Source organism: Grus americana, chromosome 2 (assembly GCF_028858705.1).
Source record: "Grus americana isolate bGruAme1 chromosome 2, bGruAme1.mat, whole genome shotgun sequence".
In the NCBI taxonomy this organism is placed as follows: domain Eukaryota; kingdom Metazoa; phylum Chordata; class Aves; order Gruiformes; family Gruidae; genus Grus; species Grus americana.
This window is the reverse complement of record NC_072853.1, coordinates 42,734,325-42,793,311: the sequence shown is the minus strand read 5'-3', so window position 1 is coordinate 42,793,311 and position 58,987 is coordinate 42,734,325. Positions and strand designations below refer to the sequence as shown.

The 58,987-nt window shown below is 40.9% G+C and overlaps 1 protein-coding gene and 1 long non-coding RNA gene across 3 annotated transcripts; one reads left to right on the top strand and one right to left on the bottom strand.

Annotated features, from left to right (window-relative positions):
• Nucleotides 1-21,485: 21,485 nt before the first annotated feature.
• LOC129203353 (uncharacterized) lies at nucleotides 21,486-28,761 on the bottom strand. 2 transcript variants are annotated; one of them, XR_008575991.1, is made up of 3 exons: nucleotides 28,630-28,761; nucleotides 25,683-25,804; nucleotides 21,486-21,722 (listed from the first exon to the last, which is right to left on the bottom strand). It is a non-coding gene; the product is annotated as an uncharacterized LOC129203353 (long non-coding RNA). The 2 variants fall into 2 exon arrangements; XR_008575990.1 differs by lacking the exon at nucleotides 28,630-28,761 and adding an exon at nucleotides 28,289-28,428.
• Nucleotides 28,762-28,984: 223 nt separating this feature from the next.
• TGS1 (trimethylguanosine synthase 1) lies at nucleotides 28,985-55,754 on the top strand. Its single transcript, XM_054818096.1, has 13 exons — nucleotides 28,985-29,245; nucleotides 30,240-30,301; nucleotides 32,105-32,277; nucleotides 34,282-35,134; nucleotides 36,560-36,677; nucleotides 37,630-37,716; nucleotides 38,725-38,896; nucleotides 40,214-40,565; nucleotides 41,479-41,652; nucleotides 42,086-42,229; nucleotides 43,533-43,751; nucleotides 44,821-44,897; nucleotides 55,454-55,754. Exons 1-13 carry the CDS (start codon nucleotides 29,148-29,150, stop codon nucleotides 55,568-55,570), a joined length of 2,646 nt encoding a protein of 881 aa, XP_054674071.1. The 5' UTR covers nucleotides 28,985-29,147; the 3' UTR covers nucleotides 55,571-55,754.
• Nucleotides 55,755-58,987: the final 3,233 nt, after the last annotated feature.

Below are 58,987 nucleotides of genomic sequence, written 5' to 3'. Positions count from 1 at the left end.
AGCCTTTCTGCATCAATATTTTTCTTTTTCTTTAAATATTTTATATGTGTCTAGATACTGAGCTTTTGGGTTTGGTTCTTTTTCTAAAAACAATTTCATAAAAAACCCTATTTATTAATACATTTTCAGAATAACAACAGTGATGTTAAAAGCAAAAGGATTTTTAGTACCTTTAATGCCTTGATGCATCTGCATCCACTTGCACCAATTAATATGTGTGTCCTCTGAGAGGAGAATTATGCCATGTTCATCTACAAAAGAGATCAGCTAATGGTGCAGTAGTAACCCTAAGATTGGCAATTTGTGACTTTACATTAGCAAATCTTAATGTCCTTTCTGTTTAGTGCTTATTTGTATAAATTACTTATAAATGATACAAAACCAGATTAAAAGGTCTGAAGTGTTTTACTCGCATTACAGATGTATTTCCCCCCATGTAATAGTGGGAGTTGCATTGTCTGTTGAAATAATCTGTCAAAATTCCACAGGACTAGATGTATTATAATGCAAGGTTACCACTTCGTATTCCACTCCTTCTATTTGTTAATGAAGATATTCTTTTTCTCATCTTACACAAAATTATTCCTCATCATTTAAAAAGGACATTAATTGCTTAGAGTTGAAGGCCTGGCACCAGATTCAGAAAAGGTAACCTGCCTTATGTTTAAAGCTGGAGAAAGTTAGTAAGGTAGTTACTTCCAGTACAAATAGAGACTTTGAGGGAAGTCAGAGGCAGTTTCTGATAAAATTCATTAAGTGCAACAACTGGACATTGGGTAGGTTAGAAACTCCCGTTCTGTTGGCATGTTGCTATTACTGCGTAACGTTTAAAGAAGTCCCTCAGGCATTTTTAAAAATTATACATATGATGATAACTGCCACTTTTCCCAGTCTTAGGTTTGGAGGGTAAAATGTCTTTTTCATCTCTGACGTTGTATGCCATGTGGCCACAAAAAGATCATCAAGACTTTGAAAAAAAAAATAGCCAGGTATCGCAACAACGGTCTGAAATGTTCCAAAGCATTGGCTGCTGAGACTTCTAGTGTCCTGATCTCAGAATATCCACCCTATTATCATCCTCCCAAATTATCACACCATATCCAAATTCTAAGCAGGTTCACATAAAATTCAGTGGAATTCCTGTGAAAAAAACCCTGAGCTATAGTGTAAAATTATAAAAATACAATGCAGAGACCCTGAGAGGTCATCTTGTCCATCCCTGCTCTAAAGGAAGTTCAGCCATTTCTGATTATCTCTGACAGTCATTTCACATTTTAAATGAGAAAGGGGGCAGCTCTGCAGTCCGGAGGGATCAGGATTCAATCCCATGGCTTCCCTCAGTAAGACCGAGGGTCTGCCGCTAGAACCCATTAACTGGCAGTGTTTCCCTATTATATCTTTCCTATCCTTCGTATTTTCTTGCTTGCAAGAAAGCGTTTGTAGTTCTTCAGACAATCTCAGCACCTTGGCTGGCAAAATCTTCCCTGTCTAAATATATCTGGGCTTGAATTAGTAAAAGCACATTTTTCAAGTTTCTCTTTGACCACCACTTCCATGATGGATTCACAGATTTTTCTAAATATATCTGTAATTTCCTGATTAATTGCATAGCCATAATACACAGAGTTGTTTTGCTTCCTTCTTTTCCCCAAAATGTGTCTTACTGATTTCTAGGTTTGGGGACATTTAAGTCACCTTTGCACTTTATAACTATGTGTTTTCCCTAAGTTATTTCCAATAGTATTCAGTTCTTGAGATATGTGTTCATGCAGCCTTCATGGCTGCCTTCATGGACTTTCATGCAGCTCCACTAAATGAGAAGACAGTGGTCTCAATCCTTGCGTTCCTAGAAAGTAATAATTACTTCAGAAGGTCGGTCGCATTAGCCTCTACGAAAGGGATGACATATACTCTCAAAGAGTATAGATCTCCAAATATATTTTGTGGAGGGCTATGATATTACATTTCATTAACGATTGCTTAAAAGATTTTTGAGTTTGGTTTCTTTTGGTCATCCTGAGATCATGGCAGTTTCTCAATCAAGGTTCTTGATAAAGAGCAACTGATGGACTGGTCTTACACTTCTCATGATATATTAGTAGAAGAGAAACCAAGTGAATGGTCACATTTTGCATGGATATTTCTTCTCCAACATGTAATTTGTCATCAGAAGTGTGAACACAGTTCCCTCAGCTGTCACAAGCTAAATCTGCTTTGTTAACTGGTTTTGACTAAATGCAATTGCAGAACTTTTTTTTTTTAATCTTCTATAAATTCACATCCTCACTTCTCACACTATTCTTCTTTAGCAGTTATGATCAGGAATAATATGAATTTCTATTGAAAAATAACTTTTAAGTTCTGTAATCATAATTTCAGTATTGGTGCAACATGAGGATTTGTACACAGCTCAAATTTCTTTTGCTTTCCTGCTTGAAGAACACTATTCTGATTTGTAAATTTTCTCTTCCTTGTAATTTAATGATAATGAATTTAATGGTAAGTATTTTTCTAGTCTTTTTTCTTCTCAGTAAATAGCATTAAAAAATAACTGCTCCATAAAAGCAAACAGAGACAACTTACTCAGGAGTACAGATAAAAACCACTTCATTTGCCATATGAACAAACCACATCAGAGTTTTGAACAAATAAAATCAAACAGAAAAAGCAACAAGCAATTCTTTTCTTTGAAAAAATGGGATTTTTAACATTTGGCTAAAAGTTTGATCTGGTTGATAATTTTTTCTGCTCAAAGAATATACGTACGCTGAGTTGTGCTTCCTCAGTGGTTTTCTTTTTATATTTTTCCTTGGCCTGCAGAGAAACTGCAAGAGACATGAGGGTGCCTGATTCCTCAGAACTTTTCAAAGTCCAACATCTCCTGTTCATGGGGGACCTACAGTCACCCTCGCCAGGGAGAACAAAGACGTTGAAGTACAGCTAGTGCTTTTCTTTATCCAAGAAAGAGGTGTAATGTCTCTGATGAAATGTTTTTATCCCATCCAGTCTTATTCAGACGAGAGAAAAATTTTGCAGCTGATTCAGAGTGGATATCTCTTTGACAGCCCCAAATCTTAGCACTGTAACATTCTCTGTTCAAACTCTGAATTTTAGCCAAACCGCATAAAGCTTATTGAAAAGCCACCGGAATTTTATCTGTACTGAAGAGTTTAAAAACTACAGGGATCAAATATGTACAACACTAACAAACTGTAACTTCATCTCTCCTTCTCTTATTCCTTAAAATATGCCATTTTGTTCAACCTCCTTTTAAAATGTATCTGTTTCTGGCTACCTACTGAATTAACTACTCTTCTCCTAATTCTTTTTTCAGATATCTCCTTTCTGATTGTCCAAGTCTTTTGAGGGATTCAGGATAGTAGTTCACAGCTTTTTGGATTCTGGTAGCTAATTCAAGCAGGAGATGAATCAGTAACCCACCACGATTGGTTCACTAGGTGACATCCTTCTTGAGAAAAGCAAGATGTCCAAAAGGCAGTCTGTATGTCCAAAACAAACTTGCCTTGTTGCAACATCTTTTTCTCAAACTTTCCCAATGGTTCAGTTTCCTCAGTCTGTTTTATCAAGGAGAGCGGATCAAACAAATCTAAACATGTAAAATTAGGTGGGATAAATACTGTCTTTCTGTTTCATTTCTGCTGTGCTCAGCAGAGCTGAAATTTGTACTTTCCAGGAAAATAAACAAGTCTTCAGTGAAGAAAAACCCTAATAGGAACAAGCTACTCAACTCTCATTTGTAATATAAAACCATAGAACTGAAAAGAGTAATGAGGGCAAATCCAGTCTCCAGAAATCTCAGGTACAAGCAGATGGCCACTGAAGAAGCCCAGAGAGCCTCTACTCCACTTGCAAACACACATGATGGTTTCACATTACCAAGCTTAAGAATTTTAATAAGACGTCAAGAGCCATAGCAATTAAGTGTCACTGGATGAGAACAGGACAGATTAAGGGAGTTGTCAATGACAGAGGTATCTGCAACAGGAAGGAATTTGTTAAAGAAAACTCCCAGATGGTGGGAAAAACCTGTTGTCCCTGCAAAACTGACTTAGGGAAAAATTCTCTGTTGACTATAATTCTGGCAAAAGAGATTAATGGTGAGCGCATAAGCAGTATACACCACAAACACACCTTGGCAGTTTTAATGTCAATAGAAACACAAAAAGATTTTGTCCTGCAGCCCAGGGTTAGGAAAGAGGGGTGAAGAGCCTCCTGCCCTGCTCCAAGGAGAAGCAGCAGAAGCCCACACATGAGATCAATGGGATGTTTGCATTCTGTTTCACAAGTGTAAATAAAAGTCTCTTTTGCTTGCCTTTTTGGAGGTAGTAACACATGCAGTATATAAGAACTTAATTTTCTGTCTGAGGATCTTCTATATAATCTTTCAAAAAATGTTTCAAACTCAGTTTTAAAACCCTTTAGGTTTTTCACACTCAGGACTATTTAGGACATTATTCCAGAATTTGGTCTTCAGATACGGTTTCCAGTTTACATGTATTTATTCCCAAGATAAGCATTGGATCTTGTGCCAATATTGTCCCTTAACTTAAACAAATCATGTTTAATCCTATATGTGGAGTTTTTTTCCTTTATTTAATCTAGGTCAAAAGGTCATGTACTTTAAGCAGATGAACTTCAATTCCTCACCCCTCCTTGTGTTTTGATCTCAGCCTCTCTGGTGATAACCAATGTATTGCAACTGGCTGCAACATTCACTTCAATCTGTATGTTGCTACTAGATTTTTGTTATCAATCTGCCCGTATATCTCGGGGCAGATATTTGGGAAATTTGGTCTATATTTGATCAGAATATTTGTCTTGAAAGCAAGATGAAATCTCATCTGATCCGTTCCCAGCAACTTCTCTACTCTTACCTGATGCTATTAGCCAGTGGTGTGTTCTACGCTGCCTCTCCCTCTTTTCTGTCTTCTTTGGAGTCTGTTTTACCCCTAGTGTAAAACCTAAGTAGTATCTAAAAGCACAGGACTGAGAAACCACTTATGCTAAGCTCCAGATAAACACAACAGAGTCTGCACCTAATCCAGAAGGCCTTCTCAGAGAAAGCAGCAGGGGAAGTAGCAACAGTAGTAAACCTTTTAGTAGGCTGAATTACATGTTATATATTAAGTTCCTATCCAAGTTAGGCCAGAAGGCAATGCTAAAGTTGAGAAAACCAAAGGAAGTGGCTGTAAGCAAGAACTGTAGAAACGGTGGACTTCTCACCTCTGGCAGAACTGACTACAGGGTGTAACATTAGGCTGGTTTAGATAATCACAGAGTAACAAAATTCAGTTAAAGTTAGATCTGATTGCCAAGATAGGATATGACCGGTTAGGTATATCTACCTCCTCTGCTTTTAATGCAGTTTCATCTTAGTAGTGAGATTATAAAGGAAGGGCTTGTCTTTGAGGCACAGCTCTCGTGTTTATCCTGATACTCCTGAGCCTGTGTTTATCCGGGTGCTCCCACGGGGACGTGCAATGAGACCTTCACTTTGCACCCTAATTGCTTGAAGTTTAAGCAATGTTTATCCCTAAGAGATATCCCTAAGAGACTGGCCTCTTGTATATGTTTCTTAACAACTTAGAATGCATAATTTTTCAGTATTAAGATTCCTACCTGTCAATTAAATTTTGAAATGTTATCAGGGAGATACTTGTCTTTCTGGTAACATTTGTACTGTTTTAATTTATTGGCTGTATTAAGTGATCAATATTTTCAATAAAAATAGCTCAAAATCAGTTCTAGAGCCAGTTCCTTGAATAATTCACAGAGCTTGAGTAACCACACAGCTCATTTTACTGATAAATTACAGTTTAAGATTGAAAGCTGTTTGGAATTAGTTGCAAAGTGTTTTTTGAAGAAAGTTACACTTGAGTGACAACTCAGAAAAGACATCCTGGTGTTATCATTGACAGTTGCTTGAAATCATTAGCTGAATGTTTAGTGGCAATCAGAAGACAGGACAAAGGGTGTCATTTTGTGACCATACAAAAATATGATGCTCCCAAACCTTGAGTGATTTGTGTAGTTCGGGTAGCTGTATCGCACAAGAGCAGAGTCAAGTTAGAAAGGGTGTAAAGAAAGGCAGCTAAAATGATCAAGAGAATGACATGGCTGTTGTTTGAGGAGCCACAAAAATCTGAGAGCCCTCAGTTTCCAGAGAAGAAGGCTGAGACAGATGTCGTTGGGGTTTATCCTGTCATGAAGGCAGCAGAAAAGGTGAATGGAGAACTGTTCATCAACTCCCACGGCGCTAGAACTAAGGCACACTCAGTGAAACTAGTAGGAGATTGGTTAAAAAAAAAAAAAAAAAGGAAATACTTGATTACACAGCAGACAATGGACTTCTGGAACTTGCTACAGAAGAAGCTCATAAAAGCAGACAGTGTCAATAGGTTCAAAAAGGGATTAGACAAAGTCATGAATAACTGCTCCTTAAAGAGGCACAAAAAAGGACAGGCAGAAATATACCCTCTAACACTCTTAATACAGTTCTGCATGCTGTGGAAATACACAGGTAAAAGACTGCAGAAAATGGCCAGGCCCACGTGGTCCTCCTGAATAGAATCTCCTGTTGCCTCTCTCTGAGCATATTGGGCTAAGTGGAATCACTGGTCTGTTGTAGTATGGCGTGTCTCATACTCTTAAGAAAAAACATTTTGTTTGTGCCCTGTTCCAGATGCACCTCCTTGTCAATAAATACAATTCCCCTTCCAGGTATTACAGAACATCTTTGTGTTTAAGGTAATATAAATTCATTGGTCTCCTTTTGACCAAAATGGACTGAAACTGAGTGAATCTATAATATAATATTATATAAGTATACGATCTATACTTAATGGCTACATACTAGAAGCATAATATATTAAATTGCTTGAGAAATATTCATAGAAGAATGGATAAAGAAGGGATAAAGGCTCAAAAACAGGTCCTAGGGCAGAACTGTAGAAATGATGGACATGTGAGTTCTAACAACCCGAGATGAAGATGCATGCAAAATTAATTATTACTAGATTATCTATGCCTTATCCTGAAATAGCAATACAATCACATATCTGATAAGCGGACTGACAGAAGAATCAAATATACAAAATATATGCAGATTAGTAGCACGGTGCCAAGCATATGCAATGTGAACTTGGTTTACCTGCAAAAATAAAAGTAAGTCCCTGTAATTCCACAGAAAAGTAAAATTGCAGGATCTTAAACCCACAGGTTATTTCCTGGATAAGCAGGGCATGTTTCTAAGATGGCCCCTGTTTGCAAAGGGCAGGTACAAATGTCATACAGATATATGCTCATGCTGTAAAAGAGAAGCCTATTTTGCTCTCTTGAGGAATCACAAGGCAGAAGGCAGAACCCACGCAGCTTTCTAACTGATCCAGCCACTTGGATGGACAACAGACTGTCTCTCATATATACAGCAGATTATAGAGAGACCATCAATAACTCTCACTCTGCAGGTTTGGTCATATTTCATCATTCACAGGGGGATTTTACGAGCACTGTATACACAGCTCAAGAGTACTCAGCACATTTATTGGCTAAAACAAAGGATAAAGAGCTGGGACTAACATGCAACTAAGCTAAACATTAATATGCTCACCCTTGTCTTCCAATTCTCTATTTTTTTCTTGCTATTTTCTCTCCTTCGGTTACTAGCAATTACCACCTCAATAATTACACTTTGCCTGTGGTTTTACTTTTCTTATCTTGCATGGCTGTAGCTCATGTACTGTATTGCAACTCAAAAACAATCTCCTTGAAGCATTAAACCACAGATGAGATGCACCAAACTGGACTCTGGGTCACAGAGGGCTGAATCTGAGTCCCTGGGCTGAATTACATCTCCTCTCTGGGTCATTCTTTGAGTACATTGGCTCTCAACTCTTCTTGCTTCTGCCAAAGCCGTGCTGTCCCCTTTTTCTTCTGCACACTTCTTAAAGCCTGTATTTGCCTTTTCTACTTGTACACAGCAGTGTGGCATGATTTAATTACTGTATATGAAATCCATTTGTTATGATGATGTAAAAGGTTATTTAAAATGGTTCATATTTTGGCTTGCAACTTTGACATCAAATGATTGTAAAAGCAATTAAGTAGTTCATTCTTCCAGCTGACAGCAGTTGTGTCTGAACCAAGTGTAAGTGAAATACCAAACAAAAATGGAAAATCCATTCTGTATATTGTAGCATAGAGACTGGTGTCTGAATTTAGATTACAAATTTAGGCTCTAAACATCTTATTTACCACAGAAGTATTTACCTGGTATCCTGCTGATAAAGTGATTAGTTGCTGAGTGGCAGAGCCAGCCTGTGTTCACACAAAAATCAGCTGCAATCTATAAGAAGAGCATCGTGGTAACAAGCAATTAGCAAAGGTCCTTCCAGTGTGGTTTCTGCATCACGCTCTTCATAAACGGTCAGGTGCTCAGAATGCTATACTTCCAATAATAGCTTTAGGCAAGGCATCCTACAATTTAACTCCTTACAACATGCTGAGGACGCAGTAAATGGAAGTACACATTAGTCAATATCTAGTGGGCTTTCAAGAATTAAATATTTCAGCAATTATCATTGAGTCTTGGCAGTCAAACATTTCAGAATGCCAGTATGGTCAAAATGCTGTGAAGACAAACCAAGAACATAGCACATGGCTTGCTTTGCTTGTGTAGCGTTCATTTTATTACAGAGGTCTAAAATTTCTTGATTATATTGCTTCTGTGACACTTTTGTAGTTATTACAAGCCAATTCAATAACAGCTTTTTTAGCACCAGTTTGTATAACTTATGAATACATGAATAGATGTACCATGTTGTTATGTGGAATTTAAATTTACACATAAAAATAACACCAAAATAAATGAGTACACGAGGGAAGTAAAAATAATTTTGAAGTTAGAAAATTGACAAGATGAATATGAAACCATCACATGACTGAGCGCAAGACATCGTCCTAATGATAAAAAGTGATTAAACTTTTTATTACACTTTGTGAAGAAGCTGCTTAAGAAATCTGCACCTGAGATTTCTTCTCTTGGCCTATGCACAACATGATATCTATGCATACAATACAATGAAGAGCAGGTAGCTACTTCCTGGTAGAGATATTAAAATTCATGTTTTACTTCTCTGGTCATCGTGATTAAAAAGAAGGAAGCATTACACATGCATGTCCAAACAGGAAGGTGGCCAAAGAAATTTACACTTAATTCAGAAACGTGGAAGCAAAAGAAGACTCCTAATAAAAATGGCAATTCTAAAAGCCAACCACACACACACAAACAATTTCAAAATTCTTTTTTAAAAAAGCAAAATTGGCAATCTATGGACAGTCCTTTCATTTGTTTTCTAGGCAGCACCGGGACTTTCATTTCCTGCAGTCTAAAAGCCTCATGTGAGATTGCACTTCCATTTTCAGCTCAAAAATCAAGAATTCTCACAGACTTCCTGCAGCATCTTCCGAAGTGTACGAAATCTGAACAGTTATGGACTTTACGTTCTTTTGGATTTGGTGACATTTTAGCAATATTCAGCAGATGCAGAGGCTTCTGCCAGCTGAAAGAAATGCCTTTTCCAGAAGAATACCTAATATATGTTTCCTTTGGAAGGAGATGCTAGATGATACTGTCCCTTTTGTACAAAAAAATCTGTTGCCAGAGAACATCTCTTCATATCTAATGACTAATAAAAACCAACCGTAAAGATCAGGAAATATTTTTATTTTAAAATAAACAAAGCTGTTTTAAAAGAAGTTGTAGTCACTCCTTATATATTGCTTCACATTTTAAACAGAGGTGATTTGAAAGAACGTTTCCGATGTTGCTCTTCAGAAAATACAGGTTCTAAAAGACAAGAGTATTCTCTTGGAAATTTGAAAGAATTTTAGAAGAAATTTTCCTTGTCTCCTAAATTCCAGCAAACCTTTTTTTTTGTTTGTTTAGTTTTATTTTGGACACACTGTTAGACAAACTTTTCATTAATCTGGGCTGCAAGAAAGTTCAGAATTACATTTGACTTTGAAAACATTTTGGTCTTTTTGAGTTTTTGAAATGACATACCATGGACTTCCCTTTCAGCAAAAGACTGTACTTTTTAAATGTTTGTCCCAAAATCAGAAGGGAAAAAAAAAAAAAAAAGAAATGGTAGAAATGAAAGCCTATGTTCTGACCAGCTATGGTTTCAAATAATTAGCAGAATACATATGTCGCAATAACATTAACTGGGAAATTTCAAGTCAAAATTACTTTAAAAGCACTCTACTAACAAAACCAGAGGGATGTTCTGAAGCAGTTTCTCATGGAAGTAGGTTACAGCCCAGTGCACTGTAAGCTCTTTGTTTGTTTTTAACTTCTCAACACCAAGTTCAAAGCTGCAGAGTTCTCCTGCAAGCACTTTTCCAGAATGAGTAGCCTGGGAAGGAGCCCAGGACTGCTAACAGAGATCACAGCTAAGAATGTCATCAGTAAACAGTGGGATTTACTGTGCTAAGGAGCGGGGATGAAGACGTGTTAGAAGAAAAAACAAAGCGAGAGGTAATAAAAGAATGGCTAAAGCTTTGACAGGTAAAAGGAGCTGGGGTAAATGAATCCTACTGGGAACATATAAGCAGCAGAAATTATAGACATTTCCATGCAGACACCGTAGTAACACCCGATATTATGCCTCTATCAGCAAAGATCTTTGAAAGCCATTGGTGAAACTCCTGCTTGCAGAGACTCACGTGCTGCCCATGCTGTGGTATGGACAGCTCTAACCCCACTGACAGCAGCAAGGGAGTTGAGTGAACTCCACAGTGAAAAATCATTTACTATGATTTTTCTTTAAGCGCTGAAAGTGAACCACCTGAATGCACTGAGCTGCTTTAGAAAGAAAAATAAACTTGCGAACTGCTACACTGCGCATCTGATGTCTGCCTTCGTATCTCCTCTTCTTCTGGCCTGAACACCATGGGACTTCTTGCAAAATCCACTGAAATAGTGTAAGGATGGTATTTCCAGAATAGTCTGCCCATGTCTGATTTATTTTCATTTTAAAAATCAGTTTGGTAGTCTAATCTCTCATCACTTACATACAAATCCCTGAAGATTAGCAGGATATCACTTGCCGGGTTTTTTATCAGCTATTGCACAGATGACATTTCCCAGATTCATAAAGATGTCACTCGTTTTATATGGTATCACAGATTCAAATGATGCCTTGCCCAGATGTGTTGGGTTTGCGTGGCAAGGTTTTGGTAGCGGGGGGGCTACAGGGGTGGCTTCTGTGAGAAGCTGCTAGAAGCTCCCCCTGTGTCTGATAGAGCCAATGCCAGCCAGCTCCAAGACGGGCCCGCCGCTGGCCAAGGCCGAGCCAATCAGCGCCTCTGTGATAACATATTTAAGAAGAAGAAAAACACTTAGAGAGAGAGAGAGCTTTTGCAGCCAGGGAGAGGAGTGAGAAGATGTAAGAAACTCTGCAGACACCAAGGTCAGTGCAGAAGGAGGGGGAGGAGGAGCTCCAGGCGCCGGAGCAGAGATCCCCCTGCAGCCCGTGGTGAAGGCCATGGTGAAGCAGGCTGTCCCCCTGCAGCCCATGGAGGAAGGATGAGGGGGTGTAGAGATTCCACCTGCAGCCCGTGGAGGACCCCACGCCGGAGCAGGTGGAGGCACCTGAAGGAGGCTGTGGCCCATGGGAAGCCCACGCTGGAGCAAGTTCCTGGCAGGACCTGTGGCCCTGTGGAGAGAGGACCCCACGCTGGAGCAGTCTGCTCCTGAAGGTCTGCGCCCCGTGGGGGACCCACGCTAGAGCAGTTCATGAAGGACTGTAGCCCGTGGGAAAGACTCATGTTGGAGAAATTCGTGAAGGACTGTCTCCCGTGAGAGGGACTCCATGCTGGAGCAGGGGAACGATGAGAGGAGTCCTCCCCCTGAGGATGAAGAAGTGGCAGAAACAACATGTGATGAACTGACCGTAACCCCCATTCCCCATCCCCCTGTGCCGCTGAGGGGGGAGGAGGTTGAAGCCGGGAGTGAAGTTGAGCCCGGGAAGATGGGAGGGGTGGGGGGAGGTGTTTTAAGAGTTGATTTTATTTCTCATTCCTCTACTCTGTTTTGCTTGGTAATAGATGAATTTTCTGTCTAAGTTCAGTCTGTTTTGCTCGTGACAACAATTAGTGAGTGATCTCTCCCTGTCCTTATCTCGACCCACAAGCATTTTGTTACACTTTTTCTCCCCCGTCTACTGAAGGAGGGGAGTGATAGAGCGGCTCTGGTGGGCACCTGGCCCCAGCCAGGGTCAACCCACCACACCAGAGCATCCCACAGTACTTTCACAGTGTGAAATATCCTGCTTTTGTCTCAGATCTTTCCTCTCCTTTATTTATGCCTTTGATGCTGTCTGTTATGTGCCCAAGTGCCATGGCCCTGCTTTTTTCCACCTGCTGCCCCAACCACGTCCTTTCTACTCAACCAACAGAAAATTCCCCTGTGCTCATCACTGTATCAGAGCCCTCTCGTACCTTCTGACCAAGCCTCAGAAGGGACGGAGGGGCCAAGAGGCCAGCTCTTGGGCAGGAGAAGTTGCTCCCCTTTCAAGACTGGTATTACCCTGCGTGGAGGGTGTTTCTGCTTGGATCCTTCCAGCTTCCACTCCGGCCTCTTCCACCATCTGCCGCAAAGCTCAGGGGAGCAGCATCACGTGAAGCACCACTGGGGAGCCTGCTTATGCCTGCCCAGCCTGTCTCCCTGGTGATGGCTTGGTTTCAGCTCCAGCATAGCGACATCTCTCCTGTCCCTGGATTTCACACTACCATCCTTTCACTCCCAGGAGTAGATCTGTAAACTAACACCTAATGCCACCCAAGCGATATGCTGAATGGGTGCCATCAGCAGCTTAGTGTGGTCAGAAGGCGCTCTAAAAAAGAGGCAGGAGTGAGCAAGGTCTGGGCAGCTGGCTGCACCCATCTTTGCATCCGGCTCTGGTTCGTCATCTTCCTTACCTCCGTACTAATGGTTCTTCCTCGTAAACACTACCCTATTGCACTTCCATCCATTCCCTTAGGCTCCTGCTCCTCAGCCAGGGGTCTGAAGTGGTAAGAGGAGGTACTGAGCTACCTAGACCATCTGTTTAATGGTCCTGCAGAAACCCACCCTTTTTTGAAATGAAGATTAGACTGGACTAAAAGCCACTGGACAGCTCATCAGCATGTATTCCTGCCAGTTCTTCTGCAGAACCTACCGTGCCATCAAAACCCTCCAACTCTTAGTGCTACTGGATTCACTTTCAAAGTGTGAACTGAACGTCCACTGGTGTGCAGGGCCTTCTGAGCCCCAGCCAGCCTTCCTTCCCCAAACACGATGCCTGCTCTGAAGCCTCCTAACACTTCACGTGGCAGTAGTTGCTGTCTTACTGCTCACTGTTCCCAGGGGAAATGTCAGGTGGGTGGAAAGCTCAGACCGCTGTAACAGACACTGGAGTGTCAGTCAGGATATGGTTGAACCCTTGTCACAGCGTCTTCCACAGGGCAGGCTGGACTGAAACGCCTGGCTCTGGTAGCACACCGGACCTCCTGCAGGACCTATCTTCCCAGAACGTCTGTGGCTGAACTGAGCGTGAGAGCACTGATTTTTGATGTCTAATATAGTTTTATAGTTACATTCTCAGTTTTATGCTGCGCCTAGCATTGGATAAAGTGAAACCGATAGCCAATTTTAATGTAATTCATTGTGAAATGATGAAGTGCAGCACTCACAATGTGGTTCCTCCTACTTTCACAGGGCGTGCAGACACTCCTCAGAGAAATGCATTTTTTGTTTGCATCAACTCTGGTGTTCTGAGCTCTAAAACCAGCCTGCCAGGGGTGTCAGTACTGACTTGGTACTTTGGTTATGCAATGAGCTATTACTTCATTCAGAGTCTCTCATGTTAGGACAAATATTGTCTCCTGTTCTTCATTCGACTCTTCAACCACTATTTTGTGTCCATCACAGTCATAAACTGAAACCATAGCACAGCCAGCTAATTTCCTTTTGTTTCCAGTGCCCTGGTGGGCGGTGCTTGTGACCATCCTAAGGTATTCCATCCATACAGCCTTTTATTTTCCAGAATCACCTTGCCTAAATATGGAAAGAATAAGCAAAAGAAAGGGACATGCATTTTTTAACCAATTTCTTTGAGATGTTGTTGACAAATTAATTTAAAAGAGGTCTGTAGTTTCTTTAGTTTCATAATTCTGTATTTAGTATTGCCTACTCATAAATTCTCCTGATCCCCCAAAGAATGACTTCAAATGACTCTGAATATGACTGTCATGCTTTCTTAGTTCCTTTGCAAGCTGTTTATACATCATATATCTTTACAGGAATAAGTTCTTCTATTATTTAAACATAATTTATCATTCATTGTTCTACTCTTGAGGTTCCAGAATAATTAAATGCCACAGCTTAAACAGAGTACCCCTTCTCCTCTTTCCTAAAAAATCCTCATAATATTATTTCTAGTACTTACCTTTTCTGTAGTCTGACAAAACCTGTAATGTTTGTTTTTCCCTGTGCTGGTTTTGGCTGGGATAGAGTTAATTTTCTTCATAGCAGCTAGCATGGGGCTGTGTTTTGGATTTGTGCTGAAAACAGTGTTGCTAACACACACAGGGATGTTTTCGTTACTGCTGAGCAGTGCTCACACAGAGCCCAGGCCTCTTCTGCTCCTCATCCCACCCCACCAGCGAGCAGGCTGGGGGTGCACAAGGAGTTGGGAGGGGACACAGCCGGGACAGCTGACCCCAGCTGACCAAAGGGATATTCCATACCCTATGGCATCATGCTCAGCATATCAAACTGGGGGAAGAGGAAGGAAGCAGGGAGACATTGGGAGTGATGGCGTTTGTCTTCGCAAGTCACCATTACACGTGATGGACCCTGCTTTCCTGGAGATGGCTGAACACCTGCCTGCCCATGGGAAGTGGGGAATGAATTCCTTGTCTTGCTTTGTTTGCGTACATGGCTTTTGCTTTGCCTATTAAACTGTCTTTATCTCAACCCATGAGTTTTCTCACTTTTACTCTTCTGATTCTCTCCCCCGTCCCACGGTGCAGGAGCGAGCAAGCAGCTGCATGGGGCTCAGCTGCTGGCTGGCATTAAACCACGACACTCTCTTTTATATATCTGTATCTCCATCCATATTTGATATCTATATCCAGCATTGTCTTATTCCTCCTGGCTGGTATATCCCTCTGGTTTATACTTATATTTTCTCTGTCTTGTAAATGTGCTCTGATCTCTCATCTGAGTTTCTGTGTGCTTGTCAGGTTAGGTTTTATTTTGTATTTTGCTTTACCACAGGGTTTGGAGTTTTTCTGCTTTAACCTAATTCATTATGTATTTTATTTTCTAAACATCCTGAGAAATGTGCCTGTCTGTGGAACAGGCAGCCCAAGGGAAAGGCGAATGGGCTCCATCATCCTACACCACCCCAGCAGGCAGGGTGTCCCATGGCAGAGGTGACACCAGGACCTTCCAAAGGAGCGGAGCTGCCCGGGGCCCGCTGTGCACAGCTGCAGGGTGATATTTCTGGGAGCCCAAATCAAATAATGCACATAGTCTTGGAGCCCTGAGCTTCAAGCTGTAACTGAGACATTTAATACAGACAAGATAAAATCTCTGTAGTTACGTTTATGTCTTGTTTATTTGGGGGCTGGTATTACTTACACTTGCTACCCACAGAGGTATCAGCATGACAACAGAGACTGGTTGAATACGCATGATTCACCGTTAGACTGCTTTTCGTATCCTTATCACATCAGAGGTACAAAACTGATTTGTTTATATTGTCATTGCAAACCATCACTAAATTGATTTATGTTCTACTTTCTTCTTTAACGAATTTTCTTCTAGAGATTTCTTTTGATATTTCTTCTCAAGCATGAAGCAAGGCAGACATTTCAGATATATGTCTTTTCTGATCTGTGACTGTCACTTCCAGACATCATCTAATAAAATAAGGATGCATTAAGCCACTTTATTTTTCTATATTTATGTTTTATTGTCAGGAATAGTCATCCTGTTTGACTGCAAATTCTTTTCTTTGTGCTAACTGTGCTACCTTTTTTATTATTTATTGGTCTTATTTATTCCTCTTTCTTAGGTAATCTGATGACACAATTAATTGCTCTAACAAACAAGGGCTTCACTCTGTAGGTAAAAAAAGTAATTCATACTTACAACTTGTACTTTTTGCTTTTGAAATCAGTGGGAGTTTTTTCACAGGTTTTAGTGAGGCCATGGCAAGTAAGAACTTCACACACACACGTATAGATATGAGTATTATGAATATATATCACACACACACATATGGAATTGTCATATTGATTTCAATAAGACACCTAAGGGTTCTCTGTTATGTGTGGGATTAGGATACAGACTGGCACACTGGAAATTGAAGCTTTTTTACTTTCTTTTCAGGCTACGCAACGTGTTTGGCAAACACAGTCACAGCACAAGCTTCCCCATGCTGCTACTTTAACACTGATCTGTAGGATCCACCTTAAGGGCCAGGTAATTCAGTCTCCTTGCTTCTACCTAGATTAGCAAATCAAACAGGACAACGGCTGTTCCTTGGCCTTGAGGACAAGGGGTCCTTATATCTATGGGACTGAATTCCTTTCTCGTCCCTCCCCCAAAGCAGGGTAGCTTCATCCATTCTGCCTGATGGGAACAGCCAGCGGCTAATTCTGTCCCCCAGACTGTGCCCAGGAACTGTCTAGGAGGCTGCTAGATGGCTTGGGCCAGAACTGTGCCAGGGACTATGCTGGCATTTAAACAGAAAGGGTGATTGCATCTCAGGATCTGACCTTTCCCCGTCCTGCTTGATTTCCCGGCATAGCTAGTGCCTGGGGCTGTCAGTAGGGATAAACACCACCAACTATGTTGATGTTTGTTGTGCTCATGGCTAACCAAGCTAATCCCAAACTTATTTTGCACCAGAAAAACAGCTTATATGAAGATGGCAATAGCTTTCAACCATTAGTCAAGGATGAAATAAAAAATAAGATGTGCAGTATTCTGTATTCCACTTGCTAGTGCTCTGAATCACGCCGTCTCTCTTTCGATCACCCATAATCACATTTTAGCTACTCTCTTTCAGTTTAGCTTTGCAGATACTGGTCCCTGTATCTCAACCCTTTCATAAGTCTGTGCATAATGTTTTAATGATTGTATGTAAGAGCCACAATATATATTTGTGAAATTCTACCTACGTCAACCTCCCCTAAACTGTTCCTCCTCCTGAGAGCAAGAGGTCCCAGTAGGTACTGCCCAGCTCCCTGGATCATTGGTTAATGCACACTGTTTACACGCAGGTTTGCTAATGGGTAAGGGCAGGATAAATTGCAAGCTGTGCTGTTTGTGATCACTGTAAAAGAGGATAAAGACTGAGAGATGACTGATGGCTGTAGGGGACACCTTCAGGCTTTATGCAGACCTCCTTGCTACAAGAAAGTGTCTTAACTCCCGATCTGCTTATCATCAGGCCAAATGTGTTTTGGCTGTTATGGTTTGTACTAAACCTGGCAGAACTTAGTCACTGAGCCAAACCACCATAAAAACAAGTCTGAATGCCGAAGTGTCTTCCTTGTGGTTTCGAAAAGTGTTCAAGACCCCAACCTTGTACATCAGTAACACTGGAAAAAAAACAACGAAGCCACAGCAGGGCCAGTGCTGAGACAACCCCAGCGACTGGCAGCAGCACAGATGGCAGCTTCCTGGACAGAGTGTCTTGTCTTTTTGATCTGTTTTTCTGGTTTCTGTGGACTTTCCAGATACAAGCTTAGGAAAAAACCCACCATACATTTCATATTCTAATCATGTTTTAATATGAAATCCTATCCCTCTTTCTAAAGCTACCGTATATTGCTCTAGCATCACCAGAACAGGTTATTACCCTTGCATGGAGCTGATGACAGACTGAAAGCAGGAATTTTCTTCAGATCTAAAATCTCTGCCTTGGACTTCTAAAGCTTTTTCTTTGCATAGACTTGGCTTAGGCCAAATGTTTAGGGATTTGTAGGTTAAAAGAAACTGCTGGTAAAATCACACCGCTGTGAATAATTTTATCATACAGTACAGAGTTTTGCTTTTCCAAACACTGGAAGACTCAAGCAACTAGGGAAATCTTCCCCACTCACAGTTCAAAACCTTTCTCGGCCAGCACCATGATCCAAAAACACATTCCCCCAGGCCTCTCTCAGGGTTGCAAGCCACTGCAGCTAGGAGATACTGAAACATCCTTCTCTCTGTTGAACGGCACATCTCATCCATTGCTATCTCAAATAAAGTACTGTCCCTCAAAGCAGTTGGACTCATTATGGTTTTGCATTTACCCTTGTTTTGGAGAATATAGTAATTCATCTTAAATGAAGAACAAAGAATAAATCTACCACTTAAGTAAGATTTAACATAACAGAATTAGAAAAAACAAATCATCAGTGTGGGTTTCCAGTAGAAACAGCTTTGCTAATCACTGTGGTAGGACCTGACGTGACATTCTGTCCAGACTGCCCAGTGAGCTCTGTCTTATGTCTTGAATTACATTCATGTGCCAAAGTCCTAGAAGTCTTAAAGGCTTTAGAGAAACGGCTCAGGAAAAAGGACTAAGGCTTCTTCCTCTCCTCTCCCTCTTTCTAGTTCAGCAGAAATGTGTGACTGTGCCTGATCCAGATCCTTACAGGGCATCCTATAGGGCACACACTTAAACCTCACTCCTGTTTGATACTGCCACAGTCACACTAATTAAAAACTTGACATGGCAAACTGATGAGTTTTGTTTGGACCTATGTAAAGCTGTATCAAGAGCCCAAAATATACACATTAAACCTCCTATAAAGTTAGTAGTTATTATGCTACTGAGGATTTAAAACAAAAAAAAGCAGCAAAACCCCAAACTCCATTAAACAAAACAAATCCATTGAGTTTGTCTCATTAAAAAAAAGTACATATTAAGCTAGTAAAAAACCACCATCTTTTTTTTTTGTTGTTGTTGTTAATCCCCATATAGTAGCAACATAAAGGATAATTTCTCTTCATGTTACTTTATCATATAGGTACCTTTTGCTAAAACCACTGCTAAAAACAAGCACATTATGAAATATAAAGTCATGCTAAGGTAAAAATGTTGATAACAAAACCAACAATGTTGTAATAACAGACATTAAAATAACACTAATGGAAAAATTTATGAGAGTAATGGCCTATCAAATGCTGCCTCAAACTCTCTTTATAAACTTAATTTTTTTTTCTGAAACAGCCAGTAAACATAGTTCAGAGTGATAAACTCTTTCTGTGATTCAGATTGCCTGATTCTGTATCTCTTGTTTGGAAAAAAGTAGCAAGTCTTTTGATGTTTAGCTAAAATAGATAGAAACTGTATATACAGCAAACCCTTGTGATGTTAAATGGAAAAAGTTCAACAGAAAACATCAAAATTTCACTCCCTGTGACTTTCCTGTTACATTCCCACTCCAAAAGAAGGTCATCTCATCTCTTGTCCTGTCTAGAAGCAGCCTCAGATAAAGGCCAAGAGAAATAAAAATAAGGAGGAATATAATTTCTCAAGACCCAGACCAAATGCTTGCACGTCCTACTTAAAGTCTGTGGCAACTAGAGGTCAAGGAAGGTACGAGCTTATCTGGAATAGAAAATATAACTCAGAGATTTTATAGAAAGAAGAAAATAATCTGTGAGTACAGTGACTTTGACTTTAAAAACAAATACATTTAAATAAGTCTATTAAAGAATTAAAACTTCTCCCTTAAAATATCACAAGCTCTAGCAATTCATTAATTTGAAGGCTTCTTAGGATAAAATATTTCAACATATTAAAACATATTAGTCAACTTTCTGATGTTCATGAAATCTTTCTAATAAAGCTTTTAGCATGTTTCCTGGTGTTTTTTCATGTCTGTCTCTTAGACTCTGACCTGCAATTTTTGCCTGTTAAGAAATGAAAAAAGAAAAAAAAACCACATCTGGTAGTTGCAGGAACTTCAGTCTTTATATTCATGACATACGCAGGTAAAATACATCATCTAAAAGGCTTTAGGATTTATTTTCTAATCTGGAAACGCAGTTATGCAGGCAACTTTTGGAGAGACAACCCGCCTAAGAAACTAATTTTGTAGAATTTCACTTCTAGCTACCAACGTGTTGCCGTATATTTGACAATAGCTTAATTCCTCCAAAGAAGCTTGCCTGTACAGAGCTCAAGTGTTTATATCCAGTTCATTCTCAATGATGGTTATGTACATGAAATCTTCCCTGTATCATAAAAGCAGCAAGGGATATGGAATAAATAATTAGGAGATATTGGAAACACAGCGAACATGAAGTATCAGGAAACAAGGAAAGAAAAACTAAAGAGGGAGGAATACCTCTCTGAAATGTTCAGCTATATATAAGGAACTTTCTGCACTTTAGTAGTTGCAGACAAAAAGCAGTTAGAGGCTGTTTCACAGCACAGTCTGATTCACATCAGACCATAAAAAAACCCTGTTTATTGATAATGATTTTTTTTCTTTTGAATGTATGAATGAAAAAAATGTGATTTTCATCAAATATTTCACCTCTGCCTCTTCGCTGGCTTTGTACTGAAGGCAAGAGGTCTTGCAGAATGGGAAACTAGATCCTTCATGTTTTATACTTTTATACATACACAGCAAGTATTTTATCATGCTGAACACAAGTGGTATCTTTTGATGGCTCTCCTGCAAGAATAAAAACAATTTAACAATACATTGTTTAACTTATGTTATTTCTAGGATGTCATCCAACATCATGTTTTCTCTGGTGGCAAACCGGGTTTAGTAAGTCCCCAGCCCTTGGTCCCACGTCCCTATCATGTGCCCCTTTGCTTTTGGCAGTCCTTATGAGAAACTGTGCTCAGATCAAGGAACTGGTATTTAGAAGCACTGAAAAATCAAGGTGCGTGGAAAGAGGATGGAAAGGAAATTTATTGCATATACCTTAGATAATATCTAATGTTAATAAAAAAGACACAGAGCAAAGGGCACTGCTATGCTTTATGTCGATAATGCTGTATTAATGGCTTCTGGAAAGCTATGCTCTGTTAGCAGTTGTGAGCAATAGGACACCACAGATTTCCAAAGCCATTAGAAGATACACCATTTCTGTAGCGATAAATAAGCTCAAGTTGGGACAGGATGCAAGAGCCACTTGGGAAATAGATCCAAAACTTTCAATAGATATTTCTGTGAAAATGTTATTCCTGAGTCCCATGCTTGATTATGGTCAATGGCAAATCAAATGCTGGCAATTACAAGAAAATAAACAGAAAACAAAACAGAATATATATAATTCAAATTTATCTGGGGAACTGCCATAGCAGACATGGCTTATTCTTATTTTTTTTCTTAGCCTTGGTTAGCTACGGCTGGCCACAGCTGAAGAGACTGGGATAACAGCCGCTTTGGTTTGTCTCTTTACGTTTCTCTTTTCTTACCAGAATTACTGTAGGTACATATTTATCTGTGAGTTACATCAAAATATTTTAATTTTAAATATTTCTTACTTAACATTCTCTCATAGAATGAGAAACGTGAAATGACCAGCTATGGAGTGACAGAGCCCGTGCTCTGGCTGGATAAGCCAGGTGGCTCCACGGTGAGTGATGGACCATCTGGCATTTCTTCCACCCCACGCAGCTTCTCACCTGTCAAGAATATAAAATGTTATAATAACAATTTTACACCAGCTGATTTTTGAGGTAACAAAACCTCCTGATGGACCTGTCCGGGTAACATGGCCTGGATAGTAACTGGTGGTATGGCAGGAGTGTGACTGAAACAGCCTGTACGGACAGGACACCCAAAATTGCCTGGTCTGAGAGGAGGTTACTCCAGAACAGAATTAAATGGGGAAAGGAATAATGACAACATCTATTTACAACAGGCATCCGCTGGATTAAGCGGCAACCAGGGGATTACCAAGAGGCTTTTGAGAAAAGCGTCAGCCTGAGGAGAAGTATAGAAGATGGAAGGAAACTTGTGACTGTGGGGTGAGACCTGGGAGTGGGAAGGTGCTCAGCACAGCAGTCAGACCCCTGCCTCGGGTGCTGCAGGAATCACCCCGCTGCACCCCATCTCGGCCTGACGCGGCATCCTCCCTGTCCCACGGGGAGAGCAGGGCTGACAGTACGGGGTGCAGCAGCAGCAGCAGCAGCAGGAGCCACAGCTCAGGGAGCGTGCAGGAACTCGTGGGGTACCTTCTCGCCACACACAAAGGCAGAGCAGCACCATCTCCAGCAGGAGAACGTGCATGGGCAAAAGAGGGGGGTGCACTTGTCACCCCCCCCCATCCTGTGCGAGAGGGGTGCACACACATGAGCCTGCTTCTGTGGGATTAGAAGTGGTGGGGATTAGGGTGTTTAGAAACTTGTAGGTGCTTTTTAACATCTTGCAAGTGGTTTGTATTCTGGTTTACCTGTTGGCCTGCTGATATGGATCCAGAATGTGAAGTTCACTGACTGCTGGCTAATTACGTGTCATTAATAAATCACTAAACTATATTGATCCTGATTTGAGCTAAACCACATAAATCGAGCAAGTCTTCCCTGCCACACTGCCTTGTGTTAAAAAAGTCGTATTCTATTAAAAAAGCAGTAAGCAATTAGCTTAAGTACCCCTGAATCACAAGTTACAATAGCTGTTTAACTCTGATGATTGACTACTTCATTTCCTAGCATAAATGTAGTTAAAAACCAACAAGCTTCTTCCTGATTCTCTAATTATATCGCTCTTCATCTCAAAGAAAGTTGCTGGTTTGGTGCATTCCTGTGCCATTCCTCTCTATATGTGGTCACCCTTTAATATGAGCTTGTAACAGAGAAAGGAAATCTCTTATTTGTAAATTATATTTCAGTAGGTAGTCTCTCCTCACATCCATCAGAGTTATTTGCAGCCAAACCATTGAATAGGGGGAAATACCTCCCAGATGAACAAACTGTCTATAGTTTCTCATAGTCATATGCTATATCTAAGGAAGTTAAAAATACTTGATGGGCTAAGAGAGTGCAGAAAGAGCAGAATGAAATAAAAGTTTCCCATTCAGCAAAAACATTGAAAATAAAAATGCAGCTAAAGCTTTTGGATCCTTAAATATGAACTAGGAACCAAGACGGTTCAATGATTAGTTCTAGAGAAATAACATATCCCCTAGAATTTTACTGAAAATACTAATCATGAAACACAGCAAATAAATTTAAAACCATGTAATCCAAATATATAATCTATCTGCAGGTCAGGACCTCAGCAGGAACAAGTTCAGTGTCAGAGGAAAACCCTTATATGGAAGACCTTTTTATTATGGAACCACTAACATTAAGCTGCTTTAATGCAGACAGGCAAGGGCATGCCCCTAATTTGCCACCCTGTTTCTTAGGAGGCTAGATCCGTTAGACTAGTTTTGTTACCTTGCAGTTACTTCAACCAGTATGATCTTGTTTTGTGGTCAGTGGTGGCTGCTGAGGTGAAAAATTAATCACTTCTATAAGCTCTTGCCCATGGCCATGACCTTTGATTTGTCTTTCTTTGACACCAATTTTTTGGCCTGAAAGCATAATAAATCTCCACAGAAGTCTTGCATTCTTTGCACAAAATTGCTACCCACTCTTTAGATTAGAAACAATCTCTTCACTCAGTATGTACATACTACTTAATATAATGGATCTATGACTAGGGATCTTATACAATGCCAAAAGGTCCACAAACTTGCAAGCAAAAATTAATAAGCAACAGAGAAACATAAAGTTATTATTTTCAAAGCTGCACTGAAAAAGTGAGCTGTGATAAAGCACTATAAAACTTTCTTATAGGAATAGTCACAAAAGGCTGCATCTATAAGAACTAGCCCAATTTAAAGAGAAATATATTTTATGCTAAAGAGGAATTAATTTTTTAAGATGTCCTCAATGTGTTCACAGTCTCAGGATGTAGTCTCCTCTGGCTTAAACTACATCAGCAGGACTTCCAAGAGTGCAAATTAATAGTGGTTGCTTGTAAAATAAATGGTCTGGTCCATTATCTAGGACTACGTAACTGGATACGATTTAACTGCATGTGCTACCATACAAAAAAAAACCCCACCAAACCAAAAAACAAAAGAATATTAAAAGTTAAAGTAAAGAGTACAGTGGGAAGAAACAGAAGTATTAGGTTAACTGTCTGATAACTGGCAAGACCAAACAGGTACTGTTCCAATTAATTATGGTTCCCATGGGATTCAAAGGTGCTTTGAAGACAGCAGGCACTGACAGTAGTCATTTGGGCTGTGAAGACGTATGGAACCAGCGAACAATCAAATCCATGGTACAAGCGTTATAAAAGTTATCTGTTATCTTTCTAGTCTTTCTGGCTTTTGCCTCCTACCATGAGCTAGAAGATTCTTTATGTAGGAATTAAAGGTACCAGCAATAACCGACGGGACTCCCCAGTGGTGCAACAAAACAGTTACCTGTTCTGTGGGAATTTCTCCCCTCTGGTGAAATGTCACATATGCTTATTTCACCTGGTTTATACAGAAAAGACACCACCACCCCCCCCCTAAAAAAACCCCACAAACACACACACAAAAAAAAACCCCAAACCAAACCAAAAGAAAACAGAACAACAACAACAAAAAACCCAGAACCCTTCACTGTATAAAAATAAGAGCAATTAAAATTCATTTTCTGTCCTGGAATCAAAGGACATGGAGCTGTGACCAAAGCACCTCTTTATTTCTAATTTTTTCAATAGACTTCCTCTTAAACACTTGTGCTTTGCTTCTGTGAAAGTGAAATAATGACTGTTTAACAGTGTTATTGTATCACTGTAACTGCAAATGCCCAACAAACCATAACAGCTAAGGCAACCACAGTGATTACAAGAACCTGCATCTCCCATAGATTTGTCTAATGACATAGTCTGTGTTCAGCTACAGCATAATTAAAGGATTCTGCCCATTACTAGAGGGCTGAGACTTAAGATGTCTTTAAGAAGGCAATTAGGGGATCAAAAATGCACCATATAGGAAGTAACAGACCTAAATAACGTGCCTGAATATCATGTTCACTTTATGTGCTTTTAAACATTCGTTTGGCTCATCAACCATTTAAAGAAAATACCGAATCTAGCTGGGAGGGCTTCATGTACTTCAAAATAAAAGAAAAAAATTGTTATGTGCTGAACAAGAATTAGAAGTGCAAGGTTTTGGGGACTATAAAAGTTTAATTCTCACTGAGACAATGTTACCACATAAAATTACTTTCTCATATGCCAGATCACTCATATCTAAGTGTCAAAGGGGACTTTGGCACAGAAAAAAAAATCTCTCACAGATGGTCACAAAATCGACTGTCAAACTACCTTGACCTTATGATTTGCATTTGCTCAGTGGGCTCCAGTCTTTACAAAAAAGAGTGAAAAGGAGATAATACTGAGACACCTCTAGTTCTGCAAGTCATGAAAAATATTTGATTATCTGGTCATTTATACATTGGCAAATAGCCTTTTAGAGGACTGGAGAGCCAATTGTATGTCCTTCTGTGTACATCTGCAACTGGAGAACTGTTATTTCCTCCCGTTCTTCCTCTTCATTAGAGACTATTTTCAAGTTAAAAGAAAAAAACCCTCACCATGCCATAATTTTCCATTGAAGTTCCACAGATATGTCACCATTTGCTGCCTTCTGTCCCACAGTTCATTGGAATAATGTCCCTTTAAGCCACCTTTTCTCTTGTGAACGTGAAGCAAAAGACTGAAAAGGTAGAGAACAACAGGTAGAAAAACCTCAGGTACAAAGACCATTACAACTGGCATTTGGATCAGCCAGAACCAGTGCACACATTGCAGAAAGTCATCCAGATACTTCAGCTGAATCAATTCTTCCGATATATAAATTGCAGAGATTAGAGGTTCTCATGTATGGCATTCAGATCTCCATATCCCTTTCTACTAAGAGAGAATACATTGAGTTAATCACTCTCAAATACTTCTCTCAGCTTATCCACTACAGAAACATGATAGAAGTACTTTTCTTTTGTAACACGTTAACTTAGAAAATTTTACCATATTTAAATATTGTTCTTAAACTTAACATCTGCTTATAAACCAAGATGTTGATAAACTATTTGGGATTTTATTATATTCAGATACATATATAATCAGATAACTTCCTCCAAGAAAACAGTGAAGGTTCTTTTCTATAAGTTCTTACATAAACATATAACAAACCCCAGCTTGATTCAGAAATATTTGCCTTATTTCTCCAGCACTTCTCATATACGGTAAGGGAGACGTGCATGTTAAGGCTGGAGCTCAGAATTACATGAGCAGGTAAGAGTTACTGTGAGAATATCTTCTATTTTATACACATTGCATATATTTGCTTTTGTTTTATTTTTAATAGCTAAGGATGCTATTCTCAGCATCCCTCAACTCATCATTATTTGGTCAGTATCTGTCATGGAAGTTAGCCTTGAAAAGGGATTTAAAATGAACGAAATAAGTAAGAACTTTAAAGTCAGCTGGGAGGTAAGGTCACGTTCTGAGAAGCACCGGAGGTCTTCACTATCACCTAAGATATAAAAAAAAAATAGCAACAGAGAGGTCCAAGAAGGGCTTTGAAGCTGCGGCCTAGGAGAGTGTGTGAGAGCAAGGAGCAGAAAAGAGGTGAGGGCAGTAGAGAAGGAAGTGTTTCTGAACAGGACCTGCCAGAGGAAAGCAAAGGTGGGCAGAGGAGGGCAGGCAGCCTGGGGAGCTGGCTACAGAGCCGCTGGTTGCTTTGGCTTCATTTGTGTGGATCAGATAAATCATTGCAGGTTCCAGTGGAAGGACATATCAACCCCACACCAACTCAGTGTGAAGTGGTCATAGAATCATAGAATATCTTGAGTTGGAAGGGACCCACTTGCTCACTCACTCTTCCATAAGGGAAGCATCACATGAAGCTGGGAGAAGCCACGTTCAAAATGAAAAAGGTGACTTCTCATGCAAACTGATGGACCAGTGCAATTCACTGCTAGATGATGGATCCAGGGAAAAACTGGACAAGTACCATGAGGAGAAATTAATTCACTGTCTTACTAAACAGGCCATATGCCATCAGCTGCAGATGGCTGGAGAACGGGAGAGTATTAGGAGGCATTCCCACATGTCTAGTCTTACCTGCTGGTGGCTCCTCCTGGGAGGGCTGCAGGGTATTGGGCTTAGATACTATAAAAGAACAGCCATCTTGTTCTTATACAAAAGTAATCTCTGCATTTCACTTGAAATGTAGTATTGTTTCCTTAAGATGAGGAGTATAATAATTTTCAAAATATTTTGCAATTCACAATTCAACTTTTAAACACTCAGCACATGGCTGTTGCTAAACAATGTGCTGAAAGATTTATTATTTTACTGCTTTTTCAGTTTTGAAATATGAAGGTGACGTAACATCCTAATGGCAGATGCAGTTATACCCATACAAGTGCTAGAACCGGTGTAACCTTTCCCTGTATTTCTGAAGTATTTAATTACTATTGTGATAGATGTATCACGAGTCCTGATTAATGACTTGTTATTTGGTTATATCAGGTGTAAGATGGTGCGTGATTCAGGATACAATTAGGTTTAAGATTTTTGTTTGTAAGTGGACAGAATTTGCTGCTGGACAGCAGTTGTGCTACTGTCACCTGAACAGTCAGTCCTTCTGCCTCCAAACTCCCTTTTGCATATTTCCTATGTGAAACATCTTACAAATCCTGAGGACATCTTGCATCCTCATGAGGCTGTATAGCCTTGTTACCCAAAATCTAGTGATGCAAACAGAATGAGACAGCACAGCTGACAAACTGCACAGCACATCATGTGTTGAATGTAGCTAACGTAAAGCCCAGTATCCCAGCTTGTCAAAAGCAAACACCTTGCAGAGGGCCTAAAGGCAGGGCAGGCATGTATGATACACTTCTGAAGAGATCACAAAGTCTGTAATTATTATCTGAGAAATCCTGTCCCGGTGATGACTAGGAAGGCTTTGTAATGGTCTTCAGAGAGACCTGGATTTCATGCATTTTACAGATAAATTCTGAATAATCTAAGCAGAGCAGAATAGTCCATCACTCAGTGCTCTCTGTGGAAAATCTCTCAAACCTTGTGCATCTTCACATAGAGTCTCTGCAGTGGAGGCAAGGATAAAATCTGATTCTACAGGGCAGCATCCCATGGTCTGCTCAGCATTGCACCTTCCCTTTTCTCTTACCTGCCTCCTTTTCTAAATACCTTCCATATCGCACAACAGGTCAGCAGGTCTCACCAAATAACAACAGTTTCCTTCACAACGATGGTTTCCTCAGATTAAATCTGATCTGGTGCCTGAAGCAGGACTCCACAGGAAAGAAGTCTGTGAGCAAAACAGTTACTGGTGTCCCTGTACCATGACACATGGCTGCTTCCCCACACTTGCTTTCCTTCCTCCCTCCCTCCTACTCACTCACCCACCCGCGCAACCCCTGCCTCCGGCACCCCACTCCGACCTTGCCGCCTTTTTGCCCGTTTTCATGTCAACTCCCTCTGTCCGCCCTGTCCCCGTTTTCTCCTCACTTTACGCTCTCCGGTTACTTCTGCTTCACTCGCTACTCCAAGACGCTTTGCTCAGGCTTTCCACTCCTGTTTCCCACTCCCGGTTTTGCCAGGTTTTTGCTGCAATATCTTTTGTTGCAGATTTTTGTGACGATGTCTTTTCCTTCCCTCCTTTCTTCCCCCCCCCCCCCGCCTCTGAGCACCCTCAAAATGCAACTAGTCCTCGTAAGGAGTCACTGAAAGCACAAGACGTCATATTACTACGGCTGCCCTTACGCAGCCCTACTCTGCAGCTGGGACGCCGGCAGCCAAAGCAGGGTGCTAAACGTTGAAGCCCCAATTCGGGTGCAGCAGCGGCTCCTTGAGCAGACACCCCAGCACGGCCGCGGCGGGCGCCCCCCCTAGGCTGCTCGGCTCGGCTCCACTCGGGCCGCCCCCTCGGCCGCAGCCGGGCGGGCTCGGGGCGGGCTCGGCGGTCACGGCAGTTCCGGCGGAAGGCAGCGGCGGAGCAGTGTCGCGGCGTGGGTCTTCCCGCAGGGATGGTGCAGGACCCGCAGGGCCGGCTGGTGGCGGAGCTGCTGCTGCGGGCGGGGGCGGCGCGCAGCATCCTCTGCCTCTGCTCCCGCGCCTTCGTCGAGTGAGTAGCGGCCTCGCCGCCGGCACCGAGCGGGCGGGCCCTGCGCGTCTGTGTCCCCCGTGGCCGGGGCAGGTTTCCGCTGGGGAGGTGCGGGGAAGGGCCGTGCTGCTGCGGCCGTAAGCAGGGAGAGGTGCACAAAATGGTCCCTATAGGTTGTGTTTACCAAACGGTACCAGCTGGGGCGGGGGGTGAGGCGGCACTCAAACGCCGGTTCTCGCGGGGGCCCTTGCCGCAGCGGGCACGGCACGGCGGGCAGCAGCGGCCCCGCTGGTCGGAGCCCGCTCCCTCCCGGGGAGCGCTAGGGCAGGGGCTGTGCACGGCGCCCCTTCCCGCCGGGGCTCCGCAGGCGCCCCCCGTCCCCTTCTCCCTTCCCCAAACGGGCCCGGAGGGGCCTGGAGCCTCCCCGAGCCGTAGGGGAGGCGCGGGTTTCTCAGCGCGGGGGAGATGCTGCTCACGGGCTGCCCGTCGCGGTGCGTGATTCGGGAGAAGAGGTTGCGGCCGTTACCGGCGCTTTTGATGTTCAACACGCTGGGCGTTTAGCGGAGATCCTTGCAGAGATGATGTGCCTTCAGCGTTGGGTGGTGGCTGAAATATTTGCAAGTTTGCAGACACTAAATTTCACCCATTTAAGCGGAATGTTTTGTGGGCCAAAAATTTAATTCCCAGGTATTCTGTGTAGGAGCAACGTTTCCTGTACATCTCTCATGTAGGCTTTTCACGTCAGGCTTTAAAGTGCTGCGTTTTTCGTATTTTTCTTTGCTTTGTGTGTTTAGAATCACAGAGTGGCCCAGGTGGGAAGGGACCTCTGAAGATCATCTGGGCCAGCATTTCGTGGGAAAGGCAGCCTAGAGGAGGTTATCTAGCACGCTGTCCAATCGCACCTTGAAACCTCCAGCGATGGGGAACCTGCCACATTCCTGGGGAGGTTGTTCCACTGAATGATTGTTTTTACTGTAAAAAAAATTTGTTTCAATGTCTCTCTTCATTTTTACAGAGATCGAAAATTATATAAACTGGGATTAAAAGGATTTTATGTCAAAGACAATGACAGTACAGGTAAGGTAATAAAATGTCGTGTGCAATATGGTGTGCAGTTAAAGTGAGTTATGTGTGGTTATTTGAGGTACAGTAGAACTGTAAAACTGCAAACCCATAGCTTTGTTCTTCTTTCTGGCTTGTTTTTCAGTACTTTTTTATGGGAATGGGCGTGAATAACAACTTAACACTTGCATAATTTTCAAGTTAATATAATCTTGATGTGGAAGTTTGTGTCAAACCAGGTGCGATGCACAGACTTACCAGCTCACATAATCTGCACCTGGTACACAGAGCAGATTAGCTCACAAGTGCCTGACCTGCTCTCAAATCATAATTTCAACTTCCCTAGCCCAAAATTAATTATATAATGGAGGGTCCGCAAATCCTACATGTTTGCCTGGGAGTAATACTGTCCTGCCTCTACCCCAGCCAAGGACATTAGCTGTGGCTGATTAATGTGCTGGGCCAGAAGCAGAGAAGCAGCAATAGCCCTGATGGGGGAAATTATGATTAGCATGTACATGAAGAATCATATGAGGAGGACCAGAGGAGTAAGTCTCGCTCCTTGCTTATTTTAGGAATAATCATGGTGCACGCTTTAGCAAATTCAACACCAGTACTGTGCTCCATCCTCCTGAATTCCCCGCACATGCCTATCTGAACATAATTCCTTTGGCATCCGATTTTTCCATTGCTGTCTTGCTAGCTCTGGCATCATATAATTGCTTGATTTGAAAGGAAGGAGCCTGAACAGAAAGGAATGTCCATAGAAGCTGAGAATGAATAGCACTGGTTAGTTGGAGGCAGTGTGAATGGAGTGAAGAAGGAGAATGTAAATCATCGTTTTGTACATATATGACTGAATTGTGGTGAGAGTAATCAGTTAAAACCAGAAAAGTCTTGTGCTGTGTGATAATTTGGCAGTAAATATATACTGACCAAAAAAAAGTCTTAAATTTTTCAGTTTTATCAACTGTGCCAACAGCTGTTGTATTTCATAAATTTCATCAATATACAGTTCCTGCTTTCTTAGTGGTATTTGTCATTTTATATACATATGATGTTGCTTAAAAATTTGATAGATGTACAAGCAGTGTTTTGATAGTTGATCAGTTATTTCTGAGATAATTATGTCTGTAGTTCACACATTACACTTTTTTAAAAAATCATGCTATCTTTGTTAGTTTGTTTTTGAAAGATTTGTAACAAAACCAGCAGTTTCTTGTATTTTAAGCTTGTTCTGGTACATGCCAAAAGAACTCCTTTAAAGAATTTTCTTTTCTTAATACTAATTTTTCTGTTGTTCGCAGGGTGGTGTTGTAGTTTGCAAGTTATTGAGGTGAATGTTTGTGGTGGGTTGACCCCAAGCACCCACACCCTCGGGTAGAGTTTTTATTGCTGAGCATCACGTTATGTGCTATGGACAAGTTTGGGTCAGCAGTCCCCAGCTGTGTTCCCACCCCAGCCTACTCACTGGGGAGGGCAGAGTGGGGAGAAGAGAAAGTTATGGTGCTGTGCAAGCACTGCTCGGGAATAGCCAAAACATCGGTGTGTTGTCCGTGTTGTTTTAGCCACAGATCCAAAACACAGGCTGATATGAGGAAAGTTAACTCCGTCCCAGGCAGACCCAGTCCAGTGTTTTGGCTATCAAAGTTAAATTTTGGTTTCTGCTGATAGTTATGTGGGAAATAAGATGCTGATGACAAAAATTTTACATGGGAAATGAAGCTCGAGAGGCAGTTCTGCTAATTTTTGTAGGCCATGCTGTTGCATTGAGGTATCAGAACCAGATTATATTCACTTAATATAATTTGTTAATAGGGGAAGAACAAGCATCCGAGGAGGAGAACCGTTGTCCCAGTGTGACGTTAAAGGCAGATACTAATCATGCTCTCGACCTGGAAGAAGTTGAGCTAGACTCGGAGGCTGAGCTTATGAAGAGTATGGGATTGCCTCTTCAGTTTGGTGGGCAGTCAGCCCGCAGGGACTGTGTGGTAAATCTTTATTTGCTTTATTTGTTCTGTTTACTTTGTGTTTCCAGACATAGGGGCATGTCTGCTCCTCAGTTATTTTTGTGACTGCTGTTCATGGAAATTTATCCGAGCTGGCTTTAAGCTGCCTGCCTCGCATACTTGTAACTACATGCAGCATCATGGTCTGTGCAGTTTGTAAAACCCACCTGCCAGTTTGACTAAACAGGTTCAGGCTGTGCTTTATGCTTCCGTATCTATATTCTTCTTGCTACTAGAGAGAGCTAGTTTAAAACAGCCCTGGTAACGTTGATGCTCTGCATCAGGACATCTAGTACACTCCAATTTGAGCTCGTACGTTCACACTGTCTGCTTTAACCATTTAGCTACTAATATAAAAAGCTAGTTTCTCAGATCTCCCTTGCAGCTGATAAAGCCAGGCTGTTTCAAAGGGCAGGAGTGAGACTTGGGTGCTCTACTTCCCATAGGGAGCATTTGGGCTTTAGGGGAAGGCTAAAGTTCTAGATGAGAAAAAGACAGCGGGATATCTATGTTGTCTGCTTTATGGAATACAGACGTCCCTAGCAATGAGAGTACTTTTGTGCAGAGCACTCCATGGTTCTGAGCTGATTAATTTGTAAATAAGTAGGAGAAATTAGTACATGATTTTAATTGGTGGCATGTAAATGGGCCTTACAGGCATCCAACTTCATGCCCAAAGTATACGTGCAATTTTTATTGCTATGTAGTAATACTGCAGATAAGTTGAATGAGAAAATAACGTACGTTTTCACTAGATTACTGCTAAGCATTGTGCTTTGCACTGTGTGTATTAACATGATGTTACGAGAGATGTGGATGAAATATTAATGCCAGTTCTTTGAATCTAACTTTTTTATAGTCCGCCTTATGCATTTGTCAATACAACAGAATTAGGGATTGCAGCTGATGGGACGTTTGCAGTAATATCTGTAGGTTTGCAGTCTTTTGCCCATGTGAGCTGTAGTCCTTCATTTCCACTGCCTTTTTACCTGCCAAACTTAATTTGTCAGTTTATGAAAAAAAAAATGGCAGATTTGATAAAAACATCCAAGAAAAGCAAGTTTTTCTATCTTGCTTATATCTGTAAGCACAAGAAGCCCCGCTGAAACAAGTGGAGTTGTATTTGATGAAACCAACAAGTTATCTTAGTGTTTCCTTTCAGTAACAGGTTTCTGTCTTCTGTTCTGCTGGACAACTGTAGTAGTCTGAGTTTGTTGTAACAAGTGAAATGGTCGTATTGCACAAATGAAAGAGCCACCTGTTTGGAGGGGAGGCTGTTTCCTTGTGCTTCTGTTGGCCAACTTGGAGATCACTGTGGGATGGGAAGAGTTACACCCCTCTTTTGGGTCAGTGTCTTCAAACATACAGTGATTCAGCTGCAGGATTTACAGAGCTTACGAGTATAAAGCAATGGTTTTTTTGTTTAAAGCACCCAAAGACAGAAAGGATTTAACATTCTATTAGGCTGAGCATTACGTGTTCACTAACCTAACAAGACAGGTGGCCAGGCAGACAGATACCAGGTGACAGTAAGGGTCAGCCCCCATGGCCCCCCAAAACAGGTCCTTGATGTTACTGAGGTACTGTTTTACTGTTGAGCTCAACCCAGTGACCCCTCAGTTCCTGAGCAACCTCCTTTTAGGATTTTGTGGTGTTTCATGTTGATGTCTTTCCCTCTGAATCTTTGAGCTACTAATGACTCTCAGCGGCCCCACGTCTCTGTAATTCTGCCTTTTCTTGTGTGTGTCTTTCTGTAGACTTTCTCATAGCTCTTTCTCGCAACTTCCTCAGAAGTGTCAGCCGAGGTTGTGCAGCGGGGCCCTACCAGACCCATAAACCCTACAACCTTTTGTGGGGAGACAGCTAACAGCAGGGATGCAGTGAGAGAGGGGGTTACAGTGGGAACGGAAATGTGCTTGGAGAGAGGACAAGAAAAGGCTATATACGTTGTGGACTTCTAAGAATGTTTTTTTCATTATATTTTAGGCAACAGAAAATTATAGAAAGAGAAGTAACATGAAGATTATGAAAAAGAAAAAGAAGAAGAAAAAAGAGTTACAGCAAAAGCACGAGGATAAAATGGGGCAGGAATGCCAGGATCAAGCTTGTGGAGGTCATACCCAGTCCGGTTCTGGTGAGGTGGCCCTACCTACAGAGCAATGTGAGAAGAGCAGCGAACCTCAGGGTGTAAGTGAAGGGAACTGTGAAAGTTCACAAAGTCTTGCAAATGAGGCTTTACCCAGTGAACTTAAAGAAAAATGGGAGAAGTACTGGAGCGAGTATGGAGAGGGCCTTCTTTGGCAAAGTTGGCTGGAGAAGCATCAAGAGGTCTCATCATCTGAGGCCATCACAGCTTCTGAGCCTTGGAATAGTCCAGACACCAAGGAAGAGTGGGAGCAGCATTATAGCGAACTGTACTGGTATTACTGGGAACAGTTTCAGTACTGGACAAGTCAGGGATGGACTACTGAGAGCTCACGCAGTGACAACTTGGAAACTAATGGGGTTACCCAGGAGATGGGCGTTTTGGGAAAAATGGACTTGGTTAGCTCAGGGGCTGAATTTAGTGAAGTGCTGAGCTTGGAGCTGAGTCCCTCTAACACCAGAAGTGAGGAAACACTTCCTTCAAGTGCTGAGCCCCACAGTGAAATAATCTCTGGGATTTGTAATTTAAATCTGAATTTGGAGGAAGTGGAGCAGAGAAGTGCAGCTCTAGCAGTAGCCCACCAAGGTCCTCAAGAGCGTAGTTCATCTGACAGTGAAAGCCAGAAGGAACCCTGTGATGGAGGAACCAGGAAAAGGAGTGCATCTTATGAAAATAAAAATATTAACCAGTCAGGTAATACGAAATCAGCTAAAATTGATTCTACCAGAATTTCTGTAGGTCGTTGTATGTAAGAAACAAGGGTATGTTTGTCTTACGCCTTTTTTAAAAAGTCAGTCAAGTATTTTGTGGAATGATTGCGTACTTGATCCCTTTTTCTTCCCCCTACTTCTCTCTCCTCTCTAACCTATATATTGAATGTATTCTTCAGCCAGAAGTGATTTTAACAGAACATGCACTTCATAAATCTTCAAATGTGCTACAAAAGTGGTGAGAGAGCACAGTTAGTGTGTATTTATTTATTTATCTTAGTATTGGTATTGCAGCTGTGCCATTCATCTGGTGTGTCTTTTTCTCATTGTAAAGTGAATGAAAACTCAGGTTGATGTTCTCATGAATCTGACAAATTTTAAGAACAGCCTTTTTGAGGGAAAAAGATCCAGTTCTGCAGTTCTGGGGTTTGCCTTCTGTCTAAAAATGCCATACTTTAAAAAAACCTCTTGTTTTGTTGAACTGTGTTACTGTGGACCAGATGTCTTCCAGAGGTCCTTTCCAGCATTGAGCTATCAATTAGGCTGTGAGCTGCAGTCATCTTTACAACCCCAAATTCATATGTTCACAGCTAGTGCTAACAAGTGGAAGTGCAGGGTAACGTAGCTGTGTGATAAAAGCCAGTGGCTGTGCCTTATGCTACTGGAAGAGCCGCTGTGTGGGAGGTACAGGACTGGGCTGGAGATGTTTTTGCCAGCCAGTTCAGCGTGCAGAGAAAGGAGAGAGCCATCTCGTTTGCCTGCCTGTTCTTCCTGCCAGCATTTGTTGTAAGCAGCAGTGCAGCGTCTTTCCTGACTGTTGTATGGTTTCTCCTGCTGAAGAGGAGGGATGAAGCATGGGAAATAAGTGTCAGCAGGTCAGGACTTCAGTTTGGTGGGAAACCTCTGAGTCTGCTGCTAGTGACTTTCTAAGGAAGGAAGAAGCAGGTGTGTTCCCATCTTGATTCTACAGTAGAGTTGGAATGGGAGAGGTGAAAGGAAAATCTCCTTTCCAACAAAAAATGAGAGGAGTGTTCGAATCCTCTCTTATTATATGTATGTGAGTATCTTTGCATAGCTAGTGAAATGGAAACAAAATTTACACACAAGAAAAAAAATGTTTTGAATTTGTACCTTGTAGGCATTTTATTTTTCCTTGGAGAGCTGGGATAATTTGAAGTTGGTCCTGCTTAAGATTATTAACTCTACAGTGTAACTAATTCTGGCACCTTGTAATGGTATATTTTCCCTCAAAGACCGGTAAATACATGTGGGTTTGGCACTTGTGCCGTGTTTGTCAAATTCAGGTATGTACAACAACCTAACTGTATCTGCAGACATACTTTGGGGACAGAAAGATAGTGAATTAATTTATGCAGAAGGAAAATATAATCTCATCCATCTTTTTTAGGTTCACAGGAGTCATGTAGCTCGAATTCAAATGACAAAGAACAGTTGCTGCTTCGTGACAGAGATGAAGATGAGGATGAAGAGCCTCCCGAATACAGACGTGCCAAAGTCAAGAGAAGGCAAGTATGACATTTAGACGAGCTTTCTCCTCAAGATGCCCAGGTCCAGAAGCCTCCTGATTTATAGTAACTATTTGATTGAGATTGAGTTAAAACTTCGATACAAAACCACATAGTCGTCTATCACTGCTTATCACTTTATCTGGCAACAAATGGTGGCTATTTCTTCTCTTCCATTGCTTTATGAAAACAATGTATGACCTCAATGACTGTGCAAGGTGACAGTACTATTCTTGTACCACTGAACTATACAAGATTGTTAAAATGGATAGGACAACTTGCTTCTCTAGGTCTAATTAGTGTAGCCAATACAAGTACGATAGTAAATAATTTGTGGTGTTTAACTGAATTGTATGCTGCCAGTAAAGTGCTCAGTACAATGGCAATCATGAAACAGCTAATCTCTGCCTTGTCAGTCTCTTTCTTTCTTCTCTAAAAATTTATAGCTTCAAAGATGATAAGATGGCTCTTCCTCTCTAATAAATTTACAAACTCAAAGGTGAAGGTATAGGTGGAATTATTATCTGCTAATCATATAGTTTTGGTTTTGCTCTAATATTTTGCTGTTGCCGTAGCATTAATAATAGATATTAATATGGATAACATAATAGATGATGAAGGTAATTTGGAATTAGGGTGAACAAACTGTCTTCATCAGGTCCATGTAGGCCTTGATATTAGATATTTTAAGAGTTCATTTGGAATAGTTGGAATATTATCACCTAAATAGAGGGACATACGTCCCTAGAATTGGGTAAGAAAAAAAAAGGTATATGCTCATGCATATGAATAGGCTGGTGTTTTCTGCCTTGCTTGGTTTCAGCAGTGTGTGGAAGAACTTCCTGAAGCCCCCATTAAAATGTTTTCAATACATGAGTTTCTTAGTGGTGTATCTGTAAAATAAGAGTGGTTTTTACAGTAAGTAACTTTGTCATCTGTGTTTTTTCCCTAGCCATGAACTGGATGTGGATGAGAACCCAGTGGAAGATCCTGAGGAAACCTGCTCTGTTTTGGGTCTCAAGTGTGGCACAGGACAAAAGTAATTGTTTATGAGGAGCTCGTGTTTTCTTCATAGCAAGTCAGCTTTCTTGTTATTATTTGAATAAACCATTCACCTCCATTCCCATTTTGTTAAACTTCTGAAAATGAATGCCAAAGTTAGTCTCTGCTCTTAATAAAACTGTCATCCTTTGGCTAGAGAGAGGGATGCAAAGTTACAGAGACTAATTAAAGAACAGGAAAAGTGCTTTGAAACAGAAGTGAAACTCTGAAGGTACTTGCAGTTGTGTAAATGTTAGGTGGCTGCTCAGCTACTTAAATTAGAGCTTAAAGGCTCTGACAATGAATGGTCCTCTCAGTCTGGAGTCCTGTGAGCTGAGATCGTAATTTATAGCTGTTTCATATTGGAATGAGGTTGCTTTTTATTAGTAAATTGTTGCTATACTAATAAAGTGTTGCCAGGTTGACCAGTGAAATTTCATTTTTGGTGGTATGACCTAAAGATCAGGTGGTCAGTGCTGTAGAAGTAACACCATAGGGCACAGGTGGACTGTAGCTTAGGTCTAGCACTTCTGCAAGATGCAAGGTGTTTAGTGTGTGTGTGTATATATATGTATGTTTCAAAGAGGAGTGTTATTTAAGTGAATTGCCTATATTTTTTTTATTTTTATTTTTTAATTGCATTTGCCAGGAGACTAAAGTAGCTGTTTTGGAGGTTCTTTACAGCCACCAAAAAGATGTTTTATTCTACTAATCAAGATATTTTTTCATTTCCTATTGTTCAGGCTGTTCTGGGAAATTGTTATAACCTAAAGTTATACACCTATTAGAAAAAAAAAATCTAAAACCAATTCTGGTAAATATTTTCAAATAAAAATATTTTTCATGAAGGTACATTGTTTTGCAGCTACATCCAGTGACATATTTTAAGAGTGGAGCAAATGTCTCATAAAGAAATAATTTAGTCTAAATTATTTTCTGTAGACATCAACATAAATGTTAAAGCTTCCAGATTGAAAATTAACCAAGTCCTGTTTTTTAATTTCAGGTATGGTGGAATATCAGATTTCACCCACCGGAGTGTGCAGTACTTGGAGAAAAAAGCAAAACTCAAGTCCAAATTCTTGGATATGCGTAAACCAAGGAAGAGTAAAAACACACACATCTTCTTTACAGAGGAATCTGAAATATCTTGCAAAAAAAATAAAACCTTGAAGAAGGTAGGTTTAATTGTTAGTGTTGCTGTAAATCATATTTATCTGCTCCCTTAACTGTTGTTCAATTATGAAAATGAAAAAAAAAATTATTGCCCAGAGAAGGTGGCATTTAAGTGTCAGTCCACTGCTCTTTTTTGGTTTTTTCTTTTTTTTTTCTTTTTTTTTTTTTTCCTTCCACTTCCTTAGGTGAAGAGTTGAAAAGTAGTTAGGTTAGGATGGATATGGAAAGGCATTGGTCGACTTTTGGCAATCTATCGAGAGGAATGTGAGCTTAACGGTGAAGTTGTGTGAAAGTCATTCTTAACATCTGGGTGCATCGTACCTTCAGAGCTGTGTGTAGGTTTCTATAGTTACTAAAAGTATCTCTTGATTTTAAAATGCATGCGAGGGCATTCGTTAGTGCTGGCATTTCAGCAATAAGAGAAAAACGTTTGTGTACATTGGTGTATTTCTTGTAACTCTGTGTTCTTAGTACTTTGTATCAACATTTTCCTTACACCTCTACCTGCATTTATTTTCACCTATAACTTTCTGCTTAATTTTTTTTAAGCTCAGAAATTAGTAATAAGTAAAAAAATTTGTTCGCTGTAGATTTTTCTTAGTTGAGTCTCTTTAAAATCTGTTAACCTCAGATTTTCCGTGCTACTTTGCCACCTTCTGGGATGCTTGGTGCTAACACCCAAGTGCAAACCACCGATTTCTGGTGGTGACAGCACATATTGTATTTAACTCAAGTCCCATTGCTATCATTTTTGATCAAAGGCTTGACCATTGCCATCTTGTACCAGAGGCCAGTATAGTTCGAGGGCAACTTTTTAATGATGTGAATGTAAAAGTGAGCATCTGCCTATGCCTTTGAAGAGTTTGGACTAGCATCTGCATGTTGGTTAGGATGCGACGTTGGGCACTCTACTGTGCAGCAGAACCCTTTAGCACACGCACCATCTGGTACATCTTGGAGATGAGGCAACTAATGTATGGAGGTAATTTTACCTGTTTATGCTAACCTGAAGGGCAGAGTACAGCTTCTCTGAATGCAGATCAGAGAAAAGAGTTACTTAAATTAATTAAAAAGTAGGAGTCTTGATCACCTGTGCTGTGGCAAGTCTGACTATGTTTCACATGTTACTTGAGAATGATCTACTGTATTTATTGGTCAATTTTGTGGAGTTTCTCTTTTGCAAGTGGCCGGTATCTAGCTCCCAAAGGCAATTTGTTTCCAAATGTTGTAAAAAGGGAGCGCAGTTAAGGCTTTTAAATCGTGCTCTTGGTAGCTGGTTAACAGCACCATTAATCGCCTGTGATATTTGACAATTGCAGGTGGAAGAGTTCCTAAAGCGGGTTAATAAACCTGGGGAGGAAGCCACATCCCAGACAGCCTCTTCTCAGGGCAGAGCAGAGGCGTTGTCCTCAGGCAGCGACTCGGAGCATCAGGAAAGCGTTTCTGCTGCGCAGACTGCGACACTGAACGCTGAAAACCAGAAGCCACTGTCTTCCAGTGCGACCCTTGCAGAACCCGGAGGGAGCAACCTCGAGGAGGAAGCGCCAGACGCGGCAGCGAGCGGCTCCGATGGCCAGGGCACGGGGAGGCAGGAGCGGGGCTGCGGTCGGCAGCTGGTGTCTCTGGATATTCCCGATTATCTCCGGGCAGAGACAGAGGACGTCAGCCAAGGTACATCAGTTTCCTGTGAACTGGAAATGAATTGGCAGTGGATTTAATACCGCCTTCCCAAATTACAGCGTGGTGTGGTATTTATTCTGTTTATTCCAAGAGACTCATTAGGTCCAATGGGTAATGATGCCAATAGAGAGCTGTGCCAGTGGAAGTAGCTTATTCCTGGAGCGCCAGAATCCAAGGTCTTGTCTTAAATATTGTCAGTAATTCTTAATAGATACAGTCATTGTTGGTCCTAGACATGATCTAACAGGTCTCCAGTTCACACCCTTTTTCCCCTGTAAGGATGAGGGTAATTAACTTCAGGTAGATCCAAAACCTGACAGTCTGTGCGTTCTCAGATGCACACTGCTGAGCTTTGGGGAGCATCTGTTGTTAAAATTATTTTCTAGGAGGAAAAAAAATATAGATATTATGAACTTTTCTATTTAACTCTGTAAACAAAGGAAAACAGGATTGTTCAGGTTTCTACATATAGTTTAATCCTTCCTACAGTAATTCAATTATATTAGATTTCTACTGTAAAACTCTTGTCTAGATTGGTTCTTATTCATTACATGAATAAGGGCATGAAATTGGTCTCTGATCCACTTGTTTGCTCACTATGTAGAGTTTACTGCTATCAGTTGAAGATGATGGCTAACCTCTTAAGGCTCTTAAATAATGGGTGAAGTGGTGGTGTTATTTTTAGGACTGTGACTGATACCTGTCAGGTAACACTATACCCTTGAAATATAAGATGCTGTCTTTTAACTTAAACCACTAATCTGCATAATCTGGCAAACAGTAGTAAAGGGCATTTAGCGGTGTTGTTAAACATGAGCATCTTGTACCTTAACTCTCACTTACCTACGGATTACATTCCTAGCCTACAAGAACAGTAATTATTAACTTTTGCAGTGTCTTCCAGCTGTAGATGAAAAAATAACCGCAAAGAAGAAGGAGAAAAAAAGGAGAAGGAGGAAGAAAATTGCGCTGGGAGCTATACCTGCTGAGATTGCTGCTGATCCGGAGCTGGCCAAGTACTGGGCACAACGCTACCGGCTGTTCTCTCGGTTTGATGAGGGAATTAAACTAGACAGAGGTGCGTTTAGTACAAAGTGCGCTGGCTTGGTGGTATAAGTTGTATCCAAACCTGTGGCCCTTCTTGCAGTTGATTACTTTCAGTTTTATTTATTATAGAATGTAATCGTGATGTATGAAGTTTTTCGTAGCTGTCTCAGTGGACTTGTCCTTGATAAGCCAACATCCTCAGCACCAAGTTCAACAAAGCATTTACTGAGATTCACACATATCTGTTTGCTTCAGTGAGACTTTGTTTGCTTAGCAAATCACTGGACTGACCAGAGTTTATCATCTTCAAAGCCTATATTTCCTGGTTGAATGCGCCAAGCCAAAATTGTTGGGATTAACGCTAAACCTTCAGTTGCGTGTGGGGGTTGTTTGTTTGTTTTTAATTTAAGTGACCTTGAAATAAGAGGTGAAAAAACACTCCTTTCCTTTCCTTTCCTTTGCAGAGGGTTGGTTTTCTGTTACTCCTGAGAAAATAGCTGAGCATATTGCTGTCCGTGTTAGTCAGTCGTTCAACTGCGATATCATAGTGGATGCATTCTGTGGGGTTGGAGGAAACGCTATTCAATTTGCGTTGACTTCAAAAAGAGGTAAGCAGGTGTTGTATATAGCGCATCATTTTGTTTCTTCAGTCTTTTTTCCTAAACCTTTGGGTATGCACTTTGCTGATTTTTTTTTTCCAGTGCTTCTGAAGCAACAGAAGCTTTTTTGTTTCATCAGATTCGCAATATGAGTTTTCTGTTTTTAAAAAGGAGCTATGAAACTGCTTTTCTATTTTAAGTCAGGGTTGGATTTGTGTTGTACTAGTCAAAGTTATTTTTTCGTGGCATAGTAACTAGTCTGTTGGATGCTCTGAAGATTGCTAGTAAAGGTTGAGTTCCGTTTGCAGTGCTGACCTGCAGAGACTCCACAGAGCTGCTGCTTTTCCCAATTATGCCGAGTCTGTCTGTGTACTCAAATGCAGCTTATGTGTGAGTAGTACTTAAAACACTTGTATGGGATGACCTGCAGGTGCAGCAGAACGAAATACAGAAAAGTGATGAAAACTTAGTATTAGTCTAAGTTCCTGTTGCCAGCTAATGAAATTGCAGTGAAACATTGAGAGTGCTTTCTGTAAAAACATCGACTACTTGATATTCCCCTACTCATCAAACACTGGTAAAATACCAGCTCATCTAACACTTGTGAGTAATTTCTGAGCAAGACAAATGGTAGTTTCTACTGCATGAAATTTGGTAGGCTATGATCCATTCTATAAATATTTTCTAAATTTCACTTAGCTTTTTGTATTTCCTGGCTAAATTTTTATTTCTATGATTACATGCTACCCTCGTATCACCTCTCTTGTGCTGCGTTGGGTGCTTTTTTTTAAACTCAACGTGACCAGCCACAGGTAAATATTTATCTTTAATAAAGGAGAAGAGTAATGTTCAAATTGACACCATTTAAGCTGTCAGGCTCCTGCCAAAATTGAAACGAGGAGGACTTCCTCTCTGTCCTTACCTGTCCTCTACTTGAGCTGAGATGGAGGATTGTCATGGTAATAGATGTATGACTGCCAAAAGCTAAAGCTTCCCAGCTTTGCAACAGCAGCTGAGCCTTCCCAGTCTAGGCTGCATGGCTTCCCTTGCTGGCTTGTAAATGCAGTGGTTTTGCTCTTGGTGGAACCTCTGCTCCTGCCACGCAAGGGCAAGTCCTTCCCTTCTGCGGAACTGTAGCTTCATGTCTACCATGACCTACAAAACTGAAGTAGTCACTCATCACACAACAGTAGATGATAGATGTGACTTGTGGCTGCAGAAGAACATGTTCCTTCTGAAACGTCTTTTTGGTGGTCGGATGGGATTTGCAGTTCACATTAACCTGTGCATTTGCGCTCTCTTTCGTTTGCAGTGATCGCTATTGATATCGATCCTGAGAAGCTCAGTCTTGCACGCAACAACGCTGAGGTGTATGGCGTGGCAGATCAGATAGAATTCGTGTGCGGAGACTTCATGGTGCTGGCTGCCGACCTGCAAGCAGATGTGGTGTTCCTCAGCCCACCCTGGGGGGGGCCTGACTATGCCACTGCCGAAATCTTCGATATCCAAACCATGATTTGCCCAGATGGATATCCTTTCAAAGTTATGCCTTCTCGTGATTTTTCAGTCATTTATGAGCGAGTTTCTCTCTTTCTTCACCTCCCTCTCTTGATATGGCCTTTGCGTGCCCATTTGGCTGACTGGGGATGGTATGACCAGCACCTGAAGTCCCAGATGTGCTGCACTTTTAGTCCTCCTCCCCCAACCTCAGCTATATGACTTTGACCACATAAAATTAAATATTTTAAGTATTTTTTTTTATTTTTTAAAAAAGTCATAAAGAGTTATTCTTAAAACTAAAAAATCCTTTAGAGAATTTTAATAGCTATCTAACTTCAAGCATGAATTCAGTAGTTCTAACTCCTTTGTATTATTTTATTAAAATACCCTGAAGTACTCAAATAGCCATGTGGTGTGTATGTACATAGGTAATAATTACTTACGTAACCTATGACTTTGTCATTGATTCCACTTTTTAATTGATTTATGAAAGGTGTATCAAACAATTCTCAATCATAACACCTGCCTATGACTTGGGAAATCACAGAAGAGTGCAAGCAAAATATTAACCCTTTTAATTAATGTATATAATTCCATACTAACTTATTGACAGTGGTATTGAGCACTCATTCATCTAGGAAGGTATTAGTGTAATTGTTTCAGGGGGAAAAACCCCACCACACCTCTTATTTGATGAAACTATCTCAGTTGTTTCCTTTTTGCTTACAATGTAGCCATATTTGTAAGAGGAAATCTTTGTATGCATGTGTGAGAAATATTACACCAAATGGATTAGAAAACAAATATCAAACCAATGTACTAGCTATAAACTACATTCAAATTTCTCAAATACTACTTTGTAGTTCAGTTACATTTTCTTTAAAAAGTGAGGTGGTTTGGTGGGGGTTTTTTCCTACTTCCTAGGGCAATAATGGTGAAATAGAGTTTCTGCATGTCAGAAGAGCATGTAACACACACCTAGAAGACTAACTATAATTTAATTGCATAATAACTGAATTTGGGACATACTTTCAAAATGAATGAATATAAAGCAACTTCTCCTTCCTCATTCTTGTTTTTTCCTTTACTGGCTTCTACATTCGAAATTTTCAGGCTCTCCAAGAAAATCACCAACAATATTGTGTATTTTCTACCTCGGAATGCTGACATTGACCAGGTGTGTTACTGAATAAGGACTTCGTAATTACAAAATGCTCAGCTGGCTTAAAACATAGGTATTATAAGCACAAATTTAAGACTTTTAAGTCTGTTCAACTGAATGGTTTGTTTTGGGGTTTTTTTTTTGGTTAAGTTTGAACCTTATGTTAAGAAATTTCTGTGCTTGCAGTACTCCGGATACATTTAGAAGTGGGAGTACTAGATTATTTCCATGATTTTGATACTGTTCCTTCATAAAGCAACAGACAGGAGATCCCTCTAGAAGTTTCAAAGCCAATAGATTTCTTGAGTGCCAGACAGATACGTCATTCTAAAAGAAAGGGAAAAAAAGAAAAAAAAAATATTTTAACCAGTACTGACTACCTGGTAAGTAGCTGAGGCCTAAACTAAAGTTCATGGCTTCCAGTTTATGAAGGAATTGCAGGAAATCACTGTACAGCCTGCAATCACTACTATCGGTGATTAGTAGATCAGAGACAAATGTCATGCTACTGACGCTGTCCACACAAGTGCCTGGTTCCATAGGGGCTGCTTGCACTGCAGTGATTAGCTAGTTAGATGCATCACTGATTCGATAAACACACAATTTGTTCCACTGGTGTGGGGGGGTTTTTTATTAGAGATTTTTGTTAGAATTTTGTTTCAGTAATTAGATGACTGTAACAATTCCCCTGAGTGTCTGGTTTAGTTTCCTCTGTGTATTTTCTATGTTAATTACGTCTTGTGGCTTTTTGCAAAGAAGGGAGCAGTGAGATGTTCTCCTCACTGCAACAAGCTGCAGAACTTCCAGGATTATTTCCTGCTTTTCCAAAAGCTGTGTCTGACTTAGAGCAGGCAAGGTCTCAAGCCACATGGTGGCTTGCAGAATTGTTGGTGGCAAACAGCTGGCTTGAGAAACAGGCTGAAATTCACATGGCCTGAGTATTAGCACACTATGAGCCCGCGCTATGCACAGCACCGTTTGTACAGCAGGTGATGATTCAGTTGAGTTTTGCATTTCAGGCTGGTGAAATGTCAAAGTGGCTTATGAATCTTTTGAACAGGGACCTTAATTTTAGGCACTTTCTTTAGTTTCAACTTATAACCACTTGCATTTTATCAAATATTTCATTCCCATGATGAAGAATGACCTTACCAGGTTTCTACTCTGCTCTTGAGCACTTTTTACTGGATTTATAAATGGGTAAAGACATCTACATTTCAGTCACATTCTCACAAAAGCGTCTAAGAGTACTGTCCACAGGCTTGCACCTGTTCCTACAGAAGAGCTTGGCACCTCTACATGGTTGGGCTAGGTGCCTTGACACCTCTACAACTTGGCCTAGTTGGCTCTGAATGTGGTTGATGTGCTTTAAGTGTTCTTTGATGTACATCCACGGATTTGTCTTTACACAAATGGCTGAAGAGTAACTGTTGTTGCTCAAAAGCATGGCTTTGTGGTCACAGCTTAGTTGTTAAAAGCACGTGGCTGAAGGCATGGCTTCAGTTCAGTTATCCAGACTATGGGCTGGAAGAGAAATCAGTTACTTATGCCTTTCTCTAGAGATTGTGCCAGTATGAGGAAAAAACCCCAAAACCCTAAAGGTTGATGATCTGAGAGGGGGGAGGAGAACATGAATCTAGCCCACTGTTTAGGCAAATTAGTCTTAATCTTGTGTGGACAGAGGTGTCTCAAACATGACCATCCCAAACATGGCCTTAGTGGATGCTCTGGTCCATAGGAGACTGGTTATGAGTTTGGCTGCCATCATCACTGGCTGTATTTAAGTATGAAGTTTCTGAATTTACTGCCACTACACTTCCAGGGCTGTGAATCTCCAGGAAAAAAAAAATATATATATCATTGAAGTTTCTTAATAGTTAGTGTAGACAAAATTTAACTCTGTATTCTCATACACATATGTAAGGATTTCAGAGATCGCTTAGCTCTGAGAACAGGTGATCTAACATGCTTAACATGTAAGGTGGCAGTTGTTAAGTACTCTGCCTCTTGTCTCTCGTTGTCTGGCTTGAATCTACAACTGAGGAGTGCTTGTGTGCTTTGTCAATTAAAATTCGTTTAGAAGCTGACTTAATTGCCATTGCAAACCTCCATGAAGATGTTTATGCTGACTGTGAGCCAGTGTATCAGTGCCAGTTTGCTTGTCTGACAGTGGGTCTGAAGCAGAAATGGAAATAAATGCCCAGCAGTTAGAAGCAACCTTACAATAAAAATACTGTTTAACCTTTAGTTAAGGTGGTGCAAATTTAGTGGAAAATATGTGCTGCTTTTTACAGTTAGATAGCTAACACAGAGTAGGGATCATGCTGCTGGTTTGGAAGCAGTGGTAGCTGACCTTGACCTAGCTGTGTTGGACTCTGTGTTCATTGCCTTATCAGCAGGCAAGACATCCAACCTTGTTCCACATGATCTTATTGCAAATACAGTGTTTGTTATGTCTGCAGGCACGGCCTTCTCTGTGTAGAGTTAGTCTTGTAGAGAGAGATGAGGTTCTTTGAATTCCCTTAGAAAATTCACTGAGTTTAGATGAAAGAGGAGAAATGAACTTCTGTACTTCTGCCTCGAGAGGGAGCAGCGAACCAGTGGAATATGGTTGGTGCATTTACAAGAAATGTGAAACATTTCCTTTAATTGCATCAAATCTCCTTGTTTACAAGTGTGTACTTGTTACAAAATATGTAATGTATACAGGGCCATTTTTAGGTGGAATCAATCTTTCAAAATATTCTTTCTAGTTAAGGAATAATCAGGAATTATTATATGTGTGTGCACATACATCAAAAAATATTTTATTAATAGTGCCTACTGTGTAGCTCGTGTGACACCCTTGTTGATACCTGTCTCTTTGCAGCATCTTTACCTCTGAGTCTTTCCTTTAAGGATTTTTTTTTTCCCATCCATTAAGAAAAAAAAAAGAAAAAAGAGAGGAGGGTGTAGAAACTACCGGTGAGAAATATATTAATATTGCTTCAGTTCTTGAGGGCTAAACTTGTATTTGGCTACCAGTGGTGTTTTTGAAAAGCAAAACAAAATGTTTGACCTACTTAGAATTCCTGAAAAGTAGGAGAGAATTAGAAATCACTGTTTTGGATAGTCTTGCGTATTTAAATCAAAATTATACCCCAGCAAAATGAAGTGAAAGCACTTGATAAATACTTGGGTAGTTGAAAACTCTTCTTGCCTTCTATGAAAAGCATGCCTTGGCAAAATTCGGATGAAAATAAATTTCTTCCCCTTGTTCTGCTGTTGATTTGACTCTGGTGGCAGCAAGGAACCTGCAGTCAGGGAATGCTCAACCTTCCCCAGCATCCTTCCCCTTCTAGGCCGGTTCAGTTCCACCAGCTCAAGTGGAAGAAAGGTGATATCTGTAGGGGATCCTACATTTAGGTCTTAATACTCAAGCAAAACGTAATGGAGACCTCCACGAGTGACTTGAGAAGCAAGCTTCTTGAGACAGAATGATTACATGTTGTTTATGAAGTGTTTAGCAAGCTGTGCTCTGCCTCATTGTGCAGAGTGGGAAGTGTGTACTCACCTTAGGGACCAGAACTCATCCCAACTAGCCTGATCTGTTGCCCAGACTGTTTTCTGTACCAGAAAATACTTCTGGGTCTTAATATTTGCAGCAAAGGAGAAAGAACCTGGGATTTGTTGCTGTAGGGCTTTCTTCCTAATGGTGGGATAGCTTCTTTTCACCTCGTTGCAGAAGGCATACTCAGCTACATAAGAGAGAAAACATACCCTCCTAAGCGTTCACATACTTATGTAGTGATGCTCCTTACTCTTTGTGTAAGCTGTGTGAGTGCTACCACTGAGGTATTGTTCTCTCACTGGTGGTCAGAATGGAGTCAGGCTGCACGGTGGCTCCCCTCAATAAACTGATGAGCCTAAAACTCATCAGTTGGTGACCTGGTACGTTGTGAGGCCGATGACCACATCAGCATCTTTATCAGCCTAGTCAAGTTTGAGAGATGGAGTACTGAGGAATCAGGAGTTTATTACTTATCCTGACTGTGGATGGTTAACTGCTAGATATCTATTTACCATGGGATTATCTTTAAGTCTTTCTGATTTTTGGCTGCTGGAAATGATGCATATTTAACGTCTTGAGCATACGGTAGTGCAAATTTTAATTTTGGGTTGTGTGTTAGTATATCTAAACAGCAGGATAATTGAGGCCAATTTTCTTATAACATTTCAATCTTTGACCCTTATAGCAGAGCAAGCAAATCTATTAGAATAATATCGGTCTACTCTTAAGACAGAATACGAGTCACTTTGCTAATTGAAGATGATTCTGAGAGTAAAATGCCTGATTATTCAACTTGAGAGCTGTCTTTCTGAGTTAGAAAAGTTTTGGCCTATCCAAGATCCAGCCTGTGACAAAAGAAAAAAAAATGCAATTTGAGAAAGATTTGCCAGTGTCCAGAAGCCTTTTCTCTGTGTAGGCGAGTTGAAGCTTAAATATAGATCCCTAGAAGGGATATGGCACTGTGGCTTTGCTCAGAGGGTTATAGCTACCATATTGTGAAGTCACGTCATAGACCTTGCTAGCTTGCTCTACAGTTTTTGCACCAGCAGACTTCTTTGTGGTATGGGGTATGAGAAAAGATCTAATTAAAAAAAAAAGAAGTCAAGAACTTTTCAAAAGTGGCATGACTGAAAAAGCAGTCCCTCTTCAAAATCTGAGTCTACTTTACAATCCAATGTTAATAAAGTTCCAGTTTCATAAACAGGAACTGTTTTATTAAAAATAATGCCTTTTCCTGTTAGAGTTGCAATTAAACTGCTGCAAAACGTGCCCTTTTTCAGCCAGCTATTTTTGACCCTTATAACAGTGTAGGGTAACAGAAGGAGAGGAACAGTGCTGCTTTTTGGGTAATATTTGTCAAATAATATTCTTCTTTCTTTTAACCATTTTTGAATAGTATTTCTTCTTCAAACCATGTACCAAGTTTTACACTTCATAAAGTATTGGAGTAAATTCCTAACGTAAACTTTATGGTTAAGAGAACTGTTAATTGTTGATTGCTGTCCATGTCAACCATCGTACTGTAAACTTGACAGACCAAACAAGATACTTGTGTTTAAAATTATGAGCAGAAAGGTATGACAGGCAAGACGTTGTCAGGTTGATGAGTTGGGGTATTTTTGATGATTGCAGATAGCTTACTGCTCAGTATCTGCAGGAGGGGTTTTTCCCTGTCTTTAAAACCTTAGAGAGCACCTCAAGGGTTTCAACTTAAGCCTGTGCAAAGGAAAATCTGGTTCTGTCTTTTAACTTTCAAGTTAAACCCAGTCAAGACTGGGTTTTTTTCGAACGTAAGTCAAGACTGTAGCACTGCAGCCTGGTGTGGTCACAGAGAACATAATCTAGTGGATGAAAGAGTTTTTGAAAATGTCTGTGTTCTTTGAACCTTGCTGAGAGGGGGAGTCGGTCCAGCTTTTGAGGAGCACAGGTCTGTTGGAGAATGGGGCACAGGATAGCGGATGTACTACTTGAGGATGCCACAGCAGTGGCATCGGGAGGATGCGCTGCATGAGAGCAGCTGCACGTTGGACGTGGTGCGACATTTCACAGATGTGTGGAAGATCTGGTGGGAAATGATAAATGCTGTGCACTAGCAAGGTGTCTGCAGGCACGTGCTCTTCTAGCTGTATTATTTATGGTATTCTCCCACATGATTTCTGCTGGTTGACTGGAAGTATATAAACTGGGATTATAATGCAAATTAGCAGCCTCTCTCCACTTAAACTAGCTAGTGATTTATTTGTTACCAGCCAGCTGTGGTTCTGTCCATCACAAGCTGACCTACCGGCAGCCTGCTTGGTATTGTGTAGGTTTGTAACACAGCTTCTGCTAGGAAGATCTTACAGGCTGCGTTTATTCACTCAGGGTACTGTGGTTTTAAAAACTAAGCAGGGTAGGAGGCGGGGAAAGGTTTACATTAGTCTTTATGCACTGTTGAGAATTCTTTTTTTCCTTTTTTTTTTTTAAACCAGTTGCTTCTTGGACCTCTTTTTGTTTCTGTATTGAAAACGTTGTGTGCGTCTTTACTCTTTGAAGATTTGATGACTGGTGCAAAACTATAAATCAATTCCTGGATTTGTGGGGATTGGATTTAGGAAGGGGGTGTTTGGGGTTTTTTTGTTGTATGTGGTAGCTGTGCTCAATTAAATGAAATCATTTCACTGTTGCTGGAGCTTTTGGTGTTCTAAATGTTGGTTTAGCAGACCTGGCTTGTGTTCCAGCTGCTGCCAGAAGATCTGAACTTAGCTTCTGTTTGTTGTCTAGTGTTTAAAGTGATTCCCTGAGCCCAGATTTAAGTGAAATGCTCTTGATCCTGATAGTCATATAAAGAATACACATAATTCAGGTGCTTTTTTTTTTTTTTCCTTACCTTTGTTCCCATATCGTCTTCATCATCTGTTTTGAGAAAGTCTGGAGTTAAGACACCGAAGCCTTGTTCTGTCTGCAGAAGGTTGTGCTGTTGTTGTTACTAGGTGTGTTTATATTTTAATTCTCTCTGGTATGATTTTCTGTTCTGGGAATGACACCTGATAGATCAGTTTAACAAAAGAGTATATGGTAACCTCTCTGAATCAGGACATTTGATGGGAGGCTGATTAGTAAAACTACCCCATCCCCTTTCATTTAGTTATGATTTTAGATGAGGTTGACTGGAGTCCTAGCCAAATGTGACCTGTCAAGCAATGTCTCATTTTATTTAGGAGTAAATACTGCAATGAGCAAAGCAGGGAGTGAGAGGCCAGGAGATGATCTTGGGTTAATTTGATTGCATTTTTAAGATGCTTGGGTATTACAGGAGTTGGCAGGTAAAAGACTGTCAGTTGATGTATTTTTGCAGGCTGATAATTTTTAAGTGAACATAATAGCGTACACTTCAGCTGTAACTATCGTGTTAATAACAGCAGCTTTTAAGCAGCCCACTTTAAACACACGTATGTTCTCTGTCCTTGATGAAAGATAAAGCCAGAAGATACCCCCAGCATACACTAAGCCAGAGTAGCACATCTGGATTTCAGTCTTCTTAAAGTTCATAGTGCTTGAATACTGAACTGTAGCTTGCCTGCCTCAAGTTTAAAAAATTAATCTCTAGCCTGTCAAAGGGTGGCAGCAGCACTGTGGTAGTGGCATAATTCACCTGCAGACCTGTATGTTTTTTAAAAAATACTGCCTGAGAGCATTTTGGTTTATTACAATTGATGTAAAGAATGCCGTTGCCTCTTTTTCAAGTGAGTTGGGTGTTGGTTTTTTTCCCTAGCCTTTGGGTTGGGTTTTTTCCCCCCTGTTTTTACTAGTGTTGTGTAAAATGAAATGAGTCACAGTGTCCTTGTGTGACTGGTTGTTAAGGCAAAAAGCTCATATGTCTCATACCCTAGAAAAGTTTTTGGAGGAGAAAAAAAATAACATTAGAGCTTTTCATCCACAGTAACCTTAGTTGGTGTCTGGAACAGATAGGAAGTTACTTTATTAAAGGAATTTCAATATGATTAAAAAAAATCCTGCAAAGCCAGCAGGAAAACCTTTGAGTTCAAAACCACACCTGACCAATATAAAGCAAGTTTGCACCTTAAGCAACTTTGCTCCTGAAGTAATCTTCCACATTCGTTTCCCTTTTCATATTTCTCTTCTGACGTCCGCTATTTTAAACTTTGAGACCAAACCTGCTGGCTGCATTTTTAATACTCTGTGGCGATGTCTGTAGCTGTGGACTAATTCCATCAGCAGCCACTGAACTGAAGGATAAAGCCTCCAGATGAGAGGGATGTGGGAACGCATTAACTGAAGCTGCATCCTTCGCCTCATCCCAGGGTGGCGTGTGGCACGTGCAGAATTACCTGGCGCAGCAAAGGAGGCGATATCTGTGCCCACCCTGCTGAGTACATGGGTTTGGGCTAAAGAACAAACCAGGATGAGGAGAATCGTCATGTTTGCACAGGGGGAGGGGGGGAAAACCAAAACAACCCACTAACAAATTTTGGACTTGTCCAGTTTTTTTAAGAAATTAAGAAACCTTTCCATACTCACAATTGTAGTTCACCACAAAAACAGCAGATGCATGTTGGTATTTCTAAAAAATAGGTGAGCACCTTTGTTTTTCTCAAAGCATCGTTCCTCAACCTGCTGTTATTTTTAGAGGGCGTCCCTGCCCAAGCTGGCACCTTTCTGGAGCTTGGTGTGTGGCAGCTTTCCCTTGTTAAGCTGTCAGGGTTGACTGAGCCCTCCCGAGGAAAACTTGGCAACTCCTACGTAATTAAGTTTGCAGCCTCCAGCAATTTGCAAATAAGCATCGTCGCAGAGGATTTGCGTTTCTTTCTTCTGAATATCGGGGGGGTTGAGGAACATATGGTGCTGGATCCGTCCCTGCAGAGCTTACACCCGTGTGCTCATTAGATTTCTGTCACTGTTGGGTTTATGAAATACTTCTAGTAGTCATTTGAAATTAGTCTTGGTTATCCTGGATTTAACACTTAGAGACTAGACACAGCGTATGTAACTTCGGGTGTCCTTCAGTGGATGCCACCGCTCAGTGGAGGAGCAGCATTTGCCTGTGTTACTCATGAAGCATTTTGTTTTACTTGTTCTTCTAAGAGAAATATTTAGTAAACACTTGTGTTTGATATCAATGCATTAGTCGTACTTATATATGCTAGTGACACAAATTGTGCTCTGAAAGCAGGAGTATGTAACCCCGAAACAGTAATTTCAATATTCTTACCTGAAGTTGACTAATCCAATTAATATTTTTGAATACCTAAACATTAGCTATAAAGTGCAAAGCCTCTAATGCTTTTTGGAAGGGACATTCCAGCTTTTGTTCATAGTAAGTTAAAAATACAAACTTAATGTCGTCTTAGAAAAAAAATATGGATCGCCCAGCAATGTTAACTGCTTTTACGATTTCAAGCAAGAAAAGATAAGTTGTAAAATTAACATTCCTGATCACTTGCCAATTTCAGATTCTTGTGCTATTTATAAGTCAGCCAGCTTCTGCTTTTTTACTTAAGTGGCAGGTTCCTCTTTGACAAGAACGTGGAGATTTTTTTCCTATTACCATTAAATTGAAGGATGAAGAAACAGCTCACGCTTTTGGTTTTGTCTGCAGAAACAAAAAAATGAAAAGGGGAAAAAAAACCCGGAAAAGTAAATGCTTGATTTACATAAGTAATTGGTGATTTTCTGGACAAATCAATAAAGGTTCAAAGTATAGTTTAATTTGTTATTTCCTCTTCATAGTAGTCTGTTTTTCTACTTAGAGTAAAATAGAGGAAGTCCAGCATGCTTATATTTAAACCTGCGCTACAGAGTGAAGTCTCAAAGGAGTTTAGAAGTGTTAATAATGCAACCTGAACTTTTAAGTTTCAGCTGCTAACATCACAGACGACTTGGTTGAAAGATCAGTTAAAAATCTCTACTGCAGGCTTGTAGACCTTGATCACTTTGTCTGACCAGGAAGTTTCCCTGCATAGGGAACTATAGAAATAGTTTTCCTGCACCAGGCTGGGAAAACAGCAGCCCGGAGCAGAACCAGCTGTGGAGCAGGGACCCCCACCACAGCACAGGTCCTCGGGGTCCCCGGTAAGGGGGGGAAGAAGCAGTCACCGCTCAGTTTTGGTGTTCTTCTCTTCTGTCTGTGCAATCTGTCCTGATGAGAAACTGGGAGCCTGCATGGCCGTCGTCCATCAGAGGGGTCATAGTAGGCATCATGAGTAAGAACAGGAGGGCAAAGACTATTGCGTGCTCCAGTCCACAGTGCAAAGTCCGCTGCAAAATGTTGTCTGTCTGTTACCATTAAGCATTAAAGGTGTGCACTGGGCTCAGTCAACAGAGCATGAACGGTGAAATTCTCACTCCAGTGATCGTAAACACGAGAGCTGGGACCCGTGCTGCCTGACGGGCTCTCCCTGCCTGCAGTTCCTCAGCTGCCTGCAGCCTTACCCTCGATGCTGCCTGAGACTCCAGGGCACACAACAGCATTTTTTTGGTTGCAATAACAAACAGCTAACTGCTTTTTGTGAGCTGCTCTGCCAGTTTGTGGTTTTGGGGGAGGGTTTTGTTTGGGTTGTCCATCCGTCCCTCCCCCCACCCTTCAGTGCAACCTTTCTGCTTCCTAATTTCAGGATTTGGTTTTACTCTTCCTCCAAAACTTCCGCTTTTGACACCTTCCAATCACAGTTTACAGCTTGCTTTTGCCACAGCTGGGTGTCTCAAATGCCAAGTGCCCTGCAAACCAGAGTCTAGCGTCTCTCGCCTCAGCACAGCCTGTGAAATGACGACTAATTCTGTCTAATTCTCAAGTCCTCTTAATTTTCATGGCTTGGGGTGAGGGGGGTTTTTCAGTCAGAAGAAAGCCACAAACCACTTCTGCAAGTAAAAGGCGACACAGAGGCATTAGGTGCCAAGGAACATTGTCACCAGTATTAGCAAAGCAAAGATGTGTTTTATGTGATATTTCATGTGAATAAAAGGTTTGGGGTTTCACCTCTTTTCCTGTGCGTTGATTGCTTTTTTTTTCTTTGTTTTTCAGGTGGCTTCGTTAGCAGGGCCAGGAGGGAAGGTTGAAATAGAACAAAATTTTCTCAATAACAAACTGAAGACAATAACTGCTTATTTTGGTGATCTAATAAGGCATGACGTCTCCTGAACTCAGTGTGGATTCTTCCAAACCCAACCTCCCTGACTGTTGCTTTGCTTAAGCTTTTGTACAGCTGGATGGTCAAAAATGACTTAAAGCCATTTTCCGCTTTAATTTCTGTTAACAGAAATTTATTGTGTTTTTTGCTACTGTCAATAAATGTTTTATAATAATTTTGACAAAATTGTAAATGTAGAGGAGCTGTGAATGTAGGAAAAATGATCTTTATAAAATGCAGTCTCATAAGGTTCAAGTCCAAGTAGTTGAAGGGGAGTTCAGGATTTCTTTGCAACTCTCACGTGTGCTACTTCTGTGCTCGCTCCGGTTTTGAGCATTCAGAGGGTCAAAAAGAATAGCCTGAAAGCCGCCGTGTGTCAAGAACTGTTCTCGGGGTTTGAGAAATAAAAGCATCTGAACATCAGGTGGAACTGGAAGGTCAGGTACACCACCAGAGGTTAACCCCAGTGCACCTCTCTGGCTTCCTGCTCGCTGGGAAACCTTTTCAGCTTTTCTTTGTAGGATGAAGGTCCACGCGTTTCTTACAGTGAGTACGCCGGCTTGTTGCAGCACAGGGAGAGAGCGAGGCTCTCTGTTTGTGTGTGGCGGCAGGGCTCTACCCTCTGGTTTTTGTTAATTATTTTGGGTTTTTTCCTCCTTGCCAGCCCTCTTCATTGTAAAGGTATTTTGAAGAAACCTTCTGACTGGGGGTTTGTCTCAGTAACCAGAGGGGTACGTGCTCCCCCTCTCTTTTTGTGGCCTTTTGGATCGTTGTACAGGCTTCGGGGGGGCAGAGGGAGCCCAGCTCTCCCTGGTGAGGGCTCTCTGCTCCCATTTGGCGTTTGTGGGGAAAAAGAGTGGCTTTTGGGGACTTCTCTAAGCAGAAGAGGAGGCAGGCGAGAAGTGTGTAGGGCATGGATATGGCGCTCTCACTGAAATGCACTTAGAGTAAGTACCCAAGATCAATTTTGAGCCCGTTTGAGGCAAGAGTGTAGGATTATGGTTTCCAAGACAATAAATCAGTGCTGCTTCTCCTCTGCCTGGAGTGCATTAGTGCTGACAAGCAAAACTGTAGAATAACCAACTAAAGATTTTTCTTCCTCCATAAGGAATGAAATCGAACTCTTCGACTGTTAGGAGACCAAAGTGTTTTTGTGTTTATGGGGCGTTAAAAACCACCTATGCAGCCTGACTCAGTGCAAGTTTGCAGTGCAGTAAAATAGCACTTGGGACATCTTTTCTTTCTAACCTGTCTGGTACTGGATGGACAGTAAAGTGCTAAACTGTTAATGACCATTATGTCCGTGCTTCATGTAAGGTGTTTTAGATTACTTTGAAGACAATTTGACGAATTTGCATCACTGCATTTTGCCACTGTTCTACAGCGAAGAAGTGCTGTGATAGTCCCAGCCTCTGTGTCAATACTTAAAGGGAATTGTAAAGGAAAGACATTATCTGCTCTTCAATATTCCTTAGAATTTTGCTGCTAGGAGGCAGGGGAGGTTGGCAAGAGTTCTAGTATTAAAGGAGGTCCAAACATACTGTAGCAGTGGCACGTAAATGTAATGGTGCTGTTAAATTTTCACTACAAGCTACAAAAATATCCCAGAAAGAGTCATGAGGCCAAACGAAGAATAAATTCATTTATTATTAATTAATTACAGCATATGTCACCGTACTCTGTACACTAAAATTTGACTATATTGGTCTTGCTGCTCTCAGAAATACTGTTGTCTTATTCTTCAGTCTTCTTTTCCTCCGTAAAGTTACAGAGCAGCTTTAGAAGCATTTTGAGATCTCACTGGTGCTGCTCCTGTAAAAGGAAGCTCTATGGGGGAAATACCAGGGAATTTACCTTCAGGAAAGCAGTCAGTTCAGTGCCCAGTATGTAAAATGTGGAATCTGAAATATGACATAAAGGGTACAACATTTGCTGTTTCAATGTTCACTTCCAATATAATGAACTTACTGGTAAAAAGGAACTATTTATCAGAAGTCTCTGCTGAGCTTTGCGAACACATGAAGCACCAAAAGCGGAAGAATATCCTTGTTCATGGCTGTTCCTCTCTGTAACCAATGAGTACAAAAGGTCTGGTTTTCTTTTTTTTCTTTTTTCTTTTTTTTTTCTTTTTTCTTTTTTTCTTTTTTTTCCTTTTTTTTTTAAATACATCTTGAAGTCAGAATACACACTTCTGGGTGGTGATGTTTACCCTCAGCTTCCCACTCGCCCAGAACAGGTGAAGTTCCCCAGGGCTGTGAATCAGTCAATCTGTTAAGCCTAAAATACATCTGCAAGTAGTTTTACTTCGTTGTCGGTAATTTCAGCCTTCATGGAGGACAGCTTCATTCATGACATGAGTTTCTGTAAAGTGATGTTCTGCTTTATATTCTAGAAAACAAAGTTAACATGGGCCGAGATGCAGTTTGCCCAGAGTTTTAATACCCTGCTGAGACTCAGGTAGTATTTTGCATATAACTTGTTAGGCTACAAAGAAGTTATGTTGTTATTCTAAAGTAAATACTCGTAGAGGTTTGATCTTTTACTGATTTTAAGCCACAAAATAAGCTATAGGAAAAATGCAGATTTATTTTTGGAAGCTAATCTTTGGACTAAATGCAATAAATACATACTGGTTTATACTTTCCACTGTGCTCTTTAGCTCCGGTATTAAACCGAGCCCATCAGTTTCTGGTACACGGTATGAAGAGAAGCAATGGAACATGCAGTTAAGACAAACGTGTTACAAGGCTGAAGCCTAATTGCAGGTTCAAGGGGACCAGAGCGGAGCATCAGCGGGGCTGAGCAACTGTCTCGTCATGGTAGGACAGTTAACGTTGTGCCCTTCTCTGAAGGAGGCCCCATTAGTGTTATGGTAAAAAATCACTGTTCCATGAAGTTTTAATGTGCAGGTTTTAGAAAATCTTCCCCAAGTGTAGTGGTTCTGAAATAACATCTGGGTCTATATGTGCAGCTCGGGTTATATAAACAAATTAATGTTACACCACAGTGACCATAGTAACATTTAGAGGAGGGAAACCCCATAAATAGCACAAGGAAAAAATTACTTGCAGTAACTCATTGAACAAATCGGTAGAAAATTGGGTCATTTTCACTTGGTTTACTCCTCTGCTTTCATATGCCTCATACTCACTGTTTGCTTTAACTCTCTTCCCCTCACTCGTGAATCTTCCCACCTCCAAATACCAAGGGAGGGGGGTAATCCTAATACGTAGTGTGAACTAATTTAGCATTGCTAGTTTAGCCTTTCCAACACAAAAATCGTGGTATTCCTGCCACTGGAATACCTTGGTGTGGTCCGCAGTACTTTCAGAAAGAAATGATTTTCAGTGGTGAGGGAGTTGTACATTTCTATATGAAAACAGAACAGAGAGATTTTTGCAAGCATGTGGTGCAATGGTGAAGGAATA

Excerpts from the sequence above, each read along its gene's own strand:
- TGS1 (XM_054818096.1), top strand. The coding sequence starts at position 29,148 with ATGGTGCAGGACCCGCAGGGCCGGCTGGTGGCGGAGCTGCTGCTGCGG. Across the intron at positions 36,678-37,629 it reads CGTGCCAAAGTCAAGAGAAG|CCATGAACTGGATGTGGATG; the intron begins GCAAGTATGACA and ends TTTTTTCCCTAG. Across the intron at positions 41,653-42,085 it reads GGGAATTAAACTAGACAGAG|AGGGTTGGTTTTCTGTTACT; the intron begins GTGCGTTTAGTA and ends TTTCCTTTGCAG.